The sequence below is a fragment of the Chanos chanos genome, chromosome 6, assembly GCF_902362185.1.
Source record: "Chanos chanos chromosome 6, fChaCha1.1, whole genome shotgun sequence".
In the NCBI taxonomy this organism is placed as follows: domain Eukaryota; kingdom Metazoa; phylum Chordata; class Actinopteri; order Gonorynchiformes; family Chanidae; genus Chanos; species Chanos chanos.
Window position 1 is genome coordinate 24,105,335 of NC_044500.1, and position 72,089 is coordinate 24,177,423.

The 72,089-nt window shown below is 39.7% G+C and overlaps 4 protein-coding genes across 4 annotated transcripts; 1 reads left to right on the forward strand and 3 right to left on the reverse strand.

The window, feature by feature from the left end:
- Window positions 1–3,209: 3,209 nt before the first annotated feature.
- On the reverse strand, window positions 3,210–4,199 carry tshba (thyroid stimulating hormone subunit beta a). The gene is made up of 2 exons (XM_030777527.1): window positions 4,035–4,199; window positions 3,210–3,494 (listed from the first exon to the last, which is right to left on the reverse strand). The coding sequence occupies exons 1-2, from the start codon at window positions 4,197–4,199 to the stop codon at window positions 3,210–3,212; spliced, it is 450 nt and encodes a 149-aa protein (XP_030633387.1).
- Window positions 4,200–7,766: 3,567 nt separating this feature from the next.
- Window positions 7,767–14,713, forward strand: slc5a8l (solute carrier family 5 member 8, like). Its single transcript, XM_030777082.1, has 15 exons — window positions 7,767–8,120; window positions 8,599–8,664; window positions 8,931–8,982; window positions 10,293–10,360; window positions 10,521–10,675; window positions 11,102–11,242; window positions 11,344–11,473; window positions 11,572–11,660; window positions 11,758–11,870; window positions 12,275–12,342; window positions 12,962–13,048; window positions 13,361–13,551; window positions 13,763–13,872; window positions 14,012–14,100; window positions 14,588–14,713. The coding sequence occupies exons 1-15, from the start codon at window positions 7,767–7,769 to the stop codon at window positions 14,711–14,713; spliced, it is 1,839 nt and encodes a 612-aa protein (XP_030632942.1).
- Window positions 14,714–21,662: 6,949 nt separating this feature from the next.
- On the reverse strand, window positions 21,663–38,773 carry sycp1 (synaptonemal complex protein 1). The gene is made up of 13 exons (XM_030778182.1): window positions 38,645–38,773; window positions 38,440–38,524; window positions 37,940–37,983; window positions 37,688–37,852; window positions 36,858–36,925; window positions 36,640–36,713; window positions 35,471–35,529; window positions 35,207–35,273; window positions 33,961–34,034; window positions 33,131–33,235; window positions 22,688–22,804; window positions 22,225–22,317; window positions 21,663–21,746 (listed from the first exon to the last, which is right to left on the reverse strand). The coding sequence occupies exons 1-13, from the start codon at window positions 38,771–38,773 to the stop codon at window positions 21,663–21,665; spliced, it is 1,164 nt and encodes a 387-aa protein (XP_030634042.1).
- Window positions 38,774–41,073: 2,300 nt separating this feature from the next.
- On the reverse strand, window positions 41,074–47,870 carry slc16a1a (solute carrier family 16 member 1a). Its single transcript, XM_030777469.1, is given in 6 exon segments — window positions 41,074–41,333; window positions 41,625–42,416; window positions 42,689–42,832; window positions 47,658–47,728; window positions 47,730–47,798; window positions 47,800–47,870. Coding segments are annotated over 6 exon segments (1,407 nt in total).
- Window positions 47,871–72,089: the final 24,219 nt, after the last annotated feature.

Sequence of the window (72,089 nt, forward strand, 5' to 3'; positions counted from 1 at the left end):
GTAGACTGCAATAACACCCAGGGCTTCTATGATGCCATCAAAGCCCTATATGGCCCCAGGAAGCAAATTATTGCCCCTGTCCGATCAGCAGATGGGAACACTCTCCTCAAGGACCGTCATGAGATCCTTGGCCGCTGGGCGGATCACTTCGAGACCCTCCTTAACCACACCAACCCCGTTGATCTCCACATCCTCAACAAACTTCCAGATCTCCCACCAATCATGCACCTTGACACTCCGCCACAGTTCTCTGAAACCCGACAAGCCATCAGGGGCTTGAAGAACAACAAAAGTGCAGGACCTGATGGCATTCCAGCAGAGTTGCTCAAATATGGGGGGTACCTCCTCACACGCCGCCTACACCTCCTGATCACAAACATCTGGAAGTCCGAGATCCTCCCTCAGGACTGGAAGGATGCAAACATTGTGGTCATCTACAAACAGAAGGGGGACAGAGCAGTTTGTGGGAACAGCCGTGGAATCTCTCTCCTCTCCATCGCAGGGAAAGTACTGGCAAAGATCATGCTCAACACACTAGAGGAGCACATTTCAGAAAGTGCTCTCCTGGAAACACAATGCGGTTTCCGGAAATCCAGATCCACTACTGACATGATCTTTGTCTTACGGCAGCTGCTAGAGAAGAGCAGAGAACAGCGCAAAGACCTGTACATAGCCTTCATCGACCTCAGCAAAGCCTTCGACACCATAAACCATGAGATGCTCTGGAAACTGCTCTCCAAACTTGGGGTACCAACCAAGTTTCTCTCCGTCTTGCAGCAACTGCATGATGGGATGCAAGCCAGAGTCCTCACAGGAGGACTCCAATCAGAGTCCTTCAAGGTCAACGTTGGGGTGAAGCAAGGCTGTGTCTTGGCACCAGTCTTGTTCAATCTCCTCCTCTCAGCCATTACCCAGCTCTTCCACCATGCCCTGGGAGAAAGAGATGGAGTTAACCTGGAGTACCACCTTGACGGAAATCTGTTCAACATCCGACGACTCCAGGCCCATACAAAGACAAAGACGTGCTAAATCTGTGAACTCCAATATGCAGATGACTGTGCTGTCTTGGCACATAGCCCAGAGTCCATGCAGCGTGCCCTAAACCCAATCTCCAGCCTACACCAGTCCTTCGGTCTCCAGATCAACATTCACAAAACTGAAGTCATGGCACAGCTCACCATCCAACCTCCTTCACCTCCTAGTTTCCAAATCAATGGTGTTCCTCTCAAAATAGTTCACCAGTGCACCTACCTTGGCTCTACACTCTCCTCAGACCACTCCCTTGACAGTGAAATAAACAGTCGCATCAACAAAGCCTCGTCAGCCTTTGGGTGACTCCGCAGAAGGGTTTTTGAAAACAAAAACCTGAAGGTCAGTACCAAGGTTGCCGTCTACAATGCAGTATGTGCCTCCACTCTGCTCTATGGGGCAGAAACATGGACCCCATACAGACGGCATATCATAAGCTTGGAGGCCTTCCACATCCGATGCCTTCAAAAAATTCTTGGGCTGTCCTGGGAAGATCGAATTCCCTATACTGAGATCCTCTCCATGACCAACTCCATCTATACGGAAGCAGCAGTAGCTAAAAAGCGTCTTTGCTGGATAGGGCATACAATCCGCATGCCTGACCACCACCTACCCCACCAAGCCCTGTATGGGCAACTCAGCGATGCAAAACGGGCTGCTGGTGGACAAAAGAGGCGCTATAAGGACTATACCAAAGACCTCCTGAAGCGCTGCAACATAAACCCCACCCATCTTGAACCTCTAGCACTCAATAGAACGGCCTGGCAGGTCACCTGTACCGAGACAACCAAACAAATACATCACACCATCCAACAGAGAAGGACCGAAAGACGTGCCCAGCGACACCAACGGGCAGCCGGCATTACCCCAACATCTGGGCTCCCTTGCCCCACCTGTGGGTGAGTTTGTGGCTCATGCATCGGCCTCCACAGCCACATGAAATGGCACCAGCGTCAGCTGCGCCGAACCCCCCCCCCCCCCCCCCCCCCATCCCCCGGAGCAAGCGTCATCATCGGACACGATGAACAGCTAAACGTGTGTATGTGTGTGTGTGTGTGTGAGAGAGCGAGAGAGGGTGAGGGAGAGGGGGGGTAATGCTGATTCGACCTGTTTGAATGGGTGTACACTTGAGCAAAGTAAAATATTGGCTAAATTACACAAAAGAGTAAAACAGTTGTTAGAACCCCTGTAGTCCTATCTGTATTTCAGCAAATTTAGCCAACTCTGCCCAAGCCTCACGGATAGTTCGGCAGGACCAAACGGCTACTCTGCTGTCCATACCCGAAGTTAAAGGTGGGTCAACACGGGTGAGATTTTGCTGTCGTAACATTTGTACATGTTGTGAGATAAATGAAGCATCATTGGTGTCTGATACATTTTGATTGCATGATCAACAGGCACAAAGGGAAAGCAACAAAAGTGGAACCATTTTAACTATTAAATTTTATGAATGATTTTTATATCGTTATAAAAAAAAACAACAGTTGTTCAAAACATTCGGCAGTTCACACGCAATCGGCCGACAGCCAGTAGGTCTAATTTTGCAATATAGTCTGAAACCAGTAGAAATTTAGGTGTATCTCGAATTCTGTGCAGTAATTTTGTCCAGACTGTACAAAGTAAGCCATGTAGTTTTCACACTACGTGTTTCCATGTGATACTGTTGGTTAATCCAAAAACCAAATTGTTTAATTTAGCCAAGATGCTGATGTGGCGTGGCCTGATCTGGACATAATGACAGCGTCTCTACAGACTGATCTTAATGCAGATTAGCGATTCTATTTACAGCCTTTTCCCGATACAACCACAGGACAGGTGCTCCGAGTTGGTAAACATCTAACGTCTCCATGGCAACTGGGGGCCGATCCCCTGCCATAAACAGCCTGATAAACCATACAGCGAGAGAGAGAGAGAGAGAGAGAGAGAGAGAGAGAGAGAGCAATCACGGTAAGAAGTATCAGAGATCACAGTGTACATGCACAGAGTGAGATACTAGCCAAGTGCCCACCTAATTTACACATTTACACACGCCTCTGAGGAACACACACAAAGATTGCTTTATTTCTTGCTCTGTAACAGATTTGTTTTGTACAGCAAATTCTATAATTTGATGTGACATTTTAAGATAAGCCACCTAGCAGGATAAGGAAATCAAAGCCAAATGAAATTCTCTGTAACAGTCAATTCCAGTAAGATTGTATGTAGTTGCTCTCCACTGAGTAGGAGTTAATGTCAAGGACAGGTTTGGAGCACTTGGTGCCAGTGCTGCTGGCCCTGTGGGCACATTCGTCACTGTGAGTATTGCAGGTACTGCAGTGGCAGCTGAGTGCCACAGGGTAAGTGAAGAATGGGTCGGCATGCAGAGGGCACCCAGGCAGCACAGCTGTGCGGTACTCCACTTCCTGATACGTACAGCCTTTCTGAATGAGGAAACGCGGCCCCAAGAGCTCCTTTACGTTACTGTCCTGTATGTCACACGCACACGCACACACACACACACACACACACACGCACGCACATGCACGGACACACACACACACACACACACACACACACACACAATACACACACACATACAAACACACATGCACACACACACACACACACACACACACACACACACACACACATGCACAAAAGCTGATGTATTAGCATAGGTGAATCACCATGCAACATGGAAGAAGTTCATTCTGGCACTACATGATAAACAGTCAGAGCTGGCTGACTAAGGAGATCAGAGCAGGTGCAGAATTTAGTAAGAATTATTATTTATGATTATTGCCAACAATCTGTGGCAATCTGTTGCCACAGATCATTTTAGTTGTTATTTTTAAGTTATTTTTAAAATAAGTCCATTCTCAGCATTGTTCTTTTCTATCTATCTATCTGTCTATCTGTCTATCTATGTTATATATAATGTTATGTATGTAGTATAGATTAGAGATTATAGACTGTGCTTTGATTAAAGACTTTGTGGTTTCCTCTGCTGAATCCATGACACTGACCCTGGAGAAGCAGAAGCCCATGCAGATGGTGGTGTTGATGGCCACACAGTAGTCACACTCAGGCCTCTCGGCAAACAGAGTGTAGGGCGTTGGGCTGCACATGGGCACAGCAGCTCTGACCAGAAGACCAAGCAGGCCACCAACAAACAGGGCAGAGGAAAGCATTTTAGACTATCTCTGACACACTGGACAAACTCTGAAAACCAAACAGCTCTACAAGAAAAAGACAAAGACAAAAAAATAAGGTAAGAGTGCTTACACACTTAGAAGTGGAGAATAAAGTGAACATTTAGCAGAGGAAACTCAAAATAAATCTCAGCTTCATGTTGTAAACTTGATCAGAGTACAATCTTCATAAAACAAATAGTTAATGTTTTGCTATTGATGTAATAAAAACAGCACCAGAATAAAGTGGTCATATTGTGTCTTTATGGAGAAATTTCCATTGTTTAAATGTTTATAGTTAGATCTAAAACATGGAAAGCTTCAAGATAACTGCTTGTGACAATGACCTCTGCTCAGATAATGAATAACTTTTTACCAGCAGCAATGCACTCAAAACAATAATGCTGATAAGGTTCGACTGAATGAGAGAGTGATGACAGATCAAAAATTGGTCATGTTGAGAATCAGCAGAAAATAATTGTCTCAGATTTGTAACATGGTGCATACAAGAGTAAACATCCTCTCATGTCTGACTCACCTGGATGATCTGGGGGTGTACTGACCTGCTGATGTGGAGTATCTGCTGTTTTTATATCTACAGTATAATCCTCTCTAATCCTTGCACTTCCCTATTACCCATCACCAAAAGATAGAATGTATATATGTATTGGCTTTTACCCAGATAAGCTCAGCATATGTCCGCGGCTGACTCTCCACTCATGCAGGAAAGGACTGATTCTGTAAAACAACCATCTAGACCACTTGCCACTGAACTAAGATCAGCTTTCTAAGATCAGCTACTAGGGCCTGAGTTACAGAAGGTCTGGATTCCTGGAATGCCCTTGTTTTCTGGGGTCTGCTGGTCCATCCATGGATTTTTTTTTAATATGTCATTGATTAACTCTTTATATTAGGTAAATATCTCTGTTATGCTCTGTGTAATAGAAATTCAACCCACAAGTGTGTTCAAATGATTGGGCAAAATGTATACTTTGGTAAATAATTAAATAGCAAGGATTTGAGCTTTTAATTCATTTCTGAATTTGGAAAATGAAATTTCTGAAGCAATTCATTTGGTGTAAATGAAATACAAAACCTCTGTTACTTTTGCATTTGTCACAGTCTTATCAGAGCTCTAAAATGACCTCCTGTGTTATAATGCTCGCAGAAACCATGGAAAAAGATAAAGCAGGAAAAAAATGTCCTTTCATCAGCTGTGAATCAGTTAGAGGAAGATTATCTGTTGTTCAAAAATAGATTACTTTGATGGTATGTCAAAGATAAAAGGACATACTTAAGATGAGGAGATGTTATCTCAGTCAATAAAACAAATTGTAAAGCCATCTTACCAGCCAGGCCATTGGCTGTCTAACCTATACGCTTTGAAGAAAAAAGGGGACCTACTTCTAGACCTTCCGTTCAGCACTCTCTAAAGTTCAACTCCATTTGAAGAATGGCATTTCCAACTCAAATGTGTCAAAAATCTAATCTTGAGCTGATTGCACTAGGTTTTTCAGCTCTATCTATACATTCAATGCACTATTTACCTAAAACCCAACAGTGACATTGCAAAACTTGAGTTCTATTATGTTTTTCAACTTCAGATAATCCATTACCAACAAACTCTATGTGAATATTATATTATCATTACTAGAATATTTATATTTATCTAAAACTATCACTGGGGTCGGTCACCCTGTATACTATTGTAGTCTATATAAAGAATGTGATGTAATGGATACTGTGGTCCATGCAGGTTCGTACTGAATCTGATGGCTGTTTGTCTGAGGCAGGGACTGTGTGAATCATCTCCTTGCTTTTCTCAGTAGAGGAATGATTAACTTCTCATAATTCAATGAATCACTGATATCAAACTTCGTTTTCTCTACCAGTTACATACTGCCTGCTCTCAGTGCAGCACCCTCACTTCTTTATCAAATTGTTTTCTCAAAGTTAATGATTCTTTAGGGTCACCATTGTTTCTGGTCAGACTATAACCATGTGGAATCTACTGCTACAAATGCCAATGGATGGATTTTAATGTGAAGGACAGTTACCATAACTCATGTCATTAAAACTGTACTGGGCTCTTATCAGGATGCTTTGGATAAACTCTTGTTTATCTTTTTCCTGACCTTGCTTGCTTTACTGCTCACCAATGCTCAATGTTGTGCTAGCAGTCACAAAACCATTTTGGTCTCAGTCTTCAACCATACTCCTTTAGCCCATCTTGAAAACATCTTCATTTTGAGCTTGCTCGATGTTGGTCTACAACAGAATTCACTTGGACAGTCTTGACTGTAATTATACCATTCTAGTCAACTTTCTTTGCTGTCAGCTGTTTGATCACGCTCATCTATTTGTGTATGGGGGAGGAAAGCTGTGTATGCAGAAAAGCTGTCAGCTGTTTGATCACGCTCATCTATTTGTGTATGGGGGAGGAAAGCTGTGTATGCAGAAAAGAGACTCAATGTAATTTACTTTTGGTGGTGGATCTTTGATGTCAGGGTCTGTTTCGGTTTCATTGGTTCTGAGCCCTTTGTGAGGTAAAGAGCATCATGAACAGTACAGAGTACCATGACACCAAAACTATCTCGGCTTTTCCAGGAAACTGTACCGTTAATGTTGAAATACCAACTCCATCAAACTTTAAAGAATACATGCTTAATTTACCAGAAAATCAGCATTGTGTAGTGACCACAACATTTTATGGGCTTGCTTCTTATTGAAAACCTTTAATTTCCAATGAGTTAGGTAGTGCATAAGTATATACCGAAGAATATCAAAGATTTGGAAATATTCTGCATGTGGGAATGAGTAAAGACCCTTTTCAGAGTTCTCCGGTCTCATTAAACATTTTAGAGAAAGGCTCAGCACTGGGGGTGGACATACAAAATGCTAACAGAAGGGATGTCTGTGATTATCACTTTATTTTTTAATCCAAAAATGATATATTTGATTGAGTTTGATTCAATCACAAACTACATCAGCTGGAAAATTACAATATAAATGAGTATTTGCAATGTTTATTTTATATAGTATTTTTTTGAAGACTACCTGTAATTTTTGGAGGTGATAGTGTAGCTCCTCCTCAGTGTCATGGTATTGGAGAGCCCATACCAAAGCCATGAAACTGTTATAATAAAGGAACACCTCTCTTTATGACGGCACTGAACGACACTAACTTCTGGCCTTGAGGGATTATTAACTTAAGTTTCCCTGTGTGAAGTACAGACCACAGAGCGTTTCTGTGCATACCTCCTGCTACTGAGTGCTATGATTTCCTCCGTCCTACCAAGAGAACAGGCACAGCAAGATGTACAAAGCTGTCTCACTCTAAACGAAACGCTGGACCGATCAGACTTGTGTGTCACCTGTGGGATATCTTCAGACATTTGCTTCTTACAGGGATTTTGAGCTGGATATAGAAGTTTTATTTTTATCAGTTAACAAGCAAATTTAGGCCTCTGTAAACTGATTTGTTGCACAACCTATTCAGCAAATCCAAGCATAGTGTTAGGAGGTTAGTGAAGTTGTCAGTGAGGTTGTGAGCTGAGTGTGTCTGAAATGTCTAAACCTGGGGGAGAAGTTGCCACGTTTTCAGTATGGGACTACGTGGTGTTTGCGGGCATCATCCTCTTTGCGGCGGGAATCGGCCTGTTTCAGGCCATCCGGGGACGTAAGGAGACAAGCAGCGCTGAGTTCCTCCTGGGTGGGCGGCAGATGACAGCTGTGCCCGTGGCCATGTCTCTCACTGCCAGCTTCATGTCTGGCATCACGGTCATCGGCACACCAGCGGAAGCCTATCTGTACGGAACGCCATTCTGGCTCTTCGCCTTGTCCTACACTCTCATGTCTGTGCTGACTGCTGAGATCTTCGTGCCTCTTTTCTACCGCCTGGGCGTCACCAGCACGTACGAGGTAAGAGCAGGGACGCACAGATACTAGTGTTTACGGGGGTTATCACTGAATTTTTAAAATTAAAATTAAAATAAAAATAGAAAGCTCCTCATGAGAAGTTAAACCTCCAAATGACATGGAATGTGATATGTAGCATGTATGAGACAGTCTCATTCAAATGTGGAAGAAAAATTATTCTTTCTGCAAGTATCTTAGCAGGTCAGTTTGCAACACAAAAGTGTAAATATTTTAGCATATTGAGCAGCCCACAGCTCTGAAAGAACCAGTAATCACAGAAACTGGCATATTTGCATAGAAGCACAAAATAAATGTGCTATTTGAAACATGTGTGGTGTGGTCAAAATTGTATGTTTTCTCTTCTCCAGTAACCAGTGCTTTGACCCTATCGATGCTATTCGTAGCATACAACTGAATGAAGCGTAGCAGGTAGACATGTACCTAATGTTTCAATCTTTGTGGTGATTTTGTTTATTTGCAGTACTTGGAGATGCGCTTCAACAAGGTTATACGCATCACTGGAACCAGCATGTACATCATACAAACGGTAACTTCTTAATGGAAATGGTTAGAGAAGCAAATTTAATTTTCTTACAAGCCTTCCTGATTGAAAATTCATGGAAAATGTGACATTTGTGATGTGTCCTATCATGGAAAATGCGAGTCATTTCATTACACGGTGTACATTTAGAAAATCTACACCTGTATTTACAGTTGCATATTAAAAACAGAGGTGCCCTGCGCCCTCATGAATGAGAAGCAGGCGGAAGTCTGAGTCACTGACTTATCGCTGTTGCGGTGTTTTTTTTCCAGGCTCTGTACACAGGGATGGTCATTTATGCTCCTGCGCTTGCACTCAATCAGAGTGAGTATAACGTCAAAAGTCAATCTTCATTCATTGTTTGTCACTGGGTAACCGCTAGAGACCAAAGGTTGGTTCTTACCAGTGAAATCAGGGAAGCCTATCAGGGTCTGCTCACACACTTGGTAGCTCTAATCAGTATAACCTAGACAAATAACGCACACACCTGTCTTTGAAGTGGTTTGTGAAACTCTGCCTTTATAAGAGGAGTGCTGACAAAACACATGTTATTGAGAACAGCTTCATTCAGCTGCACATATGGAGGGGCACTTAATTATTTCTGGACTGGGTAGACATATGACACAAAACAAAACTTAAACATTAAACAGTAAACAGTTACCCATGAAAACACATAACTTTCTACATTGTTTATGCACTATCACCATGCATACAGGGAAGATCTCCGGTTTCACCCTGAAAGTTTCTGCTGTTCTCCCCAGCGCCGCTACAATAGAGTAACTGCTTGCTGATATGCTGAGTAAACAGAAATGAGCATGGCCACGGACACATGCATTTGTTATAGAAGCTATGTTGAATGTTAGTTAAGTCATTATGTGACAGAAAAGACAACAAAACATTTACCAAAACCGATATTATGGTTATTTCACTAAAAACATGTTCACAGGCTGAAATATCCAGTTAAGTCTGGATATTTGTGATCATTCCTTGTTTTCTGTTTCGGTTTGTTTATTACTGAGTTTGTTACTGAGTAGACACCATAGCGCTAATGGAAAAGCCCCAACTATTCACAAGTGTTTTACACCACAGTGCATTTATTGTTACTTTGGTAAATGTAAATATGTATCATGATATGGAGTTTTGGTTCAATTGCCATTCCTGCTGTACATCGTTAACAAACCTATGACCTGTGCAGTTTGCCTGGGGTAGGAGGTTGGTCTGACTGAAGCTGCGTTTTAACTGAACGTGATGCAAAATTTTTGAGCGAAGCAAATACATGAAAAGTCAATGGCAGGACTCGAATGGGTGGGGTTAATCGCGGTGAAACTGCGAACGACACAAAATGGGCAAAATGAGCAATCGCTTGACTTAAAAAATGTTCAGCTCGAGCGAAAATTTTGCCTGGCGAAAGCCAATCACCTGCCAGTGGGGCTAGAAGTCACACCACCTTCCCAGAAACGTCTTCAGTCATGTGTAATCTGATTGGTGTAATCAAAAACACTTGCTGTGACGTAGTATGATATTTGGTTGCTCAGTTTTGTCAGGCAAGCGATCAAACCAGTGCAATGAAAGCGAAGCGAAATTTTAACACAGGATGTCTGTGTGTAATTCATGTCCTGTTGGTGTGGTTGCAGTCACTGGACTGAATCTGTGGGGAGTGCTGGTGGCTACGGGAACAGTCTGCATCATTTACTGCACTCTGGTCAGTACAATCTGAAACAGTCCACAGTTTCAAATGGCTGCATGCCCAGCACCTGAGCACTGTGTGCACTGAATATAATCAAAAACACATCATGAGTCAGCTGCCCACTGTTCATACCAGGTAATAACTTTCTGTCTATACTCTGTGCCTTGCTGGACAGGGAGGTTTGAAGGCTGTGATCTGGACAGATGTATTCCAGATGGGCATAATGCTAGCAGGATTTGTGGCTGTCATTGCACGTGGGGCTGTTCTCCAAGGAGGGCTGGGCAACATATGGAATGACAGTTACCATGGTGGACGTCTGGAAACATTTGAGTGAGTGCTGACAAGAGGAAAGAGCTCATATTCTCTACTACAGTAGTGTACGGGCTTTGATCAGACAGAGAACTGGATGGTCAGAGAGCTGGACAAATGTTCCGCAAGCTACTTTTGTGGCAGTTCAACTACACAAGCTATGTGGAAGTGTGCTGTTAGAGAAAAGAGCACACTGTCTTGTTCTTTATTAGTATTTGGCATTGCTAACTGGTGTGTACCATAGCAAGTATTAGAAATGCCACAATACATTTAAAATGATCCAAGACTTGTCTTAGCCACACATAATATATTTAAGACACATAGTATATTTATCTGAAATGCTTGTGAGATGTGTACTCATAATTAGTGGGTTTTGTATAGGGTACTCACTCCCTAAAAAAAAGAACCTGTAGTGAACCATGCAAAAATGTACACATTTCTGTCCAGCTTTGATCCCGACCCTCTGAGACGGCACACTTTTTGGACGATTGTCTTTGGTGGAGCTTTGATGTGGGCATCGATCTACTCCATCAACCAATCACAGGTTCAACGTTACATATCCTGTCGGACCATGACACAGGCTAAGCTGTGAGTATGTGTATGACTCAAGAGTCCAGTGATGAGGTACTTTTCTGCTGTTTTGTCTTTAAGCATACTGAGACTGTTCTTTCACCCTCTCACCTTCCCAGGGCGCTGTATGTGAACATGGTGGGTTTATGGGCCACTGTGAGTCTGGCCATGTTGTCTGGCCTGACCATGTACTCCTTTTACAAGAACTGTGATCCACTCACAAATGGTGATGTGGCAGCTTCTGATCAGGTACCTCCTCTCTCAGGTGTCTCTCTCTTCTCCCCCCACTCATAAAGGAATGAGTCTTTTATAGTCATTCATCTTATTATTGTATGTGTGCATGTCAGCTGTTCCCCTACCTGGTTATGGACATTCTTGGAGAGTTCCCAGGACTGCCGGGTCTCTTTGTGGCTGCAGCATACAGTGGCACCCTGAGGTAAGCACTGAGTGAGATAGGTCTGAATCCTTTCAGTACAGAAAGGGTTGTAAATGACTCCTCAGGGCAACATTATCTTTGTTTGTGTTTGCCCCAGTACCGTGTCATCCAGTATCAATGCCCTGGTGGCAGTCACCACAGAAGACTTCATTAAACCTGTATGGTCCAGCATGACCGACAGACAGGCATCCTGGCTCAACATGGGTCTGAGTAAGTCTGTGTTTATTCACAGCGACTGCCATCAGTACAGCTTACAGTACATAACCTATGGTATATGACCTACAGTATATAATCTGCAGCATATAACCTACAGTATATAATCTACAGAATATAATCTACGGTATATAACCTACAGTATATGGCCTACAGTGTATAATCTATAGCATATAACTTACAATATATAACCTACAGTATATAGCCTACAGTATATAACCTACAGTGTTTAATCTACAGTATATAGCATACAGTGTATAATCTACAGTAAATGGCCTACAGTGTGTAATCTATAGTATCTTTTTCTTCTTCATCATCCTTAGCAGTAGTAGCAGTAGTAATAGTACTAGTATATTTTTATTGATCTCTGGCTTTTGCTCAGACTTTGTCTTATCGTTCAGGTGTAGTCTTTGGAGCTATATGTATAGGGATGGCAGGTGTGGCTTCTTTGATGGGGAATATATTACAGGTAAGTTGAATCAATGCGCTATTGGTGTACTGACAGATATAATATTAATTTTTCCTTTTGAAATTAAATCTACCCCTCAGTGGAATGTGGTGGTTGAATGAAACCTGTAATACTGTAGAAACTGTATAATCCTATAGAACACCATAGGACATCTGACAGAACCTGCTCTATGGGACTTACCAAAGAATCATTCTGTTGACAACAGGTCAAGATGTAGTCATGTCATTACAGATGTTTATTAAAACGCATTTGTGTGGAATTCAGTACATAATCAACATCTAACATCTAACCCTGCGTCTTTGTTAAGCAGAGGAGTTCCCTGTGACATTACCACTACACATCAGAAATATGTCACTGGATATAAATAGATATGAGCATTGATATTGCGTATATTTAACATGAGATACACAAGTCATGAAGTTTGTCTGTGTCTCTCTCAGTGGATAGTCAACAGGATGTCCCATAGTGTTGGACTCTGATATCAGATGTGAGCACATGTGAACAAGGCTGAACAGTGTGCGTGTGGAATCCTGAGTAACATTTGACTTTATGTTTCACAGTGTCATTGACTTTCTGACAGCTCATTATTCCATCATCCAGTTTCTCTCTCTGTCTCCAGGCAGCCCTGTCGATATTCGGCATGATCAGTGGACCACTCCTAGGTCTCTTCCTGCTTGGCATGTTCTTTCGCTGTGCCAATTCCTCAGTAAGAATCTGACACAATCTGTGGCCACCCCAAACTACCACAAACTTACTACTGTTAAATCACTGATTTTGTTAGTTACACAAACCCACTAATATTTGAAGAATATAATTTCTATAAAACCACAAAGTTGGTTGTTGTTGAATTGTTTGGCCGTCTAAAAAACAAAAAACAAAACAAAACATACACAAGTACAGTTGGGAACACTAGCATGTTCTTTGCAGTAATAGAATTTAGTGCATCTATAACTAAAATGGTTACTACCTACAGTAAGAGATGAAGTGGTTGTTGGTTATTTGAATTTGTCTGGTGCAGGGAGGGCTGGTGGGACTGATTGTGGGTCTGGTCGTGACACTCTGGGTAGGCATTGGAGCTCAGATTTACCCCCCTTTGCCTCACAAGACAAGACCACTCCCCCTCAGTGTGGAAGGCTGTGCAACAGAAGCCATGAACCTCACCACAGCAGCCTCATGGACCAGCACAATTCAGCCAACCACAGCTCCCAGGCAAGACTGTCTCCCTCTCCTTCTCTCTCTCTCTCAGCACAAAGCATCATGATGAGTGAAAAATAAACTGATGTGAATAAAACCCTGATGTATATCCACATGTTTTGCTGCATTACAAATTTAATGCTATAAGACTCATTCAAAGTGGTTGACCACAACCCTCTGTGAGGGCAGTTTAAAGAAGACAACCCTCTCTCCTGTGCTGCTGCAGTGAAAGGTCAGTTCTGGCAGACAACTGGTACTCTTTGTCCTACCTGTACTTCTGTCCACTGGGAACACTGGTGACCATGGCAGTGGGCCTGATTGTCAGTGCAGTCTCAGGTGAGTACGGCAGACAAGCAACTAACCAGCTGCCATGAGATTCCCCTTAAGCCTCTATGTGTCCTTTATCTTTAAACATCTCCTTGATCTTGATTCACTCAAGGGACCTTAACTCTCTCTGTGCTCTTTATTCATTCAGGTGGCTGTAAACAGAAAAAGATTCGACCAGAGCTCTTTGTTCATGGAAAAGACTTGCTCTGTTTCAGCTGTGGCAGAAATTCTTCTCAGGTAAAGTCTCATCTCTGGACATAAATTGTGCTGAAGTGACTCTGTAACTGACAGGAATGTGCAATCTTGTCTTTCAGGATCTTTTTTCTTTATTATTTTTTTTTAATCACATACACAATTCATGTGTATCGGAGGCACAACTGACCAGCTCTTTTTTAAAGTGAGAAATCAGAAATAAAAAATGTCAGGAGATGTATCAGTAAATTATCCCAAGTACAAATTCTATACATGTGGTTAAAACAGTTTTAAATGAGCAAGACAACTGATATGTCAGTGTATTCACTCATCTCCATTAAAAAGAAATTAAAAGGTGATTATTTGTGGATCAACTTTATTGTTTCAATGAACCTCATCTGCAGGCAGAAGACAGTTAATGGCCAAAAGTTAAACAGTCATTGTGGAAAAAGGGTTGTGCTATGGAGGTTTACTGGAGCAATTGATGTGTGATACTGTGGTGTTCAGTATACCCTGTTTTGTCATTCCACAGGTTACCGAGGCAGATCTGATCACTAAGACAGGCCTCGACCATCTGCAAGGCATTGACAACCCAGACTTCACTGACACAGAACTCAAGACGAAGGAGAAGGACACGGACAAAATCACTCGATTTTGAGAGGGTTGAAGCCACACCAACTACACAGATATAATGCCCAACGAGGTGCTCTGATATAGGAAAATAAGGGACTCCATTATTCTCCTATATCAGGGTTCATCAGAGGGCATTATCCTGCTTAAACCATGGCCATTTACCAAACACTGGGCAAATGGAGGCTTTGTATACATTTCACTCATTCATAATTGAAAGTACTCATGCTAATACAGAAAACAAATAATGGTAACAACATTCATGGTAATAATTTTCTAGTCCCCCTGAACTGTGCCCTTTGCTCAGACCATACATGGATATTATCCTGCTAAAGTAGCTTACAGCATCTGTAAACATGGGATTGCTTATTTAAGTCTAATTGTCACTAAAATATTTCTGAAAATAAGTTCATGCCTTATGCCTTGATATGGTAGAATAAAGTTAAATTTTCTGCCAGTATTTAAGTTAGTTGCAATGTTTTTTGGTGGGAATTGGAGACATAGACAGGGCATTATATTTACTATTACTGTTATGCTTTTATGTCTTTACATGTATCAGGGGCATTGATTTGGAATGGTGATTCAAATTTTAACTAGATCTATGTTTGAGGTGTCCTAGTACAACATTTGAATGGATACTTGCCAGACAATCAGAAATGAGTATTTCCTGTGGCCATGGTATAATATACTTCAGATTACATCAATGTCACAGGGAGAATTTCTTTTCTTTTCCTATTTTCTTTTCTTTTTTTTTTAGCATTCATCTGTCACACATTCCATCACAAACAAGGCAAAGAGTTTCCAGTAGAAGGCCTCAGTTGCCTAACCAAGTTGGCACATAAATTTCACGCTTTATCAACACATCTCATCTAATAGTTTACAATGGGTTAAGATTATCCAAAGAAGCATTACCGTGTGAAAAGATAGTTTAACATAAATAATTAATGTCAACTTTTAAATTCAGTTTTCCTACTTAAATGTAGAGCTTTCTGTATTCACACAATTCTGTAATCACAGAATCCAAACATTGCGTATTTACCTGTGAACTTTGCATAATGAAAACAGATTTTATCGTCTAGAGTCTTGAAATAGAAGTCTGCCCTCTTTGTTCGATTGTTTCACCTTATGTAGGCTGAAAATTTGAACTTGGATGCTGGCCTTGTGATTACAATGTCTGTACACACATTAATGAGAACTTTATTTTTTTACTCTCTTTCTTTTCTTCCTTCTGGTTTGTTTTGTTTTGTTTTTATTACAGCCTTTACACACATCTTATAAAATGTATTTATTATTTGCAATGACTTTTTTGTAATGACATATAATAAAGTGGAAATTTTTATAGCACTTACTAAAAATTAATACAATGCTTTATTCTATAGAAGTCCTTAGTATAGAACCAATAAACTAATTCTCTGATAACATTATCCATATGAGGTTCAGATAAAGAGAGAGATAAAGAGAGAGGGAAATAAATAGAGAATTAAAGCAGTTGTCTAATGCTGACTCACTGACAGGAAGTTAGTACAGTGGACATCTGCTCACATGCCTGCCTTGTGACACCAAAGCAACTGCTCTCCTCTCCAGTTGTCAGAGAGATCAAAAGGAATTAGGTTTGACAAAAACAACATATCAGGTTCCAAGGCCTCCAAACCAAAGACAAGTGAGTTAAACCTACCTAAAATACTCCCCCCAACACACACACGCACACCGAAACATACACATAAACAACTAATTTATTATTATGGTGATAAAAGTTTTAAATGGAGTAATCTGAGTCTGGAGATTAGTTAGCCATCTAAGGTAACGCTAGAAGAGTTCAGCTGATCACACTAAAATGAAACCCAAACAACACCTGCAAACAATGTCTTAAAACTGTCATGGGATGAACCTGGCTGCCTGACTTGGCTATACCCAAATTCATTAGCCCTGTCAGGCTGGGTCAACTAGACAGACAGAGGACACAAGAGCTCCGCCTTCACAGCCTACCATCTTAAGTCTTCAGCAAGGCGCCCCCTGAATCTACTGCAACTATGGCTAACATGGTATTTACAGTAATAAGGATCAAAACAACACAAACAGCTGGAAAAGCAAGCCACACATCATTTGATATTTCACTGCCAGCAACAAAGGGGTCTGTCTACATCAGCAATGGCAGTATTCCAAGTAATCCAACTGAAGATAAATTTACACATACTCCCAGGTAGTATCAAGCCATATCATCAAAAATACTTAGTTGAAGGAGATTCTCAGTTCAGTCATTGGCCAACATTGTCATTTTAATTTCCTTTCCCTGCAAGGTTTTGGTTTGATTCCTTCAGAGAAAACTATCACCAATTTGCTCAGCCTAATTTTTCTATGGACTAGTTATGTACTTATTTTGCAGGCAAAAAAGAAGAGATGCCAATATTTCCCCCTATGCTCTCTACAACTTTGAAAACACAGGTAAACATTCTTCTGATTGTTTAGCAAACAAAACTCCAGGTTGCTTCCAAAGTCATGGTATAGATGCAAGACTTTACACCCAGTCAAAAAATCAACCCTGTCTGTATTTGACTTCTTACCTCTGTCTCAAGTGCTCAATTTAAGGCACCAGATGATGCATGTGTCATTTCTGATGGAGGTCCTCAAATCCACAGTCCAATCATGAGTGAAAAAGCATTTGAGGGGAGAGTTAGCATTTGGCTCTCTGTCCTCTCGGTCCCAGTGTGAGTTCTTAGGAGGCCAATGGGACAGATAATATCATGATGCCACTTCTACTGCTCAAAACCTTCACTCCAGCTATTAACATAATCACACCTTGTAATACACTATAGCAGGATAAAGCATAATGTGTGTGTAACGGATGCAGTGACTGATGCTGAAATTTTACAGTCACGTAAAATGGGTAACCTTATCTATATTTCACTTTCAATTTTTCTACCTCAAAAAACGCACTAGCAGACAACAACAATTTCTAATATCATGAATATGGTAGTCAGTAGCATCTTTGATTTAAAATAATTTATTCAAAACCTCACCAAACAATTACAAAACTTATAAAATCCAAGCCATTGACTAATAGAAATAAGAATATTATAAAATTAGGAACATCACCCATAACTAACTCAGAACTCTACTGACCCCTAACACGACATAACTATCAGAAAACATAACTTCAGTTTCATCAGGAACAGTGTCATCAACTGATATAATTAACGCTCTAACTAAAAAAAAAATTCCTAAAACTTGCAGATACTCACTTCCTCTCTAACTATCTCACCATTTATGAACTCTGAATGTTAAGACACTTGAAAGCCTTTTAGGCAAAGATTTTCTCTGTTGTCTTCTTTTTCTTTTTGTCCAGACTGGTGACAGCAGTCCAGCCAGCGTCACGCATCCTCTTCATCGCAGCAAGCTTCAAAGCTGCTCCTGGTGACTTATAAACAGCTGGACTTTGGAGCTGTGCAAGGAGATGCTGAATTTTTCATTCATTATTTCATATAAATAAAATAATAGCACATTTGTAAAAATTTTCCATTTTGGACTGTTGCGTATGTTATGACAACTAATATCAGTGATGACAAAGACATTTTTTGCAGAACCTTGTCCACAGCATTTTACAGCTAAATGACACCTACTGACACTAGCTTTGTTCACATGTCAGTATGTGACATCTGTTTCATGGCACTAGATAAACAGGCCCTTACTCCTATTAAGTTTTGATGTTTCCACGTTTCTTACCTCCACATACGTGTGATGAACCATGAAGCAAAAATGTTTTGTGGTGGAGTATAAATTGTACTGTGTAAATAAAATTCACATACCTTCTTGAGCATGTTACTTGGTTGAACTATTCTGGTGACATTTGACATCAGCTGTTTTTCTGGTATTTTTGTTTCTGGAGAAAACCTCTATAATATTTGAAGTCAAAAGAGCACAAAAAAAGGTCTATCTTCAAAACAGACAGAAAGCAACAAATCAATGCATGTGTAATACAGCAGAAAATAAGGAACTTTCTGGATGGGCTGGGATTTGGAAAATGCCACATATACGTGCAAGGACGATGAATGATAGTTAAGTCCTGGAAAAATCCCTGCCTTCTTCAGACCACGGCCCTACTACATGTATGATCAACTCTTTAAACCACAGCTACAATATAATATGAGTACACAGATTTCTAGATAATTGACTTAAAAAATTAAAATAACCAATATCTATGCTGAAGTCAATGTGTTGCAAATGACACACTTGTGGAACCTGACAAGACAATGGTTCAGATATGATAATAATGATTGTTTCAAGTACTTTGAAGTCCTCCTGCTGTAGGCAGTTGCATAGTAAATTTAGCTTTTGCTCATCTCAGTCTCTTAACTCAGGTAAACACAACAGACCGACATTTTATTTTTTTAATTTTCTGTCTCATCATAGTTATACTGTATTTTTCTAGGTTGTACCAGTACTGGCAGAGATTTTGCTGTACTATTGTAAACAATAACAGGGTAAGAGTAAAAAGATATTCACCAGTAAGTCATTGTGCTCCGAGCTGTCTGACTTTGGGTCCAACTCCAGGGCAGTTCTGTTCCAGGATCCCGACTTCCCAGTTGAGGGAGGAGTACGTATTCTAAATGACTAACACAGAGAATACTGTATTACAATCATATGTAGGATGAAGAGTGTCTATAAACTCTTCAGTGCTCTATAATAAACCAATAGTGAGGCATAAAAAGTTGTCCTGTACCTTTATCCGAGGTGTTACTCCAGTGTTGGGGCCTACAGCCCAAGATGGAGTTTTGAGGGCATCCTTATTTACAACCTCAATATCAAAAACCAAAAGACATACATCATCTATATGTAATTGTAATACTTAGAAGGCCAAACTGAACACACAAAAAAACTAAAGACATACATCATCTATATGTAATTGCACTACTTAGAAGGCCAAACTGAACACACAAAAAAACACAAAAGACATGCATCATCTATATGTCATTGTAATACTTAAAAGGCCAAACTGAACACACAAAAAAACACAAAAGACATAAATCATCTATATGTCATTGTAATACTTAAAAGGCCAAACTGAACACAAAAAAACACAAAACACATACATCATCTATATGCCATTACAATACTTAAAAGGCCAAACTGAACACACAAAAAAACAAAAGACATACATCATCTATATGCCATTACAATACTGAGGCCAAACTGAAAACAAAAGGGATTGTATATTTAACAAACAACAGAAACTGATATGCTTCTGTCAATCTCTATAACTAGATCCTTGAGTGCAGGGAAGAGATTCTACAACACAAAACAGAGACTTGGTAGCAAACACAACATGAGTGCTTGTTATATGTTAAATTGTGACTGTGAGACAGTAAATTAAAACATTAAATCACTTACATTGAAAACTGTGGAACCTGGAATTGTGTGTTTCTACTGAACAAAATTAAGTTCCACGGTTTGGTTTCCTACTGGGCTGCAGGGTGCAGGAGGTGTCTTGCATTAATTAAGAGACCATGCAACTAGGATGGGGTTGGTATCGGCACATACAGCAAAGCGTAAAATGATAGGATATGAAGATAACGCTTGGTCTTACCTTACGCAATGGTTAAGTATGGGTGATACTGACGATATTTTAATGTTATTGTTACCAACATTCTACAGTAGCCCAAGATAGAAAGTTCAGTCAACAAAGTGTTTTTTTTTTTTACATAAACTGCATTTTCAGATTTAGTTGGCTTAGTGTGGGACGTAGCCTAAGTGTTCATACTGTGTTTAGATATAGGAGCTGTTTTTTTGTAAATTCGGTGAATCCTGATGTCACAGCCTGCACCTCATCTTTGGACTTTTAGTTTGAAATGTCTTGTGCTCCTGTTCCTTGTGTGTTTCCACCCCTCACCTGATCCTGTTTGTTGTATTTATTAACCTCATTCCCCCCTTGTTAATTTCATCCAAACATGTTAGCCCTGTTTAGTTTTCCACTTGTATTTAAGCCCTCGTGTTTCACCTGTCCTTGGTCTATTGTTGTTTGTGTTTGTGCACACTGTTAGGCTGCACCTTTTGTTATTGGTTTTGTTCCAGTTTGCACCTGTATTTTATCTTCTTTTTGCAAGTAAAGTCCTCCTTTTTGTCACTACAACCTTTGTGTCCTGCGCTTGGGTCCTGCACCACTCCACCGGCGTGACACCTGATCATCATTAGTAAGCCTAACCAACTTGAATTAAATTAGTCATATTTGTTTGCGTTCATTAATTTGTTTAGCCACGATAGGATTCAAATGCTCGAGTACTCTGTGCAACCCCTAGTATTTTGTGGTATTCTCAGTTGCAGATGGGATATTTCTCAGTGAGTCTAGTATTTTAGTTTCATCTGTGGAGGACTGGCTTCTCTTTCCATTTAGAGAAACCACAGCAGACACACAGGCTAATTACTCATTCTGATCTCTAAGTAACTCTGTTAAAACATTAACTCTGTTCTTTGTTTAAATATCTACTAACTTTAAATCTTACTGTTATCCCTGTTAAAGATGACTTTACTTATAAGGATGGGACAAAGACATGAGTAAAGACAAATTACAGTATAAGGAGTCAGTAGTACTATATTTATCAAAAACATTCCACGGGTATTTGGACTCTGATGTAAAATAGCATGAATTAAGTTGCATGTTTTCCCTGCCCACATGCATAAATTGGATTGATTTATTGCCTGTAAGATCATACAAAATGTTGTACTATATTTGAACACTTATTTACCAAATTTTAGATAAGTGTACTCACAAATGGTGTGAATAGAGCATTGTTTTCTGAGAATTTTGATGGAGATTCCTTATATGCCTCCTTTGAATGACCACCTGGAGGTATATTTGCAGTAGAAACCTCTGGGGTTTCAGAAATTTGAAATCCTGTGGACTCCTGAACACACACAAAAAAAAATGAATATTTTATCCAACAATCACAACAAAGAAAATCAAATAAATGGTGAATTCTAAATACTTAACACAGCACCTGTTGAATCTTGTCTTTTCTGGGAACATTAATTTGCTTCTTCAAGGTCACAATTTCTTGTTCCAGCTGTGCCTGAGAGGAAAAACAAAACAACATAGTGTCAGTGGTCATATGGTGCAGCTACAGGAATGTAACAGCTGATTGAAGGACTGTACCAACTGACTATGGTGGCAGTGTGGCCCCTCATAAAACATAACTCTGATGGCAAAAATGATCTCAAAATTAATAAAATGTCATTCAGTTCCATAATTCTCACTCTCAGCCTTAATGTGCCTGTTCCACTGATGACAAAATTTGCTTAATTTATTGACGTATTCAATTTTCAAAACCCCAGATCTCATGAAGTAATTTATGAAAACCTCCAGAAAAAATAACACTGGTTAACCCACCCTCTGTGTGATGTTATTTTCTATTTGTTGTTTTAGATGTCCATTCTCAATTTGCAGTTGGGAGAGTTCAAGTTCCTGAGAGACAAATGTATTCATGCAAAACAAATTTCAAACTTCAGTCATGTGAAAGCATATGGAGGTGACAATGGTTTGACTTTTACCAGTGATGTTTTACTTGTTAACATTTCAGCCTCTTTCCTCCTTTTCTCATCCAACTCTGCATCCTTCTCTTGAACCAACTTGTCATACTGACTCTAAGTTCAGAAAAAAACAACAAAAAACAAATTGTTTGTGGTTCACCATACCAAAGACTTGTGTGTATATATGTTGTTCCTTACCTGTCTGATATTTGCCATTTTACCTTGTGCTTCTCCATTAATGCAACCATGTCAGATATCTTAAGCTGGCATTTGATTTCTGCATCCTCCTTACTCTTTACAGCTTCTTTGACTTTCTGTTTTAATTTTAACGCCTGCAGAAATCGTTGCAATCATGAAACTGCATGCTGTATGTTGATCTTTTAAACAGTCATTTGAAAATATGCACATTTTTTTCATTGATTGGTTCCTCCAATTGCTATATGTTCTCAGTTTTACAGGCCTATAGATGACAAAACTGGTGGACCTCTTCATTGAGCTGGGCCTCAGAGGTGGATTTGGTCAAAACTTCATCCTGGAGTTTTTTCAGCTCCTCCTTGTGCTTATTTTGTACATTCTTGGACTCCTCCCACAACTGATTTATCTTGAACGCAAAAATAGTCCATGAGAATACATACATTGGTAATTACAGATTGAGAGTACTGACCATAACATTACATTATACACTTAATATCTCTTTTAACTGACAGTGACTGCATTTACATGAATACTGTATTAAAAAGAGCACAATATTTCTTGTTAAAACTTGCTATACTTGTTATACCTGTCTTATTTGTTATGGTCATGAGATAAAAAATATAAAGTTTCCCTTTACAGTAGTGTAATCCAAACCAGTCTAAAGGACATACAATTCTGTAATATGGAGCAAAACTGAAAAAACATGAAAAGAAATCTCATGAAATATAAAAACACTAAGAGATATCTGCTCTTAGGACTTTAGTTTTTTTGTTAAATAATGGAACATTATGTGTCTTATTTTGGTTTTTCAAATGGTAGTGTCACCATCATACATTTCTGACATTGAAGTTAACTGTATTTTTTATTGGATTTACTTTAAGCATATTTATCGTATCAAAGCATGGGTGAAGGCTTTAACTTCTCAGCAAAGGTCATTGTTCAACTGTTAACCTAGGCCACTTATTATGTATGCTTAAAAATGTACTATTACACAGGTTAGTTGTCGCATCACCAGTACATCACAACTTTCAATCCCTCAAACAAAGTCTGGCACTTCCACATCTGCTTGCTAATTCTTTCACTGTATCTGTTACGTTCAGTGCACCACCAGAGAAACACATATATCCACAGAAGGCTTTTGATCTATGACATGAAAGCAAATCCTAAACTGGACACACAACAGACACAGCCCCTTTCATGATGACATTAGCAACCAAGGTCCCAAGAAGATAAGTGAAAACATGCAGAAAAGCTGAGGATGGAGCTGGAGACAGAGCTGGGCAGGGGACAGAATTGGTCTGGGAACAGAGTTGAGCCAGAGACAGAGCAGGGCTGAGAACAGGGGCAGGCATGGGCTACCTGGCAATGAATGGTCTTGAACTCCAATGGACAGCTCAGGGAATGAAAATAAAAGATACTGTCTTTACTGGGAGTCACAGTTAGAGGGCTGAAGGAGCCTGTATTCAGGCTGCAGTAAGAAGCGAAGTCACTGAAGCAATGGCATAAATACTCAGGGACACAGTGATGCACTTAGAGGGCACAATGTTTTCAACATCCCTCCATCCTTCTACAGAAATCCTTGCCAAACACTCACAACCTCACCTAAGACACAATCAGTTCTGTGGCTGTGAGCATCACGTCCACCAAGGACATCAAAAGGAAACGTATGCAATGAAGTCTGGTTAAACTGGGATGGTCATGTATCTGCTGGGCTCACTCCATTGATGTTTGCGACTACATTTTATCACATTAAGTCATAAAATACTTGTACACAGAAAAAACAAAAATTTAGCTTAAATATTTGGAATGAGACTTTCAATAAAAATGTGGCAAACCTTAGTTTCCAGTTTACAGCACTTTTCTTTGTCTAATGCCATTTCTTTTTTCAGTGCTTTATTCTGGAGGTACAATAAATTGAGGACAACGCATCATGATCATATCATATAAGTGATATATTCAAAATGATTAACATATCAGCAATTACATTTACACAGTGTGTGACAAACCTCTTTCAGGTTTTCGTCATGAGCCTTGGTTTCTTCATTCTGTTTACCTCATCCGTGACCCCCACCTCCACATACAGTGAGGGTATCTAACAGTGGGGATGAGGGTATCTAACAGTGGGGATGAGGGTATCTTACAGTACAGGTGAGGGTATCTAACAGTACAGGTGAGGGTATCTAACAGTGGGGGTGAGGGTATCTAACAGTACAGGTGAGGATATCTAACAGTGGGAGTGAAGGTATCTAACAGTGGGGATGAGGGTATCTAACAGTACAGGTGAGGGTATCTAACAGTGGGGGTGAGGGTATCTAACAGTACAGGTGAGGATATCTAACAGTGGGGGTGAGGATATCTAACAGTGGAGGTGGGGGTAACAAACAGTGGGGGTGAGGGTATCTAACAGTGGGGATGAGGGTATCTAACAGTACAGGTGAGGATATCTAACAGTGGGGGTGAGGGTATCTAACAGTACAGGTGAGGGTATCTAACAGTACAGGTGAGGGTATCTAACAGTGGGAGTGAGGGTATCTAACAGTACAGGTGAGGGTATCTAACAGTGGGGGTGAGGGTATCTAACAGTACAGGTGAGGGTATCTAACAGTAAAGGTGAGGGTATCTAACAGTGGAGGTGAGGATATCTAACAGTACAGGTGAGGATATCTAACAGTGGGGGTGAGGATATCTAACAGTGGAGGTGGGGGTAACAAACAGTGGGGGTGAGGGTATCTAACAGTACAGGTGAGGGTATCTAACAGTGGAGGTGAGGATATCTAACAGTACAGGTGAGGATATCTAACAGTGAGGGTGAGGATATCTAACAGTGGAGGTGGGGGTAACAAACAGTGGGGGTGAGGGTGTCTAACAGTACAGGTGAGGGTATCTAACAGTGGGGATGAAGGTATCTAACAGTACAGGTGAGGATATCTAACAGTGAGGGTGAGGATATCTAACAGTGGAGGTGGGGGTAACAAACAGTGGGGGTGAGGGTGTCTAACAGTACAGGTGAGGGTATCTAACAGTAAAGGTGAGGGTATCTAACAGTGGAGGTGAGGATATCTAACAGTACAGGTGAGGATATCTAACAGTGAGGGTGAGGATATCTAACAGTGGAGGTGGGGGTAACAAACAGTGGGGGTGAGGGTATCTAACAGTGGGGGTGAGGGTGTCTAACAGTACAGGTGAGGATATCTAACAGTGGGGGTGAGGATATCTAACAGTGGAGGTGGGGGTAACAAACAGTGGGGGTGAGGGTATCTAACAGTGGGGATGAGGGTGTCTAACAGTACAGGTGAGGATATCTAACAGTGGGGGTGAGGGTATCTAACAGTACAGGTGAGGGTATCTAACAGTGGGAGTGAGGGTATCTAACAGTACAGGTGAGGGTATCTAACAGTGGAGGTGGGGGTAACAAACAGTGGGGGTGAGGGTATCTAACAGTACAGGTGAGGGTATCTAACAGTACAGGTGAGGGTATCTAACAGTGGGAGTGAGGGTATCTAACAGTACAGGTGAGGGTATCTAACAGTGGGGGTGAGGGTATCTAACAGTACAGGTGAGGGTATCTAACAGTAAAGGTGAGGGTATCTAACAGTGGAGGTGAGGATATCTAACAGTACAGGTGAGGATATCTAACAGTGGGGGTGAGGATATCTAACAGTGGAGGTGGGGGTAACAAACAGTGGGGGTGAGGGTATCTAACAGTACAGGTGAGGGTATCTAACAGTGGGGGTGAGGATATCTAACAGTGGAGGTGGGGGTAACAAACAGTGGGGGTGAGGGTATCTAACAGTGGAGGTGAGGGTATCTAACAGTGGAGGTGAGGATATCTAACAGTACAGGTGAGGATATCTAACAGTGAGGGTGAGGATATCTAACAGTGGAGGTGGGGGTAACAAACAGTGGGGGTGAGGGTGTCTAACAGTACAGGTGAGGGTATCTAACAGTGGGGATGAAGGTATCTAACAGTACAGGTGAGGATATCTAACAGTGAGGGTGAGGATATCTAACAGTGGAGGTGGGGGTAACAAACAGTGGGGGTGAGGGTGTCTAACAGTACAGGTGAGGGTATCTAACAGTAAAGGTGAGGGTATCTAACAGTGGAGGTGAGGATATCTAACAGTACAGGTGAGGATATCTAACAGTGGGGGTGAGGATATCTAACAGTGGAAATGGGGGTAACAAACAGTGGGGGTGAGGGTATCTAACAGTACAGGTGAGGATATCTAACAGTGGAGGTGAGGATATCTAACAGTACAGGTGAGGATATCTAACAGTGAGGGTGAGGATATCTAACAGTGGAGGTGGGGGTAACAAACAGTGGGGGTGAGGGTATCTAACAGTGGGGGTGAGGGTGTCTAACAGTACAGGTGAGGGTATCTAACAGTGGGGGTGAGGGTATCTAACAGTGGGGATGAGGGTATCTAACAGTACAGGTGAGGGTATCTAACAGTAAAGGTGAGGGTATCTAACAGTGGAGGTGAGGGTATCTAACAGTGGAGGTGAGGGCATCTAACAGTGGAGGTGAGGATATCTAACAGTGGAGGTGAGGGCATCTAACAGTGGAGGTGAGGATATTTAACAGTGGAGGTGAGGATATCTAACAGTACAGGTGAGGATATCTAACAGTGGAGGTGAGGATATCTAACAGTACAGGTGAGGACATCTAACAGTGGGGGTGAGGATATCTAACAGTACAGGTGAGGATATCTAACAGTGGGGGTGAGGGTATCTAACAGTACAGGTGAGGATATCTAACAGTGGGGGTGAGGGTATCTAACAGTACAGGTGAGGATATCTAACAGTGGGGGTGAGGGTATCTAACAGTACAGGTGAGGATATCTAACAGTACAGGTGAGGGTATCTAACAGTGGGGGTGAGGGTATCTAACAGTACAGGTGAGGGAATCTAACAGTGGGGGTGAGGGTAACAAACAGTGGAGGTGAGGATATCCTTTGGTACACGGTAAGCTAATCATCTTAGATACTACAAGTTGCGTAGCATCTTCACAGATTAGTAGGCTGGTGCTACATGTGATGATGCCTGTAATAACATGTGTGTCTGACTGTGCGTGACCACTGAAGAGCAGTGAGGGGAAGACTGACACTGTCTTACAAAGCCCTAGCCAATCGGCTCTCACATAGAAGGGACCAGCATTGAGAATCCCTGATGTCAGATAAACCTAAGCATTGTGAAACAATGTTTCAAAGGGGTGACTCTGGAGGGACTCAGAGTTGTACTGTTGATGGCGTTTGGAGAGATTTTGAATTAAACAAATTTACCTTTAATTCCATGGCTTTGATCTGCTTTTCCTTTTTCATCAGTTCATTCTGTGATTGGTCACTCTATCCAGGGAAACAGGAGTAAATTATTATTAAAAGGAGTCATCACAAAAACTGTACACTGCAATAACACTGAACACTTTTTTTAAGGAAGACGTAGACTTACCAGTCACATAAATGTGGCAATACTCCCTGTACTATTGGCAATACTCGCCTTACTATTCCATTTATCTTATCAGTACCATTTCATTTAGCCATGCACCTAAAAGGTCTGTCTAATAATCAAACAACAAACACAGAACTGTGATGCTTCCTTACATATTCTTCCAGCTTCTCCTGGGCATTTCTGTTTTTTTGAAGATGGGTTTCAATTTCTGCAGTCAGTGACTCCAGTTCTGCCCTATGATGTATCAAATACCATTGTGAATAAGAGGATTACATTCAAAATATGTATGAAGCCTGAAGAAACCAAACACATGGTGATTTTCTTCACTAAATCAGATCTTGGGTTATGTTCTTTCAATGTTTACTTACACTGAATAGTAAGAAATGAGGACACAACTTTATGTATTATGTTGCTAACCATTTTGATTCTGATTTGAGCGTCTGCCAACCTGTCAATTAAAAGGTTGGCAAAACTGTTTCTGCACCCCAAACATTATTTATTTATTTATTCATTCATTTTATTCATTCACTCATTCATTTATTTAATGCAACCATGCTGAGAGCCACAGGAAAGACAATAAGAAACAAAAGTTCACATCCAAGTGTAATGAAAATATATCAGTGTAGAAAAAAAATATGTAACACATAAAAATAAATATAAATATGAATATAAATGTACACACACACACACACGCACACGCGCACACACACACACATATATATACATAATGGCTGTAAAAGCTGCCTAGCTGACTAAGTTGCATTTGCTCCCTCGACAAAACGAGCTGCCAAGGTGAATTTACCAGGGTGAATTTACTTACCACCAGAGTACATCCAGTCTCACATACTATGAGCAAACGAAGCATACAGCTAATGCAAACAGTGTCAGCCCTGGAAACTTGCGGTTGACCACGCTTGACAGCGCACGGGGAAGGCCACTGGGCAAATCAACAAGCCGCAAACTAACGGCAGCAATAGCAAAATGGATCACCACAGCCTGGAGGCCAATTCAAATTGTGGAGGACGAAGGCCTGCAGGACACTATTCCGATCTTGTCCAATGACTCAACATATGGATTGCCCTTAAGAGCCATCAGCATAACAAGAATACGTGATGTACAGAATACATCTTAACAAGACCATAGGTTTAAGGACCTCAAGTCCCTGGACAGAGCTGCGAGGGCTGAGGTGTGGGGTTTGATCAGTAACTTCCTTAAGGACTGGAGGCTTGAACAGCAACTGAAGCAAGCAACAAAGTCAAAAGTCTGTGTGTCTAAGCAGCTTGGTGCAAAGGAATAAGAAAAGTAAAGCTGCAATGTCTAACAGTAGTATTTAAAAGTTTGGTACCAGTCAAAACACACAAAATCTAATGTGGCCAACTTGCAGTTGGGTGGAGTTAACATGTGATTGGGAAAGTTGTTCATACTGAGCAGACTAATAATGTTGGCAGCTTGATTTTGAATTGTGTTGTGTTCAGCTGCTGTTGTAAACTCTTGCTGGTGGGGTAGGTTTTTGTGAACTGCTGAAAAGTAATAAATACATTTGGATAAAGTATATTTTGTCCACTTATGTTTATAAACACATTGCACTTGAATCTTTCATTAGGGTAAAATCTGAGCAGATAAAAAATGTGTGGCTAATTTGCAATTAACTATACAAAATCATGCGATTAATTGATATATGTATATACACACACACACACACACACACACACACACACACACACACACACACACACGTATATACATATATACACACATACACACACACACACACACACACACACACACACACACACACACACACACACACACACACACATATATATATATACACCGTATATATATCAGCAGCACACATTGTGATTGATTTTGACTGATCTGGAGGCTGTGTTAAAGAAGAAGCACACCACCTCTTGACAGGTTTTCTTCTTAGCAGGCTCATTATATTCTTGTCAGTGAACTGCTGCTTGATCAATACCATAAGCTGTTCTGATAATTTCTCTTATTTCTTTAAGGGAAACTTGCTGAATTGTTCCATCTGAGATTTTTCAATGTTATAGAGAAAAAATGTAGTATGGAGGCATCATTCGTAGGTCATGTCAGCAATATAAGAAAAAACTGCTGTCAAAAATAAACAATAGTCTTCATCTATTAATAATTTATGTAACGCTTTTCATAGACCACAGAGTTGAAACTATCACATTATTACAAAATGTAATAAAAAAAAAAAAACACAATACAAAGAATAAACCTAACCCTTCCATACTAAACAAACCATTCCAAGCTTTTTAAGCCAAAATCAAGAATATCCAACAGGTTTTTGTAGACCACCACACATATACATTAAGAAATACTGGCCATCTTACTGTAGTTTTTGGTTTTCCCCCTGCAGTCTCTCAATTGTTACCTCTGCTTCAGCTGCTTTTCTCTCCTGGGGGAAAGATAATAAAAATAATTTGTCTGTCAAGTGCAAAATATAATTTTGTGTAATTTAAATCATATTTTGTTGTTTGGTACATCAACTTCAGGCTGTTCAATTACAGTTTTTCCCACTTCACTAGATGCCTTTTGATGGGAGAATATTTTCACTGTGAAAAAAATAGAAGTAAAATAACTAACAAAGAGCAAGTAGGTTCCATTGTAGTGAATAAATATTTTTTCTTCCATTTAGGTCAATTCTAAGTGTAATTCCACAGCAGCACACTAACCCTAACATTGTCTGAGCAAAAGGCCTTTTGGCCTCATAACAAGACTATGACTTTTATCCTACCATAATCTGACAAATTTCAGCTTGTTTTCCTTCAAGCTCTTCTGTGACTTGTTGCATCTTTGCCTCATGTGCCAAAGTCTTTTCTTCCAGTGACTTGATGTAAGCTGATTTGACATTCTGAAAGATTAATATTTTACATATAGTTATAACCGTTATTTGGTTACAAATTTTTCCCCTTAAAAGAATGAATGAATCAATGAAAAAATAAATATACTATACCAATTCATCTTTTAAGGTTTGCATTTCTGTGTAACAATCCTTTTTCTGTTCATTTATTTCCTCTGTAAAAAAGTAGAAATAGGAATTGCTTTATAACTTATATTACCTTCATTACCATACAGTATATTTATATAATTGATTAATAGTGAATGCCGCATGAAATATAGCTTAATTGTTCATGCACATGATATATGTTGTAGCATTAAACACTTCAAAACTCATCTTTGACATCCCCAAAAATGCTATCCTTTTACATAATTAATTGCACTATTGATTAAAAAATCTATTTGTTTAATATCAACTAACTGTGAGGATGTCTAGCTAGGGCACAAAAGCTTGCAAAAATCTTATCATTCACTAAATATGTTTTGTTTATGATTGCTGGGTGGTTGTAAAAGAAATCTGTTATCGAAATCAGTTATCAGTTATTGCTATTGAAAGGTTATGAGATTATTGAAACACGACCTACAAGGCCCTGGTATTAAAAATATCTAATAATCCAAAATAAAATTAATTTAATCTGAGAAAATTCACCAATTTATATGTAACAATCAAATATGCAGGACAATGTTCAGCAATTAATTAATAGCTTCAAAATAACACCATTTGTGCTTAGGTCTTCACCACTTTGTCAGGCCTTATTAAGTCTTACACATCTCATTGTATGGAATGTATTTCATAAACTCTTAAATACATGTATACCCTTTAAATACATGTTAGAAGGACACTAGAGTTATGAATTATTTGAACTGATCAGCTATGCTAGAATTCTAATATTTTTACTATCTCTGAAACCCATGGGATTTGTGTGGTGATACAAGCTGCACATGCTTACTGACCATCTTTCCATGCTAAACTTAGATAATCTCTGAATTTGAGACAGGTGATAACATGACTAATGAATGAACCACAGAACACTGTTATAGTAGGTGTGCCCAAACAGTACTTCTGTGCTCCTGTGTTAATCCACTGAAGCGTCTGTGTTAATACACTGGTGCAGTTACATGTCAGTCACAGGAAGTCAGCTGCACTATTTCAACAATGTCATTCTTGTAAAGTGTTATGAACTAGGTCCAGTGTAACTATGTATATCCAAATTAGCCATCAAGGTATGCCACATGAACTCATCTAGCATTGGATACTTCACAGGGCTTAGTGAAGCTGCATACAATACTATAACAGATGAACCAATCTCATGGCTGTGTAGAAACAGGCAGCTGAAGTGTGAAATGTCTAAATTCAGATCTGCTGCTCTGATTGACACCATTAGTCTGTCATACTTGACTGTGTGCATTATGTTGCTGCCAAAAAGGCCATTGGTTATGACTGCTGTCAAGTCAAGCAGATCAAAAGCACCTCATTATTCGACTCTGATGTCTTCAGTGACTAGTAATATACAATCTGCTTTGATGCTGAGTTTATGAGCATCATTATCTCACCCTTCATGTTATTCTGCAGGGACTCCTATGAAACTGAACATGTTGTATTTATATTATGTGTAGTCTCACTTCTTTTACGTCACAGCTTACCTATTTCAGTCTTTTTCCTGTTGAGATCCTCTGTAATTGAGCCAATTTCCTTTTCAAGGCATTGCACCCTGGCAGAACAAATGCACAGACAACATAAATTGTGTATGTGTGGGGAAAAGTTTTTAACCAACAGACTGCTACACAGTCCACACAGACATATGAACTCACCGCTTTATCTCTGATGTTAGTGAAGACTGCAAAGCTTGAGCTGCTGACTGTGTCTCCACTAGCTGCCCTGCCTGTTGATCTATTACTTTAGCAAACACCTCCAGTTTGGAGTCTTTCTCCAGAAGGATCTCAGTATATTTTACTTCATTAAGCTTCAGTGTATTGGCAAGGGCTTTGTGTTTTTCCTGTGGAGAATGACTTAAGATTGGTAAAAAATATCAATATCAATCTTACGATCACACAAAAGCTGACTTTAACTTTTTGGCACAAACCTCAGCTTCTTGTATGAGTTGTTCTGCTTTGTGCTGTTTCATTACAAGGACCTCTTGTTCTTGTTTAGACCTCTGCAGCAATTCCTCATGTCTTTCTGAGTTGGTAAAATAGTAAAAACAATCAGCAAAATCAAGTCTCAGACTAACACAAAGTGTTAAAACACTTAATACCAGTGAGCCTTACTTAAACTGTCTAAGATTTTATTTGTGTCACAATTTCACAACAAGGTATATGATAGTTTCAAGCGGACATCTATAAGGATCTGTAAGAGGTCTGCTGTCCAAACTAATGTTCCAAACTAATATGGCAATGGCAACACACTTGCAGTTTCATGAAGGCGACTGCAACTCTCCTGAGCTTCTTGAAGCTTTAGTAGAATTTTACTTAGTTCATTGTCCTTATCACTTAATTTGGTCTGTAACATCGCAACCTTAAAAAAGTAAAGGAAATATGACTTAGAAGCAGAATGTGAACATATCATTTCAAAAGCTTGGGTACTAGCGCATGGAGCTAAATGCTTCAAACACACATACTACATAAAACCTCTCTCTTTTTAGTGGAGTGAATTCAACACAGTAGGCTTGTTACCTTACATATGAGAAGTCAAAAGATAAAAAAAGGCATAACAGATAACCAACATTACACTAGTTTATAGTGAGCCAGAAATAGCCAAATTGGGCCTTGGGTGTCTTTGACTTAAGCTGCGGCACTACTTGCTAAACAGTCTCATCAGGCCAAACAATGCATTTTAATTTGAACAAGCCTAATTTAGTGGTATGTCACCTTTAACAAACAATTCTGGATTTAAATTCCCAGGCAAAAAGAAAAAAAAAGAAAAAAAAAATACTACTAGATTTGGGCAAGAGGTATGTCTCTTTCCTCTAATACACATCTGTACACCTAATTACTGTTTCAGATGTGGCACTTGTCGCTGGGGTACAGAAAACGGGCCTGTTAGGACTTCAATCATTGGATAACACTCTCAGCAACATCCCCCAACATGCTCAATTTTCACGCAAGCTAACAAGTGATGCTTCATTTCAACATTTAAGTTGGCGGTACGAATTTGACAATGAAAATAAAAGAAAGTAACCAGGTTATGATAAGATCTTAAACACGTTTACAAGCTTATTTACTATATATCAAACCACTCACCTTCTCTTGTTTCATGTTAATCTCATTCTCAAGTTTTATTTTGAGATCTTCAAATATTTGAAGATCTTCTCGGACTGTGGAAAATGCATAAATTAAGGTACAGAGAAAAGCAATGGACAGATGATTCCATTCTGTTGAATTTAAGAGTGGGCCAGTTTTGTAATAAAATAAACAAATCTACACTCAGGCTGTTGGATGTGGCATAAATGTGAATCTTTTTTCAGATGGAATAAACTTGAGTGTTTGATAATGAATATTATTTGATACATATGATGTGGCGTCAAGATAGCATAATACCCAGACACAATGTATGCACATTAACCAGTTCAATAGTGGAGCGATTAGGTAGAAAGCCATTTGACACACATATGCATGACACTATCCCTAAAATGAGCCATTTATATATTATTCTGAAGTCTTTTTTTGTTTGTTTTAAAATACAGGACAAAAAAGTAATTAGAAAACTCTGCAAAGTGATTAGTAACACACCTAGTGGCATGACAGCATGTCTAAGCAAATCTTGCATGCAGGTTTAGAGAGAGGCTAAGGGCGAACTGTACATTTGATCACAGGGCAAGATGTTTTGGAGTTGTTCCCATGCTCCCACAACCAATGCCATACTTTAAATTGGAAAGCATTAGTATTAGATCCCATTTTCAAAAGTAGCACACTGGAACATCTCGAAGACTTGTCAACGTGTGAACTAAGTCCATGAGATGAAGTTCCACTTCATTTGTGTGTGGTGTGCTTGTGTATCCATGCTATAAGTGAGGATAGGTTGGATATAGCACTGTGCTGAGGTTGTGTGCATGAATGTGTGTTGGCGTTTTATGATTACAATATGAGTTCATCAGAAAGTTCATGTCAAAGACAGAGTCAAATCTCTGAGTAGTATTTAAAGGTTATAGAAAACTGACAGCATTTTAAACAACTACATTTTAAACAAAATCTTTGAAACATAACACAGTCTTTGGCAAAAGAGCAGGACATTAGATTTCATGGTATTTGACTGTCTATAAAGTCTTATCTGCAGGGCGGCCCACTGTGTCAGTTTGTACCACTATTCATTGTTTTTTTCTGAATAAATAGTACAAAATGTATGAAAGTATGAAAATTCTGCATCTGTGGAATTTTTATTCTTTGTTGTCTTGTGTGTCAGAGGAGCAGTAAGATACCATGAGAACACTCTATCTGGCCTTAACTCTGCAACACCAAAGTATCATGTGTACCAGCTAGAATTTTGTACCTTTTACCATCTCCTGATGCTCAGCTTCTGCTTGCAGACAAAGCTGTTCAAATGCAGTAGTCATTCTCTGGAAAAACAGTATCAACATAGACGTCCCTGACTAATGTTATGGACTCCTTTATATGTAACAGAAATCAACTCTTAGACTGCACACACAAGATATTATTTTTAAGGATGATTTCTGGTACAAACATTTTATAAACATCTGGATTAATATTTTAACACTTTAAATTTCAGTGTGTTGTATTGCTTTGTTATAATTACCTGAATTTCATTATGGTTCTGCATGAAAAGATGATGTGTTTCTTCTCTTTCAGATTCAACTAAAAGATTGGCAGAAAGATTAGAGTTAATCAGTGTAAGGTATTCCTTAAAGCAAACCTGAGTGCCACAGCATAGCAACAGCAGCTGGGGGAAAACCTCACTAGTACCAAACAGACATTCAGATGTCAGTGTCAGGGTTTCATCTTAAGGAGAACACTCTTCAACTTTCAGTGAAGCACTGTTAAATGTGCATTGTGATAGTCATCACATCATTTTTTTACCAACTGAATGTTCCTTTTGTGGAAAGACAAGTATATACAGTAGCTAAATATGACAGGCAGGTAAAGCAATAGAATCCTGTCTTACAGGGGGACGTGACAGCTTAGTGTCCCTCCTTACCATCATTATTAGCCAGTTATTGTCAAACAGAAATACTGTCAAGATGTGGAAGTTATTTAGTATACTGCCACAAATTTAATGTTATAAATATTTAAAATTTTTTAATATATTTAAGGGAGGTCAATTCAGAATATTTCTGGAAAATTAGCTGAAACTGTATGACTACTTCCTCTGTCAACTAGGAACAGTTGACATAAGAGAAAGTGTATGCTGTGTCTAGCCCTGATTTCTCACAGATAGCACAAAGCTAGGCCTTTGTCCAGTATGTCTTAAAAGAGATGGGGAAGAACTGAAGAGAGGGAGGGCCAAAATAAGCTGAGCACATGTTCATTTTTGCCAGGAAGCTTCAGGCTCCAGCTCAAGTTTAATTTCAATGTTAGATTAATTTTATATTACATTTAAAAGTGAAATGCAGTCATGATTAACACACACACACACACCCGTGTGTGTGTGTATGTGTGTGTGTTAATATAGGGCAGACAAAAAGTGCTTCTGCATTAACATTTGACAAAACACTTTACAATACAAACACAGTACACAGTACTTAATTCACTATTCACTTTACAGTACAAAAATACTAGGTCAACTTCTATTCATTTAGAGATTCACTGAATCATATATACTTTGATGAAGAGTGTTCAATAATCTGCATGCAACTGTGCTCCACAAAGCCAAAATGTTTTTGATACTTATATTACTGTTTGGTTGAAAACAACGTGAAATAAGAACCCCTTGTGCATTCAAAAAAGAGTAGTTTTGGATTTACTCACATAGGTTCATTTTCTCAGCTGATCTTTCAAACGTTTCCTTAAGAATATTACACAAATTCCATGCTGCATTATTTCTGTCATTAAAAAAAAAAAAAAAATCAAGTCAACTAAATGTCACACGATTGCTGCTGTTACAATAAATATCATATTTTTGTTGTCATGGTACAATAAAACAGTGAAACATAATTATGCAATGTCTAATTTAAAAAAAGATATACTTATTCTGTAGCTCTTCGTTTTCATGGATTTGATCTTCTAATTTCATGCTGAGGCTCTCATTGCCAAACTGAAACAGAAACAAAAGAAGATGAGAGAAGATATCCACATGAACTTTCAAGTACTATCCCAAATGCACAGTTCAGTGTTTCAGCAGAGGCTGACAATAATCAAAATATTAGCTAAGAAATTTTAGCTTTCTTCAGGAGAAGAAAGAAGGCAAACAGGGTTACCTACTCAGATAAAGCATTTTTTAACATAAGCCAGCCAGTCAGACCCTTTTTACACAGCATAACTTCACTGTTGAACTCAAGTGTGTTGTACAGTTCATTGTATGGGCCAAGCAAAAACAAATAGGGTGTGGTCAAAACAGGAACACAAACCAAGATCCAATATGTCTGCTCATCAGTACTCTGGCCCCACAAGTTCATCTCATTGAAAAAAAAGCACAATTAAAGAAAAGACCAAGTATATAAATAAATACATATTTTCACATTTTTGACCCAACACACTCTCTTGACCACTACGTCACCTTCAAGTCAATTAATCTGAATATACAAAAATGACTGGCTGATCACCAACAACACCACATCACAAGAATAACACCAAAACAAACAATACCAGTTCTGATATTTGTCGAAGAAGTCACACTAAAGGTATAAGCACTGGCTAGTACAGCATCATGTACTGGTCGACTCCTGACTGTATTTCCTCAACACAGCTGTGTTTGTAAAACCTCTTAAATAGCAACTGATTATGATCACAGCAAGGTATTAGGGGATACAGTAATTGTAGTAATAATTATAATTCCATATTGCGTAGCTCTAGTTACCTGCAGTTCCTGAATGGCTTTGCGCTGAGTCTCAATTGTTCTTTTGTTTTCCTGGAGTGTTCGATCTTTTTGTGAAATATCAGAGTCTGTTTTCAATTTCCAGGATTTTATTTTTTCAGCTTCTTCAAGAAGTTTGGAATACAGTTGCCTGGATGTCAGTGTTGTCTAAAACCAGAATTATATAATGGGGTAAATGTCTAACCTTTTTATCCCAATTATGATGATTCAGCAGATATGAACACACAAACTTACCTCCTCCCTCTCCACTGGTGACACGGCAACTCTTTTTGCTGCATCTTTAGGGAAACAAACCAGGCAAGCTTAGAGAGACATTTTAGAATTTTAGAAAGATCTAAACAATTTCTTCAAATGCTAATGGAAGTGATCCTATTTAAAGCAGTACATAGGCAGGCCATTTTCATATTAACACTGCCATTTTAACTGTAAAGAAACCAACTGGAATTGGGAACAGGATGTATAGTGAATATCTTACTCTCTTCAATTAGCTGAAATCAACTGGAATTGAAATAATTGTTTCACATCTTTCAGCTTCTTAACTTATGTGATTTGAGATGACATAGCTGTTTGACATACCTTATTAAAATGCTTAGGGCGATTTATATAGTGGGTTTATATAGCTCACAAATGTGAGCTTTCTTGTTCATTATCATCACTACTTATCGTTTATCATAAGACTGTGCAAAGGTTATGTACAGTACTTTTGATAGGAAGTAGACAAAAAGCAACATTGCCTGTTTTAATAGATTTTGTAGATATCACCATATTGGTGGAAGGATATAGCAAGCTTGACTCCTTGTCTAAGCCTTTATTATGACCCTGAAAAAAAAGACAGACAGAAACAGAGAGAGAGAGAGAGAGAGAGAGAGAGAGAGCGCGTTTGTAAATGACTTGCGGTTTCTTGGGAATTCGCTGTTAAGATTAGGTGTAACAGACTACCTGAGACGCTGCCACGATATCACAAGTGCTGTCCATAGAAAACTCTTGCGGCTTAACTGCATTTAAAGGTCCTGATTTGGTTCGTGGGGGTAATAACAGCTTGAAACTAAACGGCCTGTCTCTCTCCATTCTGTAAAACGAGAAGGAATAATGAAGTAGAGAAAACCTGCGTTCTTTTATGTAAGGAAGCTTTTAACCATGGTCCATTGAAAATTAAACACTGTCTCTGGTTGTCGGCCACTTTACGGTGCCGCAGAAGACAATTTTAAGTTAGAGACGAAGTTTATCATTTGGTGTAAGAGTAGTCTTCCTTGCCATTTGCCGCAATTTTTAGCGAATTTCACGTTCGGTACGCTATGGAAAACTACTGAAAATGGTAAACTGTGCCTATAAGCTACATTTTAAATGGGCTGCTAATACGTTTTGGGCTGCTTATGTTTTGCAAGCTAATATGTTGTTAATTAGAACTATCCCATACAAGAGCGGTTCAAAGTAACCGTGGTTCATTTTGCTTGATGTGAGTTAGCTAGCAAAAGGCATCTTAAATAGTCCTGCAAATAGTCCGGCAAAGCGAACATTAGCTGAGTTGGTAACCTACTCAATTTTTAATCCGGGTTTTGGGAACAAGATATTTGTACATCTCTGTTCACAGCACAATATGATTTTTTGCAGGACCATGATTTGTTTTGCATTCGAATGTATTTTCACAGACACCCATTGCGCGAAAAACAAGTTTTCTTGTTAACTTGTTTCACTTACCTTGTATTAATTTTCGTAAAACAGAATAATAATATTTGGCTTGCAGTAAATCACGTCTCTAACGTTAGTAACGTCTTTGACCGTTCTTAACGGTTTGTTGCTTAGCACGAGCAACTGTTTCAAATACGAGTATGACTCGAAGAGGTGAAGGGAGAAGCCACTCTAAGTCATTGTTTTATTTAAATTATTTACGTCTACATTTGGGGAATTAAACATGTGAGACAGAAAATAATAATAATAGGCTAATAAAAACATCTTAGATGTGCCATTCAGTCATAACGATAAATTAAAATAGCTATTACTTCTTCTATCAGTAGAGTGTCAGTTCTAGCTTGTATGCCCCCTCCCCCCATTACATTATTCTTAACAATTTCGCACAAACCAGATGCAACAATATGTCTGCGAAACTATTCACAGTATTATGGATGAATTGTGGTTTATTTGGAAGCATTTCGCAGTGTGACTGATTTTACTAATTGCATTAGTACAGTACAAAGTTAGAGATACGCTATTTGAAAGGTTCCCCTGCTTCTCCTACCTCGGACATCCAGTGGAAAGACCTGAGGTCAATCGAATTCTGCCCTCCTCCCCATCTCGTACCCTGAGTGGAAGACCTCAGGGAGTAGCCAACCTAGCTCACAGACTAGAAGCAGGGCGCCCTCTCCAACAAGGTTGACCTAAACGGTGACATGATATCATTGACGTGACATGCAAATGAGCGATAGGATACCGATCGCGCAAATGTCACCATTCCGAATTTTTTTGTGCGGGCGCCCTGTGCCGCACCCCCCCCCCGTGCCGCACCCCCCCCCCCCCCCCCCCCCCCCGGCAAGATGCCCATGTCGCCCATGCCTAAATCCGCTCCTCCCGTGGAGTATGGGAAGAGTTCGGGTTTCAGAATTAAAACTATATGAAATGGTGATTAAAAACAAAACAGACTCAGTAACAAATTAAGTTCAATTGTTTTTTAATCATATCAGTCTGCTTTTGTTAATATGAGTGAATACAAAATAAGCAGCCATTTATGATAGTGCAGAGAAATCTTTTACATAAGACTAATATTAAAGCAAGATTCAAGAGTAGGCACCAGTGGACATTTTATTTCGAGGCTTTAGCCTCAAATGTATTTTGTTGAATGTGTTAGCTATGTGACAGCTGAGATGGACCACACCAGCTAAAAACTCAGTATGTCTAATTATCCATTTTACCTGTAAAACTAAAGCATGTCCATTCTAAGGCTGTTTTCTGTGTCAAAGACTTGCCCTTGGACAGCTCTCTGATAAAGGTGTTCTACTTACTGTAAATATGTAATTTGTAAGATCAAGTGAGAGCAGCAAATTGATTAACACACATTTTAGAAAGGAACACTCTAAGTCCTACAAGCTTTTCTGTTCTGTTTTCATCTTATGGAAAAAAGCAAGATATTATTGATCTCTGAGGCAGTGATTCACAATCCTCAGATTTGTTGCTAGAAGCATTTGACATGAAAGACAGAAATAGGAAGGGTATAAATATATGCATCACTGCCTTACTAATCCATTAAACTCAAAGAGATCTCTTTGCCTTGAATCATACCGGTGTGTGAGTTTAAACATGGTCGTATCATGTTGACAGAGTTCCCATGGTCAAAATCACATAGAATTGCCCCACATGTGGACTGAGAGGACACTTCAGACAGTGTCCTCTGCAGTTTTTGATTCGTTTGTTGGTTGTAATGGTAGAGCCACGTCACTGGCAGTTTCCTTGGCCTCGCCGTCCCTGATAGTTTCTTCTTCTTGCTTGGCTCTCTTTGCCTCTTGTTTGGCTTCCTTGTCCAGCAGCCTGTAATTGATGCCCATGCCCACAAAGAGAAACACACTGGCAACCATCAAGATAATCCCACATCCTATGTATGTGTAGTTGTAATCATTGTAGATGTCTTTGAATTTACCTGAAAATGAAAAGAGAAATATTTTATTGTCAAATATAAAACTGCCAGCGTATCTGACTTTTAACTTGTAATTTGTGAACAGCATGCTTGTGTGTTTTTTGTTGTTTTTGGGTTTTTTTTGTTTTTTTTTTTTTTACATGAATACTCATTTGAAGAATCAAAACATTTTGGAAATCTATTTATTTAGTTACAAATGTAATTATTTAATTAGACCACTGATGTGCAGCAGATTACGTTTTAAAACTATATGCTGTAGAATGTGTCAAGAGACAAGCACACTCTCACACTCACCCAACAAGGGAGGTCCCAGCAGTACTGGACCACACTCTACAATGGTTACCAGGCCAACAGCACTGCTGAACCGTTGGGCACCCACAAGATCCATTAGGGTCTCAAACAGCACGGCACTGAGCCAGCCAAAAGCAAATCCAAAGAAGATAGAGTAGATCACAAAGCCGGTGTAGTCCACCGACTGTGGAGCCAACACATGACACACGCCGTTGAGGAGAATGGAAACAGCAAAGAAGTGCTGTATTCTTGGTCGGACCCATTTGGTGCTGGCTACTATACCCATAGAGGGACGGGCCACCATGTCCACAAAGGCCAGAATGGAGAGCAGAAAAGCAGCCTTCTCCTTTTTGATGTCTTTGCTTTTGGCATAGTTGCTGAGGAAGACCAAGGGTGAGAAGAGGCCAAAAAACATCACCACGTTTCCCATAAGATAGAGCAAAAAGCCACGGTGCTTGAAGAGTGTGAGGTCAATGAAGCTGTTGATCATCTGCATAACTGTCTTGTTTTCCCTTGTCTCATTTCTGTTGGCCTCTTTTCCTGTTGGCTGAGGCTTGGGTCCAATGGGTCGCATTAGAGATCCAGCCACACAGCAGTTGAGAAGCAGCCCACCCAGAACCAGGAAACTGCCCCTCCAGCCAAACTGGTCAAAAAACCAGGTGTTGAGTGGGGCCAGAGTAGACAAGAAGACTGGGCTGCCTGCCATGGCAATGCCGTTAGCTATGGGCCGTCTCTTGTAAAAGTATTTACCAATCATGGTCAGGGCTGGGTTGAGATTAAAGGCCAGTCCCAAGCCTGGATAGACAAAATATTAATGTTTTTTAACAAAAATGAAAGTCAAAGTGTGACGTCATTTTATACTGATGTGTTTACTTAAAAAAAGCCAATTTTTATCCTATATGTGTGTAATATGGTGCAGTTTTTGTTACTGCATTGTGTAGTTTAATTAGAAATGTATTTTTAATTATCCACGAAAGTATATCATCTCTGACATCAGAATCCTTCCCTGAATCAGTAACATTAGCTGCAATAAACCATATTGTATTTTTTTTCCTTTTCACACATACCTCCCACCACTCCCACACAGAAATACAAGCCTTCTACTGTGTCACAGAAGGATGCAGCGATGAGTCCACACCCGGAGAGACAGCCCCCTAACATCATAATGGGACGGCTACCATACTTATTCACCAGGATGCTGCTGATAGGACCTGAGGACAGGAAAACAAGGTTTCGAACCAAGGCTTTACAATAAGGGGAAGAAGGGCAGAGAGACCCTTTAAAGACCAACATTATGAATTTGTATTTTATTTCATAACAAATATTGTACTTGATAACTGATATTAAGTGATAATTAGATATGATTTGCTATGATTACACTTCCAATCTGTCCTCTCTTGATAGTCTTCTGTTTTAATCAAGTGCACCGATCTTTATTCCAAATATTTTAGAGAGTTTTGCTGACAAGAGGTAAAATGAGGAATGTTAGGCTCTTAGGGGTGGCAGGAGGAATCAGTGTAAAGAATACAGTATAATTCACTAGAAACAGTATTTTCAGTCGTAGCCACTAGAGGGAAATGTTGCCACAGCTCTGAAATCTTACTTGATGAAGCATAGCATAATCTGAAGCAGTATATTTAGCTGCAGCAGTTACTTTGGCAGCAGACTCTCTGAATTAACTATCACACATGGCATCCACTGAGATTACTGGATCATCTTTGTACACAGATAGCTAAGAATGTTTAGCTCTTTTGAAAACTGTAAAAGTTGAAGAAGCAACCAACTTTTACTGCGCAGTTGGTTTCAGTGTTCTCAGTATGAATAGTTTTAACACTCCCTTGCCTTTCAGGTATGTAGCAGCTACATCTAAATGGTAATATGACTTAAATATGCAGCAGGCAATTCTTTCACACAAGCCAAAAGTATCAGTAATTGCAGAAATTTTAATAATTAAATACCCCCCATGGTCTCATTTAAAGAACAAATGCTAAAGATTTCTAATGTTCAGTGGTTTTATGTCTTAACATCTAACATGCAGGATAACAGAGAGCTAATATAGAAACATAAGCCATGACTCAGTGCTGAATAACATTCAGAGTGAACATGTTTCTGATGTCACGGCTTGCATATTGCTGTTATGTGAAATGATGATTTAAAAGTATGAAGATGATGCATGTTAAAACTGGAGATTTTATCTCCACCTGGCAGATAGGATACAGCTGAACTGTGAGGAAGATGAAGAGAGTGAGGCAGATGTGTGTACAAAGAAAAGGGGCACCAGCATATGCATTTGATCCAAGGAAAATAGGTTATTGTATAACACATCACAAATTCCAAAATAAGCATACCAGTGTATTGACAGTTTTCATTCTGTCCTAAACAATATATGTCAGCTATTTGGAGCTACGTGCCTGCTCAAAAGCAGACTAATTCTTGCATGTTGAAATCCTGTCATTAGTGAATGGAAGAAGCTTGACCAACTTAAGTAAAGAGAGATGTAGTCTGCATGCACGTCCAAAGGTTTTCAACACAATACATGGTTTTGTTAACCCTCTCTCTGTATTCAACACAGGAAGTAAGAGGTTGAAACATGTGAATACACGTTAACTTAGAGCTAATGCGTGTGTGTATGTTCTAATGTAAATGAGTTTTATGTGACCTGTTACATGCTCTGGAAAGGTCATCTTCCTTTCATGTGAAACGACACAGGATGCCCATTACCCACCAAGGCCATCAGCAAACAAATAGTTTCCTATCTTCTGCTCAACCCCAAGAAATGTTCCATAGCTCCAGTGGCAGGGAAAAGTGATATAAATCCAGATTAATGGAAATGATAACCTTGTCTATGACAGCTCTGCATCTTTTGAAGTCCTCTGGGATTCAAGGAGAAACTGCACAACTGGAGAAGTGATATGACAGCCAACCATAGCCATTTCCATTTCTGTCTTCACTGAGATAAGGTCCTTTGAAAACTTGATTTCTCCTCTGAATGGAATGCATTTTGGTGAATTCCTTGCTTCCCAGGTACCACGTACTAGCCAAGCTGCACCAGTACAATGAACCTGTTGCCTTAAAGCCATCAGTGCATTCTTTAGTTTTCCTTTCAGATCTGGACTATCAAGCCCTCAGCTGAGTAGTTCTGGCCTGTCAGCTTCTGGCCAGCCAGGGCTGGGCTGCTGGGATAGCAAGCTGGGCTCTCTCTGAGGTATGCTCCAGTACAGGAGGTAGTCCCATAAAAGATGCCTTAGCCCCTGTCAGAACAATACACTGTTTAAAGGGACATGTATTGATGACTTTTGCTAAGAAGCTTTCCAATATGGTATGTTAGTAGCAGTAAAGGAGATGACAGCTTCATGTACACACATAGGTCTGTCACAGTAATCATCAAACCAAGACTTACGACAAGCCACTCTAAACTTTCTGGTACCGTCTGTGTTACATGGAGACAGTATTATTTTTGTTTTAAAATATATGATTTTTCAGTTCTGTTTAAATTGTCAAACGGTAAAAGCTGTTTTTAGTGATAAAACAATGGCATCTCCAACAAAACTTTGTCTTTGTCTTTCTCTTTCTATTTTCCTTTTACTTTCTCATGTGCATTTGACAGAAGTTGTAACATGAACTTTGTAGGGAGTCAACTGTGACCTCTGCTTGTCTTCGGTAAATTGTGAAATTGTTTCTGTAAAAGAATTAATGAGTATACGCAATTAGGGAGTTATGGTGAGGCAGAAAATGAAATGACAGTTTTCAGTATCATCCAGTTTGTGCATTAAATTTAGCCCAGCTGAAGCGTATCACCATATAAAATGTATTACAAAAACACAGTAACATGAAAAAGGTGCTCTAACTGCTTTTCACACTATGAAAGAAACTTGATTACACCAGAATTACACCAAAACATATACGATTTAAACAAATATTTAAAATAATTGAATGAACAAGTGAGTGAATGAATGAATGAATGAATGGATGGAAGAATGAACGAATGGAACAATGTCTAGACAGTCAAGTCCTAGTGCATGGGAAACAGTGGAGCCTTAATAGACATGCTAGCAGGACAACAAAGAAGGGAAACAGTTTTCTAGAGCACAAATACTACAATTAGATATTACAATATTACAGAGCACAAATATTACAGTTAATATACTCAGTCCCCAGCAGTAACTGAAGTAACAGTTAAACAGAATCTGACCAGCATTACTGAGTACACCCTACGTGTTTAAACATATCTGACCAGCATTACTGAGTATCCCCTACATATTTAAACATAATCTGACCAGCATTACTGAGCACCCAGTACGTGTTTCTTTTCATTTCACACTTAACAAGTTCAAGGTAACTTTTCATGTGGTTTCCTAAACACAAATGCTTTACTTGGGGATCTTTGTGTCTAGAGGCCATTCTTCCTGCAGAAGCATGTTTCATGTGTGGTTAGTTCATTGTTTATTGTGAACATGTACTATCCTCTTTTGTTTACATGTTTGAGTAGGGCCTCAGCCCTCCCTGTGCCTCCCATTGTCCAGGTCAGCTAATCATGTGCTAATCATGTGGTACTGGTCACATGACTTGTCACTTCACCACTGGGCAGCTGAACAACAGAGTACAGTAAACCACTGAAAAAGAGGGAGTCCACCAGAGTGTTCACAGCGTTAGGTGACATCTGCCTCTGAAGGCCTAAAAGTCCAGAAATCTTACACAACTTTCCGTAAACCAATTAGTGAAGTTTAAGTTGCAAAGTGTATTAATGTTATAAATGCATGTTTTTGTGTTATATTAATGCATTTACAATGATCTAGCATACTGACCCAACATCTATACATGGCTGTAGCTGTGAACTAATGTCTCTTCACTCAGTAGCATGACAGAGAATTGACTGTTACTGGAGTAACAGAGCTGTTGGAACTGTTAGATTTACTGCCTTTACTTTTCATGTGTGAACATGAAAAAAGAACCTCCAGGGCAGTCTTTAAAGCTGAGGCATTAAGTAAAATGGATTTATTTGTTACTTCAAACAGAAATAATTAAAACAAATAAAAAACAAAGGTCCATACCTTCAGTCAAGGGATTACAAAGCACATGCAGCAGTAAATAACTTTATTCAGAATGTTTGTTAGCCATGTACTTTACCAGCACCAGATTAAAAGCATTACCAAACTCGTTTATTCGTCTTAAACTAACATCATTTCCAATGTGACCATCAAATCTTTCAAAATAAAAACTGCAACAGCCAAAAGATTCTCTACTGCACAATTCCATCATCTGCTAAATACCAATGTTTGATCTAAATTGGCCTTCTAAACAGAGCCCAGTGCGTGAAAAGCTCTCCATTAAGTCTAAGTAATAGATAGCTGATAGTAGATGGTGTTAGTATTAACAGGACTTTGCTGAACACAGCAAGCCATTGTCATTCACAACCATAAACTCGAGCCCAGAGCAGCTGTCTCAGGGCTCTGTAAAGACCATTGAATCACATCATCTCTCTGTGTGTCCCTCAGGGAAACACCTTACACCATTCACACAGTCTGGAGCTGACAAGAGGAAGTCAGTTTTCTGACTCTGGAGAAATCCAAATAATATTGTTCATTCAGAGCCATTTTGTGTGAAGCTAGTCAGTCTAGCACTCTAATGGCTCCATCCATTCAAGCGAATGACAATCGCTTTATTCATGTTATTTCATGTAGAGCAGAGCACTGAGTTCTCTGGGGTGTGTTCTGTGATCTCACAGCTGACGTCAGTGAAGACTGTGGAGGCTGAGAAATATGGTGGTGTTATGTGGATAAACAGACAGATTAAGATCTTATGCAACCACTTTGTGTGTTCTTAATATCTAGTAAATGGTGCAACAAAGCATATTTAGGGTAAATCTCATTTACGACAGTCTCATCCAAGAAACACTACAATAAAACTACGCAATGACTTGGATTAATCAGCGTCCATTGCATACCGAACATAATTATTATTATGGATGTATACCAAATATAATTATCATGGATGTAGAGAGACCACAGCAGTGGCACCACAGCCCCTTTGGCTTACCTCCAGCATACATGACCGCCAACATAATGGAGGAGATCCAGGATACCTGACTGCTCGTGACATTGAAGATACCTCGATCTCTTGAAGAAGACGGTAATGGACTTAGGGAAAGCGTAAGAGAGACCATGGAGATGAAAGCACCACCACCACCGCCCAGCCCCAGCCCCCTTCTGGAGGGGTGTAGCCCACAGGACCTCCGATGGCAGGTGGCATTGATATTACTTTTGATATTGCACCCCAAACACAGGACCCCACTCCACACAAAGAGTTATCTCTGGAAAAGACAGGAAAACAGGCATGAAGGACTTTTCTTATCCAAATTATCACATATCAGAGAGCAAAGGTAGTGACCATGAAGATGGAAAGAGTGGAGTGAATAGGACACACTACTGAAAGATGCATCCACACAAAATGTGGACACTGACTTAATTAGACAGTTACCATATCTGCATGCTAAGGCTTGTGTATGAAAACACTGTAAAGACCTTCTTGCCTCTTATTCTACCTCTCATGACAAGAAGCCGAGAATCAGAACTCACAGGAAGTTGGGATTCTTTAGGTGTGTTTGGCATGTAGTCTGCTTGTGAGGAGAGGATGATTTGCTAGCATTTCACAAGAAACAGTGTCTGGGGGGATGGCATGATTTTAGCAACTTTGAGGAAAAGAAATAGTTCATTGCCTCAAATCTCAACAGTATTGAAAAAAAGGAGAGCATAAAAACCTAACTATGCTACCACTGGTGAAAGCACACAGGGACACTTTGCTTTGAGTCACAGCAGCAATTCACCACCAAGAGATATTAATGGACTTGGAGACCTTCTCTAAAATAGACCGGGATTAACTAACTTTGAAAGAACAACAAAAAAAAAAACTACTGTGTCAGAGAGAACAACAACAGATGATATTAGAGTAACCACAGTCATAGTCAATTAGTCATAGTCTGCCCTGCTGCTTAGCAACCAACCACTGTAACAAAGTAACAAAAAACACTTCCAGATCTATTGAAAACTATATATTAGATGCCTTTCACATACATGTCTTGCACAGATTATGATACGCAAATTAGAAGCACATGTTAATATTTAGCAGAATATATAAACATGTGCTTTTCACATATATATGTGTGTCAGCATTTTACTCACTGTGTTTCATAATGGAAATTTTGATCAAATAAGCATTTTACAGTTAGTACATCATATCTGACCATTTCCCATGTTGCATTTTTGTGAATGTATTTGCACTTTTAGTTTGATCCATGCCCCCAGGGGCTCCTTACACACGTGCACACTCTGTGGCAGTGTGTGATTCTGAGGGATCACTGTTCTCACTATTCCTGCCCTCGGCAACAAAACATTCAGTGTTACACAATCAGGAGAGAGAGACTCTCTCTCAACATTTTTTCCCTTGGTTTTTTTTTTTTTTTTATAAACACACCCTCACCTTACTGACAAATGGACAATTAAGATAAAAACAAAATGTGCTAAGGTCCAAGTAACACTTTAAAGGACACACAGTTTTTCTAATCACACTTGTCTGTTTGCATTCATCCTACCTTTGCGGCACAAACACAGGTGGCGGTCCTGCTTCTCAGCACAGGAGAGACTTCATTTTAACTCTCACCCAGGACCTGTAGCATGGTGTCAGTGGGCTCCCAGTAAAGTAAACAGTCAAATCCTTAGCTGTCCTTGTTCAGCAGGTCGTCCCTGGCTGTGCCCCACAAACAGCACGTCACAGTTCAGACTAGAGCCTGAAGTTCTCTGGTGCTGATGGAAGTCTGAGCTTTGGGTCACTTTTTTATGTGTTGCCAGGCCAGAGGGGACCAGCTCACACTGCAGGGTTGGAATGAGGTCAGATGTGCTCTCATTGGCTCCTTCAAGTCTGGCGTCACTTCCACAACTCCCCTCCTCTCTGCTCCTCTGTGCTTTGTTTGAATGACACGTCCAGCATGCCGTAAGCATTCCAGCAGTAGGATACACCCCTAGGTCTGGAGTCTCAGAGATAACATGATTACTGATCACTAATTGCTTCAGTCATTTCATGTACAATAGACATCTCGGGGTACGAGGTTCTGTAGTCATAGGATATCCGGCACTGTTCCTAAGCCGGCATTGTTTCCCGCTGTCACAAGGGAAATGTGTCTGGAGACTGTTTGATCACACCGGAGGTGTGGTTTAGGTGAGGACATCCCAATAACTCCCTATGGAGACTTTTTTTTTTAAAGATTCTTTTTTTTCACATCCACATATGTTTTTTCAATGTTTGTATTTCAAATTCTTATCAGAAATCTTCTGAGTTGTACATTTTCTGTATGTAGTGCGGTGAGGAAAATGTGTTTTAGATACCTTAATGTTAATTAATTAGTAGGTAATTTAGAGTTGATATAGTTCTTTGTTACTCATTGGAACTAGTTAATTCATTTCCATATAGAGAATTCATGAATAAATAAGCAGCAAGTTTGGATTATGTATTTGTCTGGAAAATTCGTTAATTTTAATGGGAATTCTGGGATATGTAGTGCATGTGTGTATGTATATGTGTTTCAAATCCAAATTGTTATTTATTCTGATGTAGTGATTTCATATGTTGTGTGAATGTATAAAATGTAGTATTTTTGTTATTTCAGTTTAAAAATATAGTTTATTATTTGTAGAGTTAACACCCATTACATCAGAGGTCAACAAAAGGGAGAGCAGAGAGACAGCAGGAAAGCGACTGCGAGAGAGAGCCTTAGTTTCGTACGTTGGTGAAGTATAAATCTATAACGTGAACAACGTTGTAATTCTCGAATGCTGCCCTTTAGTTTTTAGGATACTCGAAAAGAATACCCATAGAGAGCTAGATAGTGGTATAGTGTTTTTTTGTTGTTGGTAAGAATTATTAAGTAGACGGAGCCTTGGCGGTTAGCTAAACCTGTTAAGGATTGCTACGGATGACTTCTGCTGCTACTCGCAGAAAGACTGCATTGGGATTTTGGATCTTTGAGGTATTTGGGTGCTTATTGTTGTTGCTGCGTGGGACATGCAGACTTTTTGTCGGACCAGCAAACCACCCGAGACCGTGCTGGAATAAGGTACTGTGTGTTTCCCCCCCCCCCCTTTTTGTTGTTACTGAGTGAAGCGGCCATTTTGTGCTGGGCCACAGCGAACCCAAGCAATGTCTCAGGCCTGCACCGGTTTTGTTTAGTGTAATTCATTTGCCGGCTCAGGTCTAATTGGTGTGAGTGTGGGTCCGGAGAGTGTGAATGTGTTAATGAATGGTATGCCTATGTAGTGTGTTATTGTAAAATGTTAATTAGATGTGATCATTTGACGAAGTTTATTGATAAGGTATTGACGAATACTTGTTTTTTACTGAGTGGATTTTTGTTTAAAAGTTCTGTAATACAAATTTTGCATGCTTGTTATTGAATGTTTTGGTTGGGTTGACATATACTATTTCAGATAAGTAAATTCTTTTGCTTTTAATTTTAAATGATCCTGTTTCTGGATTTATTGTTAGGATAAGTATGGAACAAGGGTTTGGGTTAAAAAGTTATCATTCATTGCTGATATTTCATATGTTCACAGTAATTGATACTTTCGTATTCACATATTGAGATGTGATATATTGTAGTTTGTTAAATAACCAGCTAGTTACCTTCCAACCTCAGTGCAAAGCTTCGTTAGTCTGCATAATGTTCATGGAAATATTTCTTCTTTGTTGAGATAATGAAGGAGGATATGGTAGGGGAATTGTTCTAGGTGATTGTTCTTAATTTCATTGCAATCACGCTCATACAGTGCAATTAACAGAGTTGTACATATCATTCACATTCATGTTTCCTACCAATCACCTCATGTCACTGTTACATCACACTGTAAATAATGTGGTGTACTCTTGGATTGATGTGACAATAATGGAACAATAGCTTACTGTTAACTGGCTTCATTTGTACAGGTCTAATGAAGTTTGCCACATTTATACCCATTGTCCCAGGTTTATCATAAAAACAGACACATTCAGCTTATCATACAAACAGACTCAGTTTATCACACAAGCAGACACACTGGGATTATCACACACAGTGACACACTGAGTTTGGCATGTCAACACTCAAAGGGATTTTGGCGAACAGGAATATGATTTTACATTTAGACTATGGAGCGCAAGGGATAAGGCAGCTTAACTTCACATCCTTGTCTTATTTAAAATATTTAAGGAAAACTACAGATCAGGTAATGGGCATGAGGAACTGAAAAGAAGGTGTGAATATCATATGACTTGACTATAACATGAAAGACAGTGTTTCTGGCAAACTGTTCTCGTCACATTGCCCCCATGGCCTATCACTTGCCCTCAAACAGTACATGACTTTTTGATGTCAGAAGACTCAAAATGAAAGCACCAATGTTTGTTTTTTCTAGTGCAGTATTGATTTGTTGTTTCATGACCACACCAAGCACCCTGGTCTCCTTCATGTCATCAGGAAGCAGGTCACTGCAGGAGAAAACGGGAGGAGACTGACCATTAGCGAAAGCATTTGTTTGTTTAGGCTAGTCTTTGTGCAGAAAACATTGCGCACCTCAGTCAGATCTTATGCTCATACGTGCAACCTCAGTCATACATGTATGGATGTATAGCACCTGAGTAAATAAAGCCACTACGGAGCAGCGAGGAGGAATACTGTCTGCTGAATTTCCCTGTGGGACGCCCCATTGTTGCTTTAATGAGATAGGAAGTGAGAGTGAACTTCCACACCCAGCGGGGATAATCTGTGGGTTTCACGTGTAAAACTACGGCTCAAAGAGATGTCTTGTTTGTGTGTGAATGTGTGTGAATTTGTGTGTATGCATGTGCATTTATAGCATGGCATGTATTTGTTGTTATTTGGCTTCTGGGTTCTTGTTTCAAGCATTTTTCAGCATTTGGGAGGGGAAATATACAGGGAAAAGACTGAGAAGAGAATAAGTCAAAAGCTTCTGACTGACCAGAGCACTCAGTACTTTTCTCAATATTCTCCCTTATGTAAAGAATTCCATAAGTTGTCAAGAAACATTGACACGTTCTCAGAGTTAGGGTTGTTTCATTCTTAAAGAGCTCCTCTCAGTGCTTTTTAGATCTCCCCCTGACATAAGAGAGATGTCAAGTCTGACCTGCTTCCTGTGAGAGAAAGCATTTTTAGATCACATGCAGAATGCAAATTATGGAAGCAGGAGATGTGCCAGATATCATTTATACATAAGAGGACCACGTTTCACCAACCAATCATGGAAAAGACTCTTAACATCAAAGGTATTAGCATTTGTGTAACACAAAATGATGTCTGTCTGCTTAGGTATCTGTTGTGATTCAGTAAATGTTGAAAAGACAGACACCTCTGAAAGCAAGATTAGCTCAGCACAGGAGCTGCATTCACAAGCAGGTGCCCAGAGGCCCTGTAGAGTTAAAGTTCATGAGGGCTCCCTGTAAAACATTCTGACTGTAAAATGTCCTGATATTGCAGCGATGCCAGTATTAATGACCACAGACCACAGGGTGGTGCTGAAAGCAGCTTTTAGAGTGAGGATTCTTTCAGTTACATAAACTTCAGTTTCATTTTAGGTTTAAATAACAAATTTGGCATTAAACCATTTCCTTGAAGGGCTAATTTGGGTTTTATATGCAATCTTTTTTGTATATATTAAATTTCATTCAAAAGTATGTGCACAATTCTCTGTATGATACGGTTACTCCACAGGAGAGCCAGAAAACCCTTAACACTGAGCTCCTGTCGCCACTAACAACAATAACAACATTTGTCCAATCTATCAGGTCACTGCCAAAGTCTGTGTGACTGGGCACATCAGCCTCACCAGTTAGATTTGATCCAGTAGATCCAGTAGGATTGAAACCTCATCCATTTTGTGACCATCATGTTAAAGGTGTTTATGTAGGAATCAGTGTACAGGTCTCCATCCTTTTTCATTCAAAGTCTCAGAGACTGCAGCTATGGCATGGGCTGTGAGTATGACTATCACTCCAAAAAAGATTCAGTCACAGATCCGTCTTGGTCCATGAGCAGTTAGTCAGTCAGTTATCAGTGTGATATGATGAATTATAAGATAAATTATTTGATACATGCAAGAGGTCTTTTCTCACTCAGCTTTTCATTGTACTATTCCCACCAATGCTGCGACACACTTGGGATCTTCCATTATTAGTTTAATTTAAAATACTTTACTGGAAGGTTTTTTTTGTGATTAAAAAAATCTTTCACAAGTTCACAAATACAGAAGTAGTTTTTGATGTATTACTATGATTATATGATATGTAAGTGAGTTTGCAGAAGGTTTGTTCTCACATCAGATGTGAAATCCTGTTTCCTTTCAATAAAATGATGAGGACTGACTGATGGCTGCTCACAGTTCCAAATCTGTAGTAAAAGGGCATTACAATCAAACTCAACTCAGAAGACACAGTCAAACTGCACTCAGAAAGCAAAGGCTAACTCAACACAAAAGGTACAGTATAATAGATCAATGACTACATGTGTATTATCCCAGCATTGGCTCTGTCTTTTACGCATACATTGTTCCAATATTACCATCATTTCTTCTTCGTGAGAAGCAACCATAAACATAAACCGTGGAACCTGAGCTTTCAATTAGGAGCACTGCCAATGGAGAACTTTTGTCATAAGCTATTCGAACATCTGTGGCATTTGGAGGGGGCATATACAGTCCATTACAGCATGCCAACTCAACAGGCCAAGCACATTCCACAACAGCCACATTATTAGCCATTAAAAGTATCCTGGATGGTGCAGTGGCAAAGCTTTACCACCGGCTGTGTCAGGCATCAGAAATAACACAATGAAGCATGTTCTGAAAGGCTCATCAGAAGCACTCTCTCTGTCAGTACATTTCAGCAACTCCTAGCATCCACAGGGCACCTGCACAATTGTATGCAAAGCCAAGGGAGTACCTCTGACCTCCACTCAGCTACAGGCCTGTGGAGACTGTAAACAGAGAGCAGATAAATGTTGGCTTTCCATGTATAGGAGGACGCATGACCCAGTCCTCAATTTTCTGAATTTCTGAAGTGGTTGTGTGATCACGTGGATGTACAATAGTATAGGGCATTGAACGTTCAAAATCAGGGTGAAAATGGTTAAAATATTATCTGAAGGGACAGACCCATAGTACTCCACAGAAGACATAAAAATCTGTTTTGTCCAAGTGTGTAATGATTGACATAGATCCCATTTACCAAGAGTCTGCTCCAGGCATCGTAAATATCACAAACAAAGAAACAAAGGTATTTGAGATATTACTTACTTTCCCTCCACTTATGACACTCTTATGATCAATCACACTGATGTTCTCCTTGGTTCTTATCTACACACTTGTCTGTGAGAACACTTTACCAAAACCAAAATTTAAACAAAATCGTTTACCAAAATCATTTCCCAAATTGTCATTTACCGAAGTCTTACCTATCTGAGCCCCTCTTCAACACAGAGCTTTAAAAAAGGAAACAGGGTCAGGATTCACTCTCATCTCCTCCTCACTCTTCACAGAATAAAACCATTAGGTACTGCAACACATAAATATTCACCAAAGAAAAGCTCATCGCCAACGTGGCCCAGCCTCCCCTGTAGCCTCATAATGACAATAAACATCCTCATACTCAGCTCTGCTTTTGCTCTATTGTATGTGACGGGTGACAGTGGATAGCACCATCACTCCATTCTCGCATGCTGGTTGAGGATTCTGAACTGACAACACCTCAGTCCTCAAGAAATGCCTATTAATCCACCCTGGCATTTCTATTTCACGATATCATCTGCATGCAAGAGCAGCCCAAAAATATTCAATACCTGCTGGAGGCCTTCTGCCGGATTCTAAACTGCCTTGCTGCATCCACCTGCTGCAGCACAGCTGTCATGGGGACCCTCTAGACCACGAAGTTTTCATCTCAGCAAGGACCAGCATGCCTGGTCTAATAGGCCAAGGGCTAGGTAATCAGCAGATATGTTGAATCAGGTGTGACAGTGCAAGGCTAGAGCAAAAACATGCTACCTTTTGGCTTCCCAGGACTGGCATGGAAAACAACTGCAGTACACACTCTCCACTCACTTAAACCAGCCTCAACCTTACCTGAGTCCAGACTCACAACCAAGTCACAGGGGTTTTACACACCTCAGACAGGTCATTTCAGGTGAGAAAACCCCAATAAATCACAGGAGTTCCTTAACACCTGCCTTCCAAAGCTGTCATAAAGCACTCAGCCAACAACAAACTCACCTGCTCTCTTTCAGTTAAGGCTTCTACCATAGTATGAAGTCTGGCACAGTTCTGTGCTCTGTTAGTGGATTTAAAAAAAAAATTTTTTTGCATTAGGGAGACTAAGTGCTGTGCTGTAGTAAGAAGCATGGCACACTTCCGTGTTTCATTCTGAGACGGCAGTGGGAGCTTTTCTTTGTTCTAGATGATAGACTGTGAACCAATGGGTTTCACATGTCTCTTTAATAAGGAAAGCCACTAATTGTCTGTGGGGTGATGGAGGTAGAAATCTATTCTATTCCGTGATCCACAACTTCCAAAAAAGGTTTGCATGCGGCTCAGCCTGGATATGGATGGGGTTTATAGAAACATTATAATCCCTGAATTTGTGAACATCTTGACGAAAAGATGTCAAAATGCCATCATATCCTTGTCTGTTGTTCTACAGAGTAATCATCAGACCCGGTGGTTCCTATGAGACAGTGCTGTCTGTATCATAACAGACCACTGTGTTTAACAGTGTCAGGCAGTGTGGGCCGAGAGCATCCTGTACCCTTCAGCTCCGAATATAAACCCATTCACAGATAGGAAAAAGACTGAGGGGTGACTCATCAAATCATATAACTTGTGTCCACTGGTTAAGAATTAAGGCTTTATGTTCACCTCAAAAAGCTGTTCTCACTTGCCATGGTTACACACAGCTCCTAAACTGTAATGTACCTGCAATTCTGACAGCAGTGATTTGGCCTCTTTTAAACACTGTTCAGTCTGCTCATGTTGTGTTTGAGGTGCTTATTGTCAAAATCTTGTTATAGCTGACGCATGTTAGTAATCAATAATCAACACAACATACCTTTGTGACTGAAGTTTAGTTATTTCAGAATTCAAGTTTTATGCAGTGTTATTTTTGTAATCAGTTGCTCTTACTAAAATAGATTAAATGGACTGCTAGGCTCACCACATGTAGTTGAGGCTGTGAAATATCAGTGATAGTAATGTAGGTCACATCCTCCCAGTCCAATGACTTGGTATCTGTGCCATTCACTCACAGAGCATGACAACTTATAGAAAAGCAGACTGACTAATCTAGCCTCTGTCAGAGGCACCTACATACAGAATATGATCTTTTGATTGGTGATGTTCAAACCTGCCTCCTCCTAGGACCCTGTCTCTATTTGTAGCATTTCAGAATAAGACTGATCCTGGTCTTATGTTTAATTGGATTGCATCACTACAGGTCATTACTAATTTGGAAGTAGAGTAGTTAATAATTAATAATTAATTTTAATAATTAATAATTAATGACTCACTTTATAAGAACTAAGAGAGCTCAGATTTTCCAAAACGCTGTGAACTGCTGTCTCATCTCCTGCGAAAAGCAGTTCAGTGACAAACTTAGGCTTCGGGCTCACATAAGCATAATGCATTGTGAAATGTTCAGACCCCAGCAGAGTTCTGCTGGATAGAGATAACCATATTCTGTTTGATTAGGAATGCACTACTTACACAGAAGTGTACTTTCCCTGTCCAAACCTATTATATGAAACCCATGCTTATCAAACCAGTCTGCATCAACACAGCTCGCGTATTTATGCATTACACCCACTGTGATTGTTAAAGGAGTACACCACAGGTTTTCTGGGTATATGTCTCTTAACTACAGATGCTCTCTAATCTCCAACAAACCATATACAGATACTCTTCAATGTCTAACAAACTATATACAGATTCAGGCGAGTGAAGTGGGGAGGTCGGTGAAGTAAAAGGACTTGGTTAGTTGTGGATGCTGACAGTTCAGGAGAGGGAGGGAGCATTGGAGCATGGATCAGATGGGAGTGCTGGTCAGGACTGGAAACAATGAACTCAGGTTGTGGTCTAAAAGCAAGAAGCTGTGAAACAAAGTGAGATTGAAAATAACAGTATTTTTCTCTTTCACTGAGGTGAGGTGTTTTTATGAGCCTTGCTGAGGCAGTTGCTCCACCTGCTGGTTTACTGAAGAATGTCCCACAGGTGAGTGTCATTTCCTGCCTGAGCCAGACCAGTGGGCTCCATACAGTCCCAGATTGCCCATTACTTTGACTGAGTCACATACACCATGCTGTCATTGTCTTAGTATTATATTTTATATAACACCATCTCATTGTGTTAACATTATATCTTATATAACACCACCATCTCATTGTGTTAGTATTATATTTTACATAACAACACCATCTCATTGTGTTAGTATTATATGTTATATAATAATAATAATAATAATGATAATAATAATAATAATAATATTTATTTAGAGCCCAATATCACTATTTATAGTCTCAAAGGGCTTTACATGTCTATAACAAAGTCAAATCAAAATTTTATCATGCGTAAGTTTGAGAAAATAGATAAGTCTTTAGTTTTGTTTTAAAGGAATTGAGAGAGTTTGCCTCTCTAACTTCTTTAGGTAAACCATTTCTGTGTTAGTATTTTTTATGACATTTTGTATCATAGTTACCAAAGTGTTCCACACCTTTCTAATTTCACAATTTGTACTGATTTGTATTGTGTAGAATGCAGTGATGTAATAGAAAATACAGCAAACAGGGAAGTAGAGATGGTGTCATGGTAAAGTGTATCTCCAAAAAAAGATTTTCTGTTTTAAAGAGACTAATTTGGATCACAATGGCCGGATGCCAAATTTTCCGGTTTACTTTGGAAGAAGAAACTGTGCTTCACAGTTCCATCATTATGGTAACATGTTTCAAATTACATACAACTACAAACAGGGTGTGATGGCTGGCTGTTCAAAGTTCACTTTAACACAAAAAGTCAGAAAACTATTATGTCGGTCAGATGTCCCAAACAGCAGCATTTCTTGCTTACAAAAGAAAGCACTGGCCTGGCAAGAAGCAGCAGAAAAACTAGGATGTTTCTGATGTTTGCACCCCTTATGTCTTGTCCATTCTTCCCGGCAGTGTGTAAGACTTGGGACTATGTCATAATAACAGACCGTATACTGTACAGTCCAGGCCTCATGTCATAACTCGATGTTGTTAAATCAGTCAAAGAACTATGCAATGAACTCAGCTGAACTTAATGAAAACAATTTCTCTAAATACCTTGAGTTACGACATGAGATTTCATCACTGATGGATCGGAATGAATTTAGGCTGGAGTTAAAGGAAGGCAAAACTGCCTCCCTTGATTCACCTCCCTTTATTCTGATAACTAGAAAGCATTTGCAGAAAAAGACATGAGAACTAGTGAGCAAAAGTAATATTGCATATGTAGTTAGACCTACTTTTCTACCACAAGAACAAAGAGTCCAACGTAAAATTCATCCTCAGAAATTACCTCACCCCTGTAATACTATGCAAAATTAGTAGTGCTATTTCTCATGCTCTATAAGAAATGCTACACAGAATCTGGAACACACACACATGTCTTTTGGGTGTGCAGACAGGTTGCATGGCTAAAGATTCACTTAGCCATGCAACAAATCCTACAGACTGCCCTCCAGATGAATCCCTAATCTCCTCCCTAACTCTGTTTTAATTATACACGGGTGAAAATATATATGTATTATACTGTCTTACTTTGCCAAGAAATGTATTTTGTTAATCTGGACCTCTGACTCTACACTAACATTGAGAATGTAGAAAACGTCAAATTTTAGAGTTATTGTCCTTGGAGAAATTAAGATTTGCATCAACATCATAGCACCTTTGAAAGGATTTATTGGATATTTAAGAACTACAAACATCAAACCTGTAAATAGTACATATGTATGTCTGTGATGCCATTATAAATTGGACAGATACATGTACACACATACGATCACTGTAAGGTTTTCAGCTTTTGTCACAGCAGCAGATTCTTAATGCATGAGTGCTTTGTCCATATTTTGATTTCCCTGTCAAGATGGGACTGGCTGCTAGCATGGGTAACATTGTAGCCATAAAAGATATATTCACAGATGTTGTACTCTTTGAAAACATGGATGCTTTCTTGCCACCACTCTCTGTCCCAGACAGGTAAAAAAAAACAAAAACACATTAGCCTCCATTTTCTTCCAACATCCTAACAAATTCACTCCTTTTTAAAGACTTTAGACACAGTATGTGTGTTTGTTGGACACTGTTTACAGAAGGGAAATGTATGTTTTTGTGTATTCTATATGTGCTACATCCGCTAATTTTTACAAAGGCAAACATAACAAAAGTCTATGTTGAGTTTGTATTCAGAATTAAGTCATGCTTCAGGCTAAACTGCTGTGATGTGAAGGACATATCCGACTGGACTGTAATCTTTCCATCACTGGTCCAAGATTATCTCAGGCCAGAAAAGAAAACAAAGTAATCGGTCTTGTCTGAAGGGGTTTAATCTTTTATGAAATAGACTAGATTATTTCCTGGGTTAGAGTTTATGACCATGGCTTTGTTTCCTGAGAGTTTTTCTTCCCCAGTTTGCACATTACAAACAGAGGATGTTTGATTTATTCCAATCATTTGACCTGCTATGGCAACAGTCTGCCCAAGCCCATAAGACTAAGGGCCAGCATCATGGCTGATGGGGCCTCTGCAGCTATCTGTGCATGATATATGGAGGTAATACCGCTTCACCATCTACTGCTGTGAAAAGGGATAGACGAGAATGTATTCATCTCAGCGTGCCAAGCATGAAACACACAAGCAGTACTGATGGAGGCAGCTAACCTGAGAATAAGACAGGTTTCTATAAAGCATTACTCACTGTGCTTGTCATGTGTGTTGTTTGTGTGTCAGAGCAAAGTTAGCTTCATCTGTTTTTTAATTCTATTTTTAACTATTGCAGAAACGTAAGACCATTGATTCTTTTGTATAAAACGCTACAAAGACAGTTGTGATGAATTTCCATCTAACACTGTTGTTTTACCACTCATTTTCCCTGACAAACTTATCACAACAGCTATCACATCCCTGTGCAGGAGGATGGTACACAGAACATGCTACTATTCGACAAGGGGACACTTTTAATCCTGAGGCAGTTTGGAAGACAGTAAGGACAGTCATCTTTGCTTTGGTATAAGAACAACTACCTCCAGCTTTGATAAAATTCAGTCACACAGTAGACTTCTTTTTCTGTTGTGGTACTGCTGAGATATGTCATGCCATGTATTCAAACCAGAAAAGAGTCAAATACACATCACTGCATGTGTGGGACTCATAAGAATGCTCACAGTAATTTACCCCCCCCCCCCCCCATTTTATTATTTCTTTGTTATTTGCGTGTTTGTGACTGTAAGTTCATTGCATGATGTTTTGATAAAGCTTTTGTTCTTTTACATATATGTATTTGAGTAAGGCTCAAACAGGAATCTGTGACATCTCCAGGAAGGCAGGGGCGCTCTAGCCTGGTCACCTCATTAAGATGCACGAGAGTTGAGTAAAGGGGGGGCAGAGCGAGCTGAGAGAGAGAGAGAGTTCTTGACTTTCGCCTGTATAAAGTGCGCTGCTGTATGCAAAGATAGGCCTATTAAAGCATCCAAACCTTGTGCACGCCTGGCGAGTTCTTTGTTCAGGTTTGCAACACATGTGAGTCAAATACACTGCATGTGAGTCAAATACACTGCATGAGTGTCAAAAACACATTACATTTGTTTTGTGGGAGTTTTAATTTTTCAATATGCTTTTGGTACTTTTAACACCTGATGTATTGCTTCCATGTAGATGGTTTTGAATATGAGACATTTATATAAATATTAAGCACTCTCTAACTGAATGTGCAACACTGTGTCCAGCATTTTATGTCCCCACAGGTGTCATTGTGTCATTAAAAAACAAACAAACAATAAAAAACAATGCTCTTTCAGCAGAGCTAATGTGATAACTTGCTCATATGAGAGATAGGGATAATGCAATGTAATACCCACCTCCACACACTCAGTGCCAACAGCAGACAAAAGCTAACAACAGGGCACCTGTTTGGGTGGATGAAGACGTAACAGCAAGAGGAGTCAGTAGGGGATTAATCAGTTCTTATATCAAAGTGCTGCGCTGCCAGCCAGAGGTCATGCCCTCTGTGGGAAAATCTGTCTTCATCACACAGCCTCTGGAGATGCCAGGATAATCTAGGATCTGAGCCACAGTGGCAGTGCTAGGAACATCTTTAGAGATTTTACAGGATCCCTCATAATCAGGGGGAAGTTATATTCTTTTAAAGTGGATTTACTATCTTAATGATGAGTCGGAAACACAGGCATAGACAGCTCCTGGAGGGGGGGAGCAAGTCGTCCCCCAGTGATAAAACCACTGTGACTTGCCCCCCTACTTTGCAAGGAAATTAATAAACAAGTTAATTTCAAGGGTACTCTCTGGATAGAGTATGCTGCCATCTGCTAGACTGCCAGTCCATAAAGTCACCTCCCCTGTGGCCTACCCTGTAAAATCCCATTTTAACCTATAGACATTTATTTTTATATTTTTCCAGGTCAGTGATTTTACTATAAGACACAGTAAGCAATGTCACTGAACCAGAGAGAGAGGCAAATTAAAGTCACAATAGCATTAGGCCCAGCTGTGGTTCCAGTGATGAGAAGTAGTAAGCAAGTTTACAGGAGAGGTGTGTCAGAACTGTGAGGCTGTAGGCCACCTGAGCTGGCTAGCTCTATATTTCTATTCTAACTTACTGGTGATGACAAAACAAAAATGGTGGCAAGCCAAGTCATTTTTCTACTGAAAAGTGTTACAGTCCTCTGACTTTATGTACATTTCACAAGTGGTTAAGAAAGAAAAACTCCACACAGCCTACTGACTTCACTACCAGATATTAATGTGACTGTTTTCACTCACACTCCTGACAGATCAACACAGACACAGCATGTTTTCTGATCCCAAGGTTCTCCAGCACTGAGGTCCTCTCACACACATAGCTTTACAACACATGGATGTCACTGGGTAAGTCTTGTTCATCACCTAACACATCTTCTATGGCAAGCACAGCATCCAGAGAGAGGGCAGCTACTCCCCCAGCCACCCAGCCATGGCACAGAGTGAGTGACGGGGAAGGGCACCTGAGCACTGAGAAGCAGCAGAGAGGAGGATGGTCTTACCTAATGCGCCACACAGACCCACTCATCCCATCTGCTTTTTAACATAAAAACACAAAAAACACTTAGATTGATTGTGATAGTTGTGAGGTTACTCAGCTGGAAAAACAGACCTGTTATCCTCCTGCTCTGTCACATCAGAAAACCTTTAGTGACATTTTTTGTCTCACTGAAAGCAGCTGTTTTTTAGAGTCACTGAGTGTGCTGAAGATGCTTTGTAATGCACCATCAGAGAGATGATGGAAGGTTCCCACACAGGTGAATAGTGTGTAAGTTTATATGTAAACTTTTTGAGCTATCCACTGCCATAATAAATTGATAATTGTTGTCGTGAATTACTGTAATTTTCACTTTGATTTTAGCTGTAACTCTTCTTTTCAACTTACAAGGAACATCTGCAATTTTGAAAAATACTCTTTGATCAACGGGAGTGATCTGATGGAGTCTAGAGGGTTCGTAAACAGAGAGCGATAGAACTAAGGCCTGATCATCTCTCGCATCACCACCCAGTTAGGGCAAGGATTTTTTTCACCCAGCACTTAGATGTGAAAAAAGGAATAAAATATTAAAAGGAAAATACACATGCTGCTGAGTTAGTAATAAAATAAATCATTTGTCTGGAGACAGCCTGAGGTAAGGTGTGAGAATGGGCTATGACTTCCCAGACTGACGCTGGTCTGAGCGTTTGACTGATTTGTAGGTTCACATGGCACCATTCTGCAGAACTCAGCTAGTTTATTATTCAAACCAGATTTGTATCTGACCAAACACAAAATAGTACAATGATCATAAAAAGCTAAAATCTCAGTTCTTCAATGTCTGGAAAAAAAGAAAAAGCCTCCGAATTCATAGAATTCCAAGTACAGTATTATTGGATTTCCCTCAAAAAGGAAAAAATGTGTAAATGATTACTCTGAAAAAAGCAGACTGAAAAGCATCACATCTAACATCCTGTTTTGAAAGGAGAAATCTCTAAGGCTTGTTTGTGTGAAGGACACACACCACCTGCTCCGCTGTGAAGAAACTGGCAGTGAGAATGTAATATTAATTATAACTTTTATAAAGAGCAGGCAGACTCAATACACTGCTAAGACATGTGTTTCTCTCTCGTAAACACTGAGAAGATTTTATTTCAAGTGGGAAAAACAACAACATAAAGTAACGTCAGGGCTGTGAAATATTTGTGTCATGGCCTGAGCAGCAGAGAAGATAAGGAGTGTGGAAGACAGCCTGAAATCCGTTCACCAAGACCCATTTGGAATTACAATCACCACCAGCCATGCGTATGAATGGTTCAGTCAGCTAAAGATCAGTAATCACTTCTCTTTCCAACTGTGCTACTGCCGTCTAAGGTGAGTTATCACCTGTACTATATTATAAAATATATAATTGAGATGTAACAAGAGTGGTCTCTTCACAGAGTTCCTTTTTTTATGACTGGTATTTTATTGTTTTTTTTCAGAGAGATGTATACACACAGAAATATAAACAAGACACACGTGGATATGAGATATAGACATCATTCACTATAATGGGTGGGTTTACACAAAGTGGTATTAAGATGTGGTATTAACATGCCTCCTATAAGTATAATGTGCAGAAAAAACGATAATGGGAAAATGAAAATAAAGATTATATATGGAAACACAAAAGAAAATACAAAACAGGTAGAACAGAACAAAGAGGTAAACAAAAACAAAACAAAAAACAAAAAAAGTTTTGGGGTGGGCGTGCATTGCTTGAGTGTCCAGAGACATGACATAATTACAGTAAGATATGAGGGAGGGGGGACCCATCCATGTAATCTAAGAATTTCACCCATTTACACAGGTAATAATCCTGCCTTTCTGCTCGTCTGTAAGAGATCCTTTCATATGTGGCGACCCTGTTCAGCAATATATGCCATTCCCCAAGTGAGGGGGCCTGGGCAGATCTCCATTGTTGAATTAGTCATTTCCAGCCGATCATAATGGCAGTATGAAACCATTCTGCCTCTGGTCCAGGGAGATCTTCTGTGGTAGACAGATTGCTGAGAATATAGAGTCTGGGGCAGTATGGAAGCTGAAGTCCATGTATTAATTCAATGCATTTATGCATTGACATCCCTAAATTCTGTATCTTGGGGCAGCTCCATAGTGTGTGAACCAGTGACCCATCCTCTTGACACCTCCAACAACTAGAGTTATCTTTCAACCTGGCCTTGTGTAATTTAGCTGGGGTCCAGTAGAGTCTATTTAGTACTTTGAACTGTATAAGCCTTGTCCGAATTTCTCTTGATGGTTTTTATTTTAAGGTTTCATAGTAGAGAGGCCCATTCACCGTCTGTGAACACAATGTTAAAATCTTTTTTCCCCACAGCTGTCTCAAGGCCCCAGAGAGACCTTGTACCATGGAGGCAGAGACACCTGGGCTTGGTGTTGTAGGCAGAAAACGTATTGGTGAAAAGGAAGAGGAATTCCCAGCCCACCAGCAACAGCTGGCCTCTGTAGTTCATTTAGGCGTATTCTTGGGCGCTTGCCATTCTATAAGAATAAGTTGCATAATCTGTGGAATAGGTGGAAGTATTTAAGGGGATCCTGATTGGGAGGGCTTGCAAGATATAATTAAACTTCGGAACCATGCTCATTTTTAAGACATTGGCTTTACCCCATAGGTAGAGAGACAGACCTGACCATCTAGTGATACTGGAGTTAAAGTGATGAAGGAGAGGCTCAATGTTGGCTTTGCTCAAGTCCGATATTAAAGGTGGGAACAGAACACCGAGATACCTAATGCCTTTAGTTGGCCATTGAAAGTTACCCACTTGAAAGAGGGTGTCATGGTCCAGCCCTGCTCTTCCAAGTCCTAGTCCATGTTTTCCTTGTGTTCTGTCTTGCATGTCTTGTCTGTCTGTTCCAGGTTGCTCCGGTCCATGATTTACCCTGTTCCCTGCCTGGTTCCCGCTCACCTGCTGCCACTCATCTCATTAGCCACTGCATTTAAGCCTTGTCTGTATCCCCACTCTCTTGCCAGATTATCTCACCATATTCATGATTATTGTGTTGTTTGCCTTGTTTATTTTGCTCTTGACCTAGCCTGTCCCAGGATTTGTGATTTTTCCCTGTGTTTTTGTTACCTCTGCTTGGATCTGGTGTCTCTGTATCGTGCTTTTTGACCTCAGCCTGTTTTTTGGATTGTGTTTTTGCCAAGCGCCTCTAGGCTGAGGGCAAATAGCAGAGGCAAAAGAAGGCACCCCTGCCTTGTGCCTCTGTTTAGTTAAAAGTAAGGTGATATCAAGCCATTGGTTACTGCCACGGCCTCAGGTCCACTGTACAAAAGCCTGATCCAACTAAGTTTTACCCCCAATCCATAGTGCTCCAAAGAGATTAACAAGTAATGCCACTCAACCCTGTCAAAAGCCTTTTTGACATCTAATGACAAGTCGGCCATGAGAGATATCTCGTTGTGCACTGACCATATAATGTTAATAAGGCGTCTCATGTTTACTGTGGACTTACAATGGGGCGTGAAACCAATCTGATCCATGTGCACTGGTGATGAAATTACTTTACCCAATCTTTTTCTAAAATTTTTTCAAGAAACTTCACATCACAATTAATCAATGAAATATAGCTTTTACAGTCACAGGCATCTTTATCTTTCATAAGAATCAAGGATATTAATGTTTGGCATAAAGTTGGGGGTAAAAAGCCTATTTCCAGTAAATGGTTGTACATGTCTAATAACATTGGCATTTAATCCTCAGAATAATGTCTATAAAATTCGACTGTAAAACCATTGGGGCCAGGTGCTTTTCCTGATGGTAAACGTTGAATTGCCTCCTTAAATTCCTCCTCCGTTATAGGAGCTTCAAGCATTATATGTTGCTCCCTAGATAATGCTTAAAAAAGCTTATATTTCCTGGGTCTGACCTAGGGATTCTGAGCTATATAGGGCAAAAATCCCTAAATGTGTAATTTATGTCCTGTGTTGACATTCTTAAAAATCCTGTATTGTCTCTGAGTGCTGGAATTATGCTTAAAGATTCCTTGTGTTTGCCTAGCCTAGCTTCCTTGCTCTAAAGAGAGAAAATGCTACTTTCTATGTAAGAATGATATTGTATTTGTATTTAAATTTTGTCAGCTGATATAAATTGAGGCTAGACACATTCAATTTGAATGCCCGTTCAGCCAGATTAATTTTGTTCTCAAGCTCTATTGTTTTTTAATACTTTCCTTTTTCTTGTAAGAAGCATACTGAATCACACATCCTCTGATATAAGTTTTAAGGGCCTCCCATGCTACTCCCGGGGATGGCGCTGTGGGCATATTTATCAATTTGAAATTTTCAATTTGTATTTTCAACTGGTGCCTTAAGTCTGCATACATCAATAGTCAGATATCACAATGTTGTCTATTGAGCAGGAAATGGTGGAAAAAATTAGGAAAAAGTCAATTCTAGAGAAAACATTATGAGGAGGGGAATAAAATGTGTAATCCCAAACTGTGGGACTTAAAAGTCGCCAGATAGTCTGCTAGACCCATAGTTCGAGAGGTGGCGCTAAGTGGACTGATAGATTTATGGTTACAAGTAGAGGATGGGCTGCTATGGTCTAAAATCTGGTCTGTGACTTGGTTAAAATCCCGTGCCCAAACAACAGGATATTTGCCCTCTTTAAGTCTATGTTCTATGTTGGCAACGAAGGCAGGATCCTCCGTGTTAGGCGCATATATATTGGCTGGTATGACCCAATGCCCATGGATCTCCGCTTAAAGGATGATGACCCGATCATCACTCTCATTAGATGTTTTGATACACTTAAGTGGTAAATGCTTATTGATTAGAATCACCACACCTCTACATAGTTATATTGCCTCTGCATCCATGAGATGGCTCTCCTGAACATAGAAAATATCTGGTTTCTTCAGTTTTAGAAAGTAGCCTTTTTTTCTTTTAATCAGCTGATTTAAGCCTTTCGGATTCCATGTAATGAACTTCGGACGCCCCCACCCCATATCACCATCATTCAACATTTATCACAGGGACGTTAAAACCTATATGTGTGAAGGAGCACATCCACCGGAAACAAAGAAGAATTAAAAAACAAATACCCGTTCATGAGAGACATAACTATCAGGAGGAACAACAAGAACCTAAACACACTGAGCAGGTTAAGAAAGAAAGAAAGAAAGAAAGAAAGAAAGAAAGAAAGAAAGAAAGAAAGAAAGAAATCCACTAAAACTTCGATCGAGTCTGTGAAATTGCAAACCAAAACCACATCAGAAGGCCAAGGCAAGAAACCAGAGGCTGTGATTTGACAATGATGTAGTCAGTGTGGGCTCTGAACCCTGAGGTAAGTTCATTTGCATGAGCATTCTGAGCTGATGGTGGTAGACTACTCCTGTTTATGGAGGAAGAGTGAAAGAGCCAAATCTGAAACAGTGTAAAGATCCATATTTAGCTTAACTGTAGACCAACAATATTATGCGGAAATATTTTCCAAACAGAGCAACTGTGGTAGCATCTTAGCTATCATAATTTAATATAAAGTTCAACCAGGTAATGATTTCAGGTGTCAGACATCTCTTTCCCCTGTGCAGTGGGAAAGGTTAATGCAAATACTGCTGCTCCAGGCTCTGAGCAGCATGTGCAACAAAACAACCCTTCGCCCTGACACAGAGACTCAACACAAACATTCAACGCCACTCTGTGTAATTCATCTTAAAGTCAGACATGAACCCCTAAGCCCTGTTACAGAAGGACAGTAATCATTGGAAATGTACAGGATGAATAGAATGAATATAGAGCTCAATGCCCTGATACGATTGTCCTGATTGGATCTGAATGGATCTGATTAGATCATACAGAAAGATTATTGATGATATTTAGGGCTGGACACATACTCAGGGCAGGACTGCTCTGTCTTGCCGTCACCTTGTTTTCCTTGTTTTAACCTTGTTAATGTGACAATCAACTAAGGATACCCAAATGCAGAACACAACTCTGGTAGAATGAAGGAGGTTTATTGACAAGTTGTAGAATGGAAAATGGAAACAGGGCAGAGGAAATGCAGGTGGCTGGCAAGGATGCGGACGATGAGCGAGGTTGTAGAGTGGCGTAGTGAGCGAGGTGGAGTAGAGGGACTAAAGAGACGGAGCTGGAGGATGACAGGCAGGCGAAGGGCACACTGGACGTGCGGAGTGGCTCGGAGGTAATCCTTTCGAGAGAGAAATGGGCAGATAAATACTGATATGCAAACTACAAAACCAATGGAATACAAAGAGAGACCAAGAAGCGAGTTCTACCACACAGGCTGAAACAACGATCTGGCGACGAGTGGATGAAACACCAGGGTTTAAATACTATGATGTGATGAGGTGACTGATCGCAGGTGTGTAGGCAATCTGGAAGTGAAGAGAGACCATGCCCACAATACACACACGCACAAGAGAGAAGACAAACCAACAGGGGGAGCACAGGGAAAAGGAAACACTAGAAACATAAGGAACAGACTGACAAAATAGCCTTAACCATGACAGTTAACCTTGGGACTTCCATGATGCACCTCTCACAGACAGATGGTTTAGTAGGAAATTACATACCATAAAATGTCATCTAAGCGCAAAAACACCATAGCATGGTTGTCTCAAAGCATATAAAAGCCAAAAGATGGTAAGGTAAGGTACATAAGGAAAGGTAATTTTAGGGTTAAATTCATTACTCAATTAATTACACAGCATTACACGTCATTAGGACATGTTTATCAACCAGTAGCCCCCATTATATAAACTTGGCTTTCTCCTGAAGGGAGTTCAAGCAAAGTCTTGGTTGGTTTAGCGTACAAATAAACAAATAATCTCTACTAATAACTATGTCTGTGCAACCATGTAGTGCTATTTAATACAGCTAAATATCTCAGGTTAGTTATGAAAACACAGCTAGCTATTTAATGTATCATAGTATATTAAATAGCTTAAGCATTATCTAAAAAGCAGATAAAAATCAAAATTAAACACGTCTAATGACATTTGTTGACTTAAATATCACAGAATGGAACGAAAGGATGAAAGGAGTTCACTTTTAGTTCTCTTGACAGTTTGATCCAGTCCTGACTCACACTCCGCCAAGTCAAACCTCTGCAAAACATTTGAGTTATTGCTCTTTCATGTCTGTTGCATTGCTCTAAAAATAAATAAATGAATGTTGGAGGACGGAAGTGTCTTTTTTCAGCTGTCAGGTAAAGCTTAACTGTCAATCAGCTTGGAGTTCACTCTGGAGGGATTCCAATTGTTGGATGTAAGAATCCCTCACGCTTAAAACTTCCTCTTTTCGGTGTTAATCCTGCTCTTCTACACTGTGCAAGGTTTTGACAACCAAGCTATTTTACACATGTTAACACAATGGTAGAACAGAATTTTCATAAAGACTAAAAAAGGCTGCCAGCAGCAAATGGAGTTCTCTGCTTGTGTGAAAAAAACCCAATATATTTTGGTGTATAAGGCTAGAATTTCCTTTTCAGTACATACCACACAGGAATGATTTATCGCCATAGAAGTTCACTCTACAGCATTTACAAGCTGTTGTAATGCTGAGGTGTGTTATGGTTCTGTGTGCAGACAGGCTGAACTATAGTACAACATGACAAAAACATTTCCATTCCTACCTTCATACTCCTCTGTATTCAGCTGCTTGACTTTTGCTCTCGCCCTCACGTTCCTCTGTCTCTGCTGCGTGTGGGTCATGAATCTGCGGTGACAGATAGGAAGGTAAAAAGTCAGATAATTCATATCACAATGATATGAGTTCAGCAATTTGGAAGGAACTGACTCTTGTAATAAAGGAGAAGTCCAAACTCTTGACTTTGTGTCTCCTGCAGCAGGATGGGTATAGTACTAAGAACCTCTGAATGTTGATCAAGGTGGGGTACACAGATACAGAGGGGGTGATGGAGAAAGTAAGAGCTGTCAGGGAGCCAGAGGGCTGAGGTGGTGGAGAGATGGAGAAATATATCAGATGCTGTGTGTGATGGAGACATGGAGAGGAGTAGGGCTCCCTCAGGGTGACATGACATGACTATTTTGGGATCTTAAGACTCTTTGCTACATTTTAGCATACTTAACTGATGACACCTGAATAGTAATTGAATAGTACATGAATAGTACATGAATAGTAATTACATACAGAGACGTTATCATAATTAAGGCCATAACTACATGTGTGAGATGAGTGATGCTCTGTCGCAGAGTGAGGATCTGTTGCACGATGTATGTGGGAGGGAAATCTTTGGCAAAGTTACACAATAAAGGAAATGTAATGGATTACACTGATTAGTCAATAAGTAAGCCCCAGTCAGATTTAACTAACTACACAAGGCAGCTGACTCCAAACTCTGACGATATACTTATGCACCAGCTGACTCCAAACTCTGACTATATACTTATACACCAGCTGACTCCAAACTCTGAGTATATACTTGTGAACTAGCTGACTCCAAACTCTGACTATATACTTGTGAACTAGCTGACTCCAAACTCTGACAATATACTTATGTACCAGCCACCACAGTTTGCCAGTTATGGACTCTTTTTCATCTTACAGTACAACTTACTGAATTGTCTGGGGTTCAGGGTTCATAATATAAAAAACTAAAATGACTATAAATAACTTAAAATAGACACATTGTTCCATTTATGCCTACAGCTTGGCTGTGTGAGTTAATGGGCAGAACATTAAACAGTACGGTCTTGTAGGTGAGTTCTGTGGAATGTGGGTGAGTTCTGTGAGGTGCTGTGCAGGCAGACATTAGACAGACTTAAAACTAAACAGTGATGCAATGGAAAAAATATAATTTCCTGACAGCAAACTACATCAAAAAATATGAAACAGTTATGCCTTCACACAACTATGGAAAGTTCAGCACTGGTGACAGGACTGGCAGTGGTTTCAGATTAACATTGGTGACAGGACTGGCAGTGGTTTCAGATTAACAATGGTGACAGGACTGGCAGTGGTTTCAGATTAACAATGGTGAAAGGACTGGCAGTGGTTTCTGTGTCATTCTCAGGTGACAGTTCAGAAACAAAAGATGATGTTTTGTGAGTCATGAGAGATGAATTATGGGAAAGTAAAGGAGGAAAGTGTGGG

Bases quoted from the DNA above. Each gene is read 5' to 3' on its own strand.
- sycp1 (XM_030778182.1), bottom strand. From the start codon at position 38,773: ATGGAGAGAGACAGGCCGTTTAGTTTCAAGCTGTTATTACCCCCACGA. The intron at 35,530-36,639 runs GTGAGTAAATCC...CCAATCTTTTAG, and splicing joins AGCTGAGAAAATGAACCTAT to TTGAATCTGAAAGAGAAGAA. The intron at 35,274-35,470 runs GTAATTATAACA...CTGTTTTTCCAG, and splicing joins AGAACCATAATGAAATTCAG to AGAATGACTACTGCATTTGA.
- tshba (XM_030777527.1), bottom strand. From the start codon at position 4,199: ATGCTTTCCTCTGCCCTGTTTGTTGGTGGCCTGCTTGGTCTTCTGGTC. The intron at 3,495-4,034 runs GTCAGTGTCATG...TGTGACATACAG, and splicing joins TGGGCTTCTGCTTCTCCAGG to GACAGTAACGTAAAGGAGCT.
- slc5a8l (XM_030777082.1), top strand. From the start codon at position 7,767: ATGTCTAAACCTGGGGGAGAAGTTGCCACGTTTTCAGTATGGGACTAC. The intron at 11,474-11,571 runs GTACCTCCTCTC...TGTGCATGTCAG, and splicing joins ATGTGGCAGCTTCTGATCAG to CTGTTCCCCTACCTGGTTAT. The intron at 12,343-12,961 runs GTAAGTTGAATC...CTCTGTCTCCAG, and splicing joins TGATGGGGAATATATTACAG to GCAGCCCTGTCGATATTCGG.